At 34.7% G+C, this 72,089-nt stretch overlaps 1 protein-coding gene across 1 annotated transcript; it reads right to left on the bottom strand.

The window, feature by feature from the left end:
* Window positions 1-35,785: 35,785 nt before the first annotated feature.
* Window positions 35,786-54,925, bottom strand: LOC133322140 (neprilysin-2). Its single transcript, XM_061531189.1, has 9 exons — window positions 54,763-54,925; window positions 54,303-54,701; window positions 54,023-54,237; window positions 51,743-51,919; window positions 51,304-51,680; window positions 42,526-42,935; window positions 42,206-42,456; window positions 38,798-38,984; window positions 35,786-35,937 (listed from the first exon to the last, which is right to left on the bottom strand). The coding sequence occupies exons 1-9, from the start codon at window positions 54,923-54,925 to the stop codon at window positions 35,786-35,788; spliced, it is 2,331 nt and encodes a 776-aa protein (XP_061387173.1).
* Window positions 54,926-72,089: the final 17,164 nt, after the last annotated feature.

The raw sequence follows: 72,089 nt of genomic DNA, 5'->3' as shown, positions 1-72,089 counted from the left end.
TCTTAAATCGGACCAAAAAGTATATGGGAGCCATATCTAAATCCGAACCGATTTTCACAAAATTTTAAACACATAATTCTAGAGTTAATTCAGTACGCTGTGACAAATTTCGTGCAAATCGAAATATATATAGAGTCTTTGATTCATCATTTACATTAAATCGGACGAAAATATATATGGCAGCTATATCGTAAACTGAACCGATTTTCAGGAAACTTAGCAGATATCATTCTAGGCTTAATTCAGTACGCAATGTCAAAATTCGTGCAAATGAAAAGATTTCCAGGGACTTTGGTGCACCATTTACCTAAAATCGGGCGAATATATATGGGACCCAGCAACGTACACAGGATTTAATTTAAGGGGGGGGGGGGGCCGGCAGTACAAAATGAAAAAATTCGCTGTTGCAAACATAAATTTACTGTGAAAAAAAAATTAATTTCGGCTCCCCCCCTGCGTACGTCCCATTGGGACCTATATATAAATCTGAACCGATTTTCAAGAAATTTAGCACACATCATTCTAGACTTTATTCATTACGCTGTGTTGAACTTCGTGCAAATCGAAAGATATTTAGGGACTTTGCTGCACCATTTACCGTAAATAGGTCGAAACTATATGTGGGAGCTATATCTAATCTAATAAGTGACCTGTCCCAAATTTCATCCAATTCGGGTAATAAATGCGACCTGTACTTTGTTTACAATTTAACATGGACAGACAGACGGACGGACATGCATAGATCGACTCAGAAAGTGATTCTATGCATATTATCAAAAGGAACAAAGCGTTTATTTGAATTTACGGGTTTTTAGTAGGTTAAGGGAATACGGGTATGACTTAATCTTCTAAAAGATACGAAGGAATTTAAAAAAATTTTGTAACTTTCCATATGTATGAATGTATGCATGTAAAAAAAAATTAAAAGTAGTAAATTGCCATTTGAAAAACTTTATCACTTTTTGAGTACAGAACAAGGCCAGATCCGGGGATCAGTTTTAATATAATTTTATTGTTTGAAGAAGAATCTCTCTTACTCTCATAAAATAACTTACTGAGAAACTTTTACACAGAGAAAACTATTTATACCCTTTACCACACTATGGCACAGCGCATTATGTCTTTGCGCATTTGTTTGTAACAAAGTGATTCTATGCTTTTGAGAATATGCATAGAATCACATTCTGAGTCGATGTATGTATGTCCGTCCGTTCGCCTGTCCACGCTAAATAGTAAACAAAGTACAGGTCGCATTTATGATTCGAATTGAATGAAATTTGGCACAAAATTGTGCACAACGTACTGAAGTTGGTATAGCCTAACGTGTGCCAAGTTTCGTTCAAATCGGTTCGATTTTAAGTAAATGATGTAGTTTCCATTAATATTTTCATCCGATTGACGCTAAATTTTGCGCAACGTACAAAATTGAGTATAGACTGATGTAATTGATTTTTGTAGAAATGTAGACATAGCCCATATATTCGACCGACTTCATGTTTATTGGATTTCAAATAATCAACGAGTGTCCGATTGAAATTTGCTTTAAATTTATCTATCCAAATGAAGAGTTTAGTAAAGGTTATTAAAATGGCATGTTTATGGATTGATCTAAGTCGGTTAACATTTCGAACGGGTGTCTGATTGGGATTAAATATTGAACAGTGTGGCATACCGAATAGCATGTATAAAGTTTGCTACAAATCGATTTACATAAATTTGTTCATTTGAATTTTGCCTTGTGAGGGCAGTGATAATTTGACAGTAATTTTTAAGTGATTATTTATATTCTTTTGGGTCTCGACTCGAAAAGTTATCAACATACGACCTTAACCAACGGCGAAACGTGTAGCCTGGCGTTCCTTTCCTTTGCAAAACTTAGATCATAAAGCTCGACTCGCAAGAGTATAAATAACTCATTTAAAAATTGGCTCATTGCCGAGTTGGTGAGCACTGCAATTGCTATGCACATCTTGTCTTCAGGTTTTTTTTTTTTATTAAACCCCTTCCAATTGCAATTACAATGAAATGAATGATGAGATAAATGATGAAATAAATGTTGAAATAATAAGATTAGTTGAGATTAAATGTCATTCATAATACAAATGTAAATATTGTTACGAATATAACTTTAGATTTAAGTTAATTTAGATTAATTCCGTTAATTTAAGAATTTGAATTGTAACGTAAATTTCCACTACGCAGTTTATTCGAATAACTTCACAACAACAACTACTGTATAGATTTTTCTACATCCTTCCATTTCCTCTTTCATTGTCTATTTTGTTGTTGACGTACAATTCTTGTTAACCCTTTCAGTGTTTTTGTCGAATATATTCGACATTTAAAAGTACTCTCTTTCTTTGCTATTTTTCGGTTATCCTCTGTACCGTTACTATTAATGTTTTTGTTTTTGCTGAAAGACAGACGAAACTGTACGAGGGTTAAAATGACAATTGCAATTTTTTCTAAACTATGTGCCTTTATAAGTTTTTAAATGCAAAATTTTAGATTTTAATTCCGACAAAAATTTTATTTGACACTGAAAGGGTTAAACGTCATCATTGATGATCGCTTAATTCCTCTTTCTTTGTTACCCCCTCGCCAGTATATGTGTTGTTGTTATTGTTCACTCAATGTAAGTTTGTATGTGTTTGTTGCATTGGTAGATTGTTCGTAATCTAGGCGTTACCAGATCGTCTAGAAACTTCTGTAGCGACAGGCAAGGCTCATATAAATAGAGGAAATGGAAAGGCAGTTAGTCAGTTGTGAATCAGATCGCGAGTAAAGTGCAAAGTAAAGTTGTGTGAATAAAATCATTGTAATAATCGTAATCCGAAAGAACCCGCGTTTTATTTGGTACGAACTGTATTGGGAAATAAAACAACGTGTACACGGGATTAAGTAAAATCCAAGAACGTAACAATATAAACTAATGAAGACAAATGTAAATAGGACAAACCAAATCGTAACGCATTGCAATTCCGATCATGTAGCTCATCTCGAAAGAGAAATTAAAAAAAAATAAATAAGTCTACTCAAGATTGGATGCAAGGGTAGCAGCAGGTGCAGAGCGGGTGGAATATTTCTGGAATATTTCCCGTACCACTGCCCAGCATTTACATGCTTTCGAACACAATTCTTGGGATATGACGCTATTTACGGACTAACAGGTCTGAGGGAGTGTGAATGGGGAAAACTGAAGGAAATCTCAAAAAAAAAAAACACAGAATTCCTAGAATCATAAGGGGGATCAAACCCAAGATGCTTAAGGCACACCATGCCTCAACGGGCTTAAGTGTATGTCATTGTTTTTGTTGGACATGTGGTGGTATTATCCATCCCACTTTTCAACCTAACCTAACCTTCGTAAAATTCGAAACCTACGAATTCAATATAAAATATGGATTATTAAAATTCCTAAAATTCCTAAAATTGAAAATTGTTTCGCTTCTGAGAAGTTCGGATAACTGAAATTATTTATGCACTTTAGTGAAAACATCTGATAACTGAAACAAACATCCTTCAAAATATCGACACTAGACCGGTATGCTCAAACCTTGACCTAGAAAACCTCGTACAGTGCAAAAAAATTACTCTGCGGGGAACATGTGGATAAAACCTTTAAAATGTCGAAAAAGGGGTGGTACTAATATATTGCTGGTACATCGTGTAACGATATTTCTATTATATAGTGGGAACATTGGAAACCCAATGGAAGCCCAAATTAAAATATAACAGTGAATTAGGTTGAAAAACGTGCCCAAAGTACACAAAACCGAATAATGGCTAGTGCCGCTTTAGGGGTCCATCCCGAAACATGATACACCATTGATAAACCCAAATATTATGTTGGAGCACATTCGATTAAAAGAATGTGCCCTAAGTCCCCAAAATATCGAAAAGGGAGGATCTGCACAGCTCTATCGGTGAGAACCCTGAATGTTGACTGATTTATTTTATTTTCAATACCAAACATCCAATAAGTAGTAACCATGTATTTATAAATTTTCGGTTCTATTTGTGTAGTATTTTGATGGAACCACACTTAAAAGGTAAAAAGACCCGCTTTTCCAATTAGAATGTCTATAATATGAAAAACTATTTTTTCGGTGCATGAACAACCTACTATAACATAACACCATAACATAGTACCCATATAAATGCCTCGAATTTTGCACGCACCCCACGATGTGTATACCCTCCATAATAACAGCCTTACCTAAAACTCAACTAGCTCGTTCGACGTTTTTCACCAGTAGTAGAACTCATGTATTTATATGAATGCTACCGAAATACGTCGAACGTACAAAATTTCAAGTTGAAAAATTTCAACTTTGACAGAAAGTAATTTTCATTTTTTCTTTTGTTGAAAATAAAAGCAAAACATTTGTTTTTTTTTTTTTTTTTTTTTTTTGGATTTTGGTAGTGTAGCCGATTCTCAGCTGTGTTGGTCGGTTACCCGCAGTAACCATACACCACTACTATCGATGTTTATCGGTGTCGATAAATGTGTACATGATAATCGATTATATTAACATTAATTATAGCGTAATGTGTATTGAGTGAATGAATTTGCATAATTCTTCGAGAGCTGGAATCGAGCGGCTATGTAGTAAGCTGGGTAAGTTTGTGTAATTGTTAAATATTGAATAATTAGTTCTGTGGGAGTTGTATTTGCAGCAATTGAAAATGACGTGGTTTTCGGTTTCGGGTGTGTTGCAGGAGTCGCAAAGGTTGTTGTTTGCAATGTTGATTCGGTGTAGGTAAGTTTTTCCATACGTATGCCCAGCAAACAGTCTGTTAATTAATTTGATGTTTCCAGGTGATATTGATGAGCCGGCGAACCAGTGCTGTTTTGGGGGTTCGGGAAAGAATTGTGAGAAGTAAGTACCTTTGGAAATAGAAGTCTCCTTGAAGATTGTGACCCATTCATCCCACAGGGTATTGTATATTAAAGTGTGTGCATCTTTTACCGCATGATATGAATGAATAATGCATCCAACATCTGCGGCAAGTTTGGCGAAGTGGTCGGCTTTTTCATTGGCCTGTATTCCAATGTGCGAAGGAGTCCAAATAAACGTGAGTAGAGTGATTGGTGACATATTTATCTTTTCGATAATAATATTGGCCAGGTAGTTCTGTGAGGTGTTGTTCCTTAAGAGTGAAAGAGCATTTTTACTGTCGGTTAAAATTACGGCCTTTTCAATGCCATCCTCTAAAATAACGTCAACAGCCTTGTTAATGGCGTTCAGTTCACCCATTAGTGAAGACAGTTTTGCCTCAATTTTAAATAGAAAATTGTGATTGCAAGATATGTTACACACTGCACATCCGGTACTGTGTGCAGATATGGATGCATCTGTTGCCCATACCGAGCAGCCAAAAAATTTGATGTCACTTAGGGTTTCTTGAAGTATGGATCGGAAAAACTCTTTGGGTTTATTGCCTTTGTTTGCCTTGAAAATGTCCATGAGGAATGAAATTTTGTTTGAGGGTGTAACAGCGTCTTTCACCACCACACTATCAAAGATGTGTTTAAATTTAATGTATGTTTGACCGAGACTGGTTTTTGCCAAGGGGTTTGAAGTAATTCGTCTGTATGTATCATGATGAAAGATTTTGAACTTTATAAGCTCTTTCGACGCCAAGTATTGGGCTCGTAGACCAGGAGGTAAACATAAGGATAGAGCATAAATGATGTGAGTTGGAGTTGAAGGGGTTAACCCAAGGCTTCTTCGTAACGTCTGGTTTTGAAAAGTGGTTACCTTACGATTTATATAGGTTGGCATGTGGGCCATTGAGGATATCGAGTACTCTATTTTAGAGAAAATTATAGATTTGGATAACATGATTGCAGTTTTGGGGTTAATACCCTGCTTGAATGAATTTATCATTTTTAGTGCGTTTGACGACGTCGAACATGTGGACATGACGTCATCGTAGTGCTCTTTTAAAGTCAAGCTGTTTTTAATATTTCTTCCCAAAAACTTAATAGTATTGACTGTTCTTATTGTTGTGCCCTGAATATGTATTTTAGGGATTTTTCTTGCTCCTTTTGCAACGTACATGACAGTAGTTTTTTCATTATTCTGTTTCAGATTCAATTCAGTTAGAATTCGAAGGAAGTTGTTAAATTTAATTTGCAGATTGTTGTTGGCAGTGTTAAAATCCTTGTTTGCAGAAAGCAATATAAAATCATCAGCGAACTGGAAGCAGTAAGTGGATTGATCATTTATACAATGAAGACCCATGGTGTAAATGTTGAATAAAATGGGACTGAGGCAGCTTCCTTGTGGAAGTCCATTATAAATTTCCAATTCGTTGTTACCCATAATCAGAACACGACGTTGGAGAAAATTTATTATCCAGTGAGTTAAATCAAGTGGACAGTTTAGATCTTGGAGAATTTTGTATAACATATCGAGCTTGACACAGTCATAAGCTTTGGCCACATCTACTGATAAAAGAATCACCTTATCTCCCTTTTCTTTATGCGAATTCACAAAGTGAAGAATATCATTAATACACATGGATGCCGATAGGTGCTTTCTGTACGCATATGTTCTGGATGGAAGAATATTATATTTCTCAAGGAAAGCTAAGAGGCGATCTTTGACCATTAAATTGATGATTTTAAGAAATACAGATATGAGGGCTATTGGTCTGTAATTAGTAAATATTTCTAGGTCTTTACCTCTTTTTGGGATCGGTATAACCTTAATTTTTCGCCATTCATCCTTTATATTGCACTTCATCCATTCACTATTAATGGCAGAGAGTAAATTTATTTTAGACGCATCTGAAAGTTGACTCAGCATTTCATAGGTAACCCCATCTATACCAGCAGCGGATGGTTTTTTCTTGTTTTTTAGAACATGCTCAAATTCTTCCTTAGTGAATTTTTCACTTGAGAAGTGTGGAGTTTGTACCATATTGACCGGTGTGTTGTCAGGAACCTGATTTTTTAAGTGAATTAAAAAAGGTTTGTCATTATCAGAAGACCATTTTGACGGCATCGTAGAATTTAAAGAATTTTTACACCCACGAACAAATTTAAACAGGGCTTTAGAACTTGGAGCATTGCTTAGTTGTTGGATATTTCTTTTGAATGCATGTTGCTTGGCATATTTAACCGATTTTTTAAAATTTTTCTTTGCAATTATTAAATTTTCTGCAGTTACATTATTGTTGTTGATATCGAATTTCTTTTGTGCCGCTACGTAGAGTCTGTAATTCTTTTCCACGATCGAATCCCACCAATATTTTGGAATAGCATTTTCAGTGACTGTGTACGTTGATGCTTTAAATTCATTTTTAAAAGTATCATGTATGTCGTCGAAAGACGTAGGCAGATTAATGCTGTTTAGATTACTGAAGAGTTTTTTTTTAGCTAAAAATTTTTGAGGTTTTGGGATTATAGTTGATATGCTCATTACAATTGGAAAGTGGTGACTTCCTCCAATTGTTGATGGATAAACGTCCCACGAAGTTGTGATATGTGAATTCGTAAAGGATAGATCTAGTACGGATCCCGTAGATTCGTGAAGCTGTTTTTTAAATGTGCAACTACCATTATTAAGGCAGCGAAAAGATGATGAATCAAAGGTTGTCTTTACGATTTTACCCCTTTGAGAATCAAAGTTATCCCCGTATGAAGTGTGGCGGGCGTTGAAGTCTCCACATATGAAAACATTTGGCTTGGTTTCCAGGAATGATATCAATTTATCGAGCTCATTTCTAATGGTATTGCACTTGAGAGAATGTGGAAAGTAGATTGAAACAATCGTTATATTCGAGGAGAGGCTCAGAGTTTCACAAATCAATATATCCAAAGATGTCGGAAAGCTAACTTTCCTGAATTTTATTCTATTATGGAAGACTAAGGCAACACCACCGTAGTTGTCTTGTCGTTTTTTTGAGATAATGGTGTAATTAAATATTGATGTGGCATTTTTATTTTCATCAATGTTAAATATTTCAGACAGGATGCAAATATCGACATTTAATTTTTTTAAATAGAATTCCAGATAACTTTTGTTTTTATTTAGACTTTGTATATTGTATTGTAATAAGTTCATGTTGTTTTGTTATTGCTTTAAATTTTTAGGTTGCGTGTATATTTGGGTCTATGCTGTTAGTTTCCAGAAATGGGCTGTCTGTTACTGATGGCAGTAACGATTGCTGAATTTTTTTTAGGATATTTAGACCTTCGGCGCTGTTAAGTGAGGTTAGTACTTTCGACATTTCATTAGCAAAATTTGTAAACATTTTTTCTATTTCAGATACTTTGGAGAAGTTTGCTTGTTCGAAGATGGGTTTAGACGGAGCTAATTGGAGAGGGCTGGCAACGGCATGATGTGCGTAAATTCGAGGAGTCGCAATTTTACTATATTTTGTTTTTGTAACTCTCCTATTTATTTCATCATGAACTGTTCTTTTTGGTGCTTTGTTTTTATTGATTAAAGGAAATTCATTGTTGTATTGATCTTCAGAGAGAATTTGGTAGTAATTCTGTGTTTCTGGATATTTACTAATGACTTCTCTTCTTGAGAGGTTGGTGAGAGCCATTATGCTATTTATGTTTTCTTCAGTTTTCCATTTTGGGCAAAGTTTCTGGTCAGTTGCACAGTGATCAGTACCATTACAAAGAATACATCGCGGTGGACCGCATTCACCTTTGCATGTTGTTGTTGAACGACAGTCGTGACATTTTGGTGTTTTGCATTGAGTGGGACATATTATTAGTTTTCCGCACGTTAAGCACCTTTTTGTTGACCTGCAACGGTCACCTATGTGACCTAGGCGCACGCAGTTTAAACACAGACGAGAACGACGTACATACAGCTCTGGGGAAATTTTAGTACCACACATAAGTATTTCAGTGGGTACACCATCGTATATAATGCCGATTTTGATTGTTTCGGTATATTCAGTTTTGTTTTCTTCATTTCTCCTTGTAAAGCGATAGACAGACACTACATCCATGTCATTGTTTGCTTCAATTTGCTGCTTAATTGTGATCGCAGAAATACTTTTGGGTACATTCCTAATAATGTAAAATCGTTGCACAAATCTTTCTGGAATGAAAGCTTTGAGGCCAATTTTTTTTAAGTCTGGGTTTGCCGCAAAATTGTTTGCTGCATTTGCATTATTAAAAGTTAGCCTGAAGGTATTGTAACCAATATTTTTACAGGCATAATCAGTGATGTTAATTTCTTGAAATCTGGCATAAAGTTGTAATTCACTATTTTTCCTTCTTGTATTGATTGGTATTTCTGATGACACTAATACAAAGAAAGGGCCAGGATGGTATTGAGGGTATGAAATGGTTCCTTCATTTAAAGAATTATAAATATGTTCATTTTCTAATTGAGTGATTGATGGCGGTTCTGAGTTTGTGTTGGTAATTTGATTTCTAACCGGAGTTCCATTACAGTTTTTGAAAGTTTTTGTATCATTTACAATACTGCGAGCTCTTCTTTTATTTTGCTCCCCCAATGGAGGAGGTGGAGCAGGCGGTGGAGGAGTTTCACCAACTCCCCCCATCTTTATGCTTTTAATATTGTTTAATTAATTTTGTTAAAAAAAAATAACAAAAGAGAAAAAAAAAACAATTTTGTTTGTGTGTTGTTTTGATATATATGTTTTGTTGTTGCTGTTTCCGTATACGCAGAGAGGTAATAAGCGACCAGCGCGAGTAGTCTAATGTCAACAGATGTTGAAGAGCGACAAAAATGACTTAAATTGGCAAAACATTTGTATTATTCGCTTGAAGATAAGGATTCGACGTATTTGGGTAATAGGGCCGTACACAACATTTTGCAAAAGTGGGGAACTAGAATTTTTCTGTACGCCCCGTCGGATTATATGTAACGTTGTTAAACGTTTTTATTTATTTATTTTTTTATTTTAAAATTCGTGGTAACAATCATTCGTTTTTGTAAACAATATTGAGTATGTGTGTATGTAAAGAGATAATAGATCTTTGCGAATGTGGATTATTTGAAATTATCTATCCTTTTATAGATATATATATATATATCCTTTTTTAAAAGTTTGATTGTGATTGCGCCAATAAGTTTTTGTTGTTGAACCAGCCCAAGATATTATATATTTTTTAAAAAATCCAGGCCTATGGCGAGCATTAAAACATTATTTTTAAAAAATCCATTTAAAAAATATTTTAAAATCTTCACGACTATGGCGGGACATTAAAAAAATATTTTTAAAAAATCCAGGCCTATGGCGCGACATTAAAAAATTATTTTTAAAAAATCCATTAAAAAATATTTTAAAATCTTCACGATTATGGCGGGACATTAAAAAAATATTTTTAAAAAATCCACGCCTATGGCGGTTGTTAAAATTTAAAATTCTCTGTTGCATCGACACACGATGCCGATGACCACCAAATAAATGAAACTCGGACGATACGGGGTTGTTGGGAGACTTTATTACCTATACGGACTTTACAACAAGTATTAACACTTGCAACACTGACGGACTTTACTTTAACACCTGCTGACTACTTATTACAAACTGGGCGACGTTACTTTTTAAACTGGCAGACGTTACTTTGCAAACTGGCAGCCATCTATCTATGTTACAACTCCTTATATATACTCTTATCTTATTCTAGAACCTTCCAACCCTAGATTATTCTAATTCTAGTTTTTTTTTTCTAATGATTACTCATGTATCTATTTTAATCTCTATTAAAAGTAACCATGAATTATATCGTGACTTATCAATGTAGTGTTCTCTAATTACATAAAATATATGTGTTGCCACTTATGCGATCAAGCACAATATTCAACAGCGGTACAATAAAAAATATTTTTTAAAAAATCCACGCCTATGGCGGCACATTAAAAAATATTTTTAAAAAATTCATGCCTATGCACTATAGGTCAAATGACTTTTTCTGTGCAAAATTCATAGCGGCAACAAAATCATAGCATTCGTCATGAAATTTGAGCCAACTTATTTTTTTGTTACTAGAATGGTTATTGTTGAATTTGGAAGAAATCGGTTCAGATTCGGATTGCGATAAAATTGGGTCTGTACGATTTTTGAGTCTGCAAATAAGTGTGTCGAATTCGGTTCAGATTTAGATATAGCTCCCATATATATATATATATATATATATATGTTCTATCCGATTTTACGTCTAAGTAACTGCAAACCCACAAAATAAATCCGATCATCGTAAAATTTAGTTTGCATGCGTTTTTATAGGCTAGAAACGACTCCGAAAAATTTTGTACAGATCGGATCAGATTTAGATATAACATATATATGTTCCATCCGATTTCTCGTTTAAACCACGCCAAAATTACAATATACAGCCGATCTTGACGAAAATCAAAAATGCCTCTGCCAAATATGATTCAAATCAGATCTAATTTAGATATAGCTCTCATATGTATGTTCTATCCGATTTTCACATAAACCACACCAAAAAACTACATGTCAAATGACTAAAATTAAAACCTGGAAGAATTTTATCAGTAATCATAAATTAGAATTCAAATAATAACTTGTTTTATTATATTATATACAATGTAGTTATTACTAGCTTCAATCTAATTCACTTTGCAAATTTAAATCAAAAACTTCATCCATTTCATCAATTCCGTCTTGATTGCTAAGATCAATATTGTCCATCGGCTCGCTGCAACATAACAATTCAAGGGCTTTAGGAGGAAGCATTAAAGTGTTGAGGAAATTAATGGATCAGAAGTATCGATAGAGCTATTAAATATGTCTAATAGTTTATTTATGATTTTTGTATTTGAAACATTAAAGATTAATGTGACATTTTCCCAATTTTGTAATAATTTTAAGCAAAATAAATGTACTATTTGCTTTAAAAATTTCTCTCTTTCATCTGAAATGTTGTCGACATCAATTTTGCTCACTACGTACAGCACCAGCTGCATTTCTTTTTGTTACCTTCATTTCGTCATATTTCAAAAAGATCGATTAGTACTTATACTTATCACTTGATTTTTGTGCAAAAATTCAAAGAGGTCATATTGTGTCATTTTTTAATAGCTTACTGAAAGTCTATCTATCAAATTACTTTATCTCTAACAGAGGCTAAAGTGTTATTTTCAAGTATAAAAATGTCTTGATTTAATGCAAATATGCTCACTAGTATCCACGGACAATCCCTAGCTACGGCAACAGAAAGAAACAAAACACTTTTCAAGACAGTAGTCAATCGCTGTTCTTCAAAGAAAGTCGTTTATTCAGCAAATAAAGGTGATTAAAAATTTAAAAAATAATTAATAAATAAATTTTAATATTTCGAACATTGAGTGAAGTGTGTGGGTGACTCCTAATATGTGAATTGCGTGGTATATAGTAGAACGTTAATACACGTTTAATTCGTGCATTTTTTTGACTTTTTTGTTTTTTTGGTTTTTTGTTTTTACCAAAATAATATTTTTTTGTTTTTAAATAAACACAAGTAAAAACGTCGTTAAGTTCGGCCGGACCATGTGTAGTACATTCAAAATTTCTTAGAAATGACGGTAACTTCAAATGGTGTCTATGTCATTGTAAATTGTCTGCTAGTATGTTATTTATTTGGCCAATGAACAATCAAATTACAGACACTCAAATCGAAAAGCTGAACCTTTAGGAGCTATGACGAAATATAGACCAATCTATTTTGAAAACACCTGCATACAGGTGTTTTTGCTTGGAAAAACGTGCTTAAAGTCAAAAAAAAAAAAAAAAGATTAATGGGTATACCCAGAAACATAAACCAACATTGATAGAAGATTTCCTACCCCATGAAACCCCTAAATAAAAATTTGGAACCCAATTGGTTGAAACACGAGTCCAAAAATCCCTAAAATAACGAAAAAGCGGGATTATAGCTCTATGGGGCCTACACCGAAACATGAACTAATAATAATTTTTGGTAGGAGGATTTCCTGCCAAATGAGGACCCTTAATGTTGCCCGATATATTCCATTTTCAATATCTAAAATCCTAGTAGTAGAAGCAATATATTTGTATATTTTCGGCTCGATACGAAGGGATAGAACCCACCCCATTCTAGATTTGAAATTTTGGCTTTATTCAACCGACTGGCAAAAGAATGTGTGTTTTATTGAGGACTTTGTAAATTTGCATATACATACACATGTATTTGAAGACTTCAAAAATGAATGAATTAATTGACATATTTTTGTTATTGTTGCGTAATTGTTTTTTTTTTTTTAATTAATAGTATAGATGTTAATAATTTTGTTATGAATTATTAACAAAGCACAACGTATTAACAAAATGACGGTCCAATGATTTTAGGGAAAATTTCCATATTTTCGAGCGATTATATTTACCTGATTTAGGGAACCCCACCCATTCTCGATTTTAATTTTTCAAGATTTTCAATGGGCTGGTAAATCAATACCAATGCTTGTTAATTTACAAAAAAATTTTGTTATTGTTTTGTTGTTGTTTTTGGTAATTAAAGAAAAGTCCTTATTTTTGATGGCGGGCATGATAAATCCTCACTGGAACATCGGAATCCGAAAATTCCAACGGTGTTAGAAAGACTACATGTCTGGCTCTCGTATGAACCAGGATTATTGACTTTGCTCTAAAATTAACACAATGGCGGACCTTTGAAAAAATATTTTTGGAAAATCGCCAATTTTTTACCAAAACCAAAGTTAAAAAATAAGGAAGATCTTCACCGATTGGCTTTATCCTAGTTCATACGATAGCTATACACTCACAGAGAAACGTGTAAAAATTTAAAATCGATTGGGTTATTAGTTTTTTAATTTATCGTGCCCGCCATTCGCAAAAAATGTTTTGAGAAAAACACGTTTAAAGTTTGAGAAGCCCTTCAGCCGTCACTTGATGTTGACACAATAAATCGGCTATATCTTCAAGAGTTCTTGAGATTTTCATTTGAAAATTTGTAGGGACATTCTTTAATTAGTGTAGATTCGAATTATATCAACAACATTTTTGACCCCGAGAATGGGGGGTCCCCATAAACAAAAAAGAAATAATTAAATTTTTTCGCAACCGAGAATGGGGAGGGTCCCCTTAAATATTGCGAACTCTATCGTGATTTAAACAACGGCTTAATCGACATAGAATTTTAAACTGATGAATGAATGAATATATATACTTTATGCGATCTCCGAGAAATATTTCGATCTATTTGCAAACGGACTGACAAATTTAATATACCCCTTATCTTATGGCGGATGTTAAGAAAATCCAGACATTTTCCTTATTATAATTTATTTAATTTTTTGAATATTTCATTCTTTTTGATCTGACTCGTGTATTTGCCCTTTTTTCAGATTACTGTGAAATATAGGCCAGTACAAACTACAGCCTCTCCCTCTGGAAGCTACATATATTTCGGGAAGCAAATAATATATTTCAAGATGCGTATAGCTAAATTGTTAATCATCCTTGTTATGATGACCATGATCGTCATTCCTAATTCGGAGCAATGGCTCGATGTACGTAAAAATTGTCGATGTCTGTTATATTTGACAAAAAGATGTTTCAAATCCAAATTAGCATGCAATTTATATTTGGAAAGTCTAAAGGATTCTAACGGGCAAGATTTTGGAACTGATTAATCCAGTGGAGTTATGGAGACAAACAACATCGACAAGGACGACGAAAACAATGATGTTCTACAAAAAATCAAATATGTCGAAAAACTGGAGCTCATTATTAACTCGAGGCCTAAAATGGAGCCCAAATATTTTTATTATAATTATTATTATTTTTTCATTTAATTCAAAAGATCTGGAAAAAATAAAAGAATTATAACGATAAGTTTAATCTTTTAGTTGAATAATTAAAGTTCCAAGTCAGAGTTTACAATCATGATGAGGTAATGAATAATGGCCCAGAACAGAATAACCAAAAAAAGTGAACCGTCCTAAAATGTAAATTTCAAATTTTGAGGATTCCAGCTTCATCCGAGTACACGTTTTCAAAATTCAACCTTAGTTCGCATTCCAAATTCCAAGTTTTTTAGTTCTATCCACTCACATGCTACGATATTGTACCAAATTTAGAACATTTGAGTACATTATGAATATCCAAATACCCCTTTGCTACATCTATTCTACATTCCATTAGTGACCCTCATTACAAATTTAAGAGCTCTAGCTATTAAATTTGAAATTAAATTCGTACCATTCTAGTACGAATTTCAGAAACCCAGTCTTATCTGTCACATTTGGACCAAGAGTCACCCTCACCCCAAATTTCAAGATGCCAGCTTCAGCCGTTTCGTCTGGGCGTTGATGAATCGTTTAGTCAGTCAGTCAATCATGCAAGGTTGTGCAAAGTTTAATTTAAATCGGACATTGCATTCGCCTGATTTTGTTTATATAAATATTTCAAATTGTGATCCTTTGTGGGGGAGGTACCAAACGGAGTGGAACAATGGCTCTAATCTTCAGAGTTAATGTGGGCTTGGTAAAGATAATAGCTTGTGGAAACTTTGGTTCAAATCGGATAGTCCGTTCGCATGATATTATAAAATTAATAATTGGCCAATTTTGACCATTTTGTGGGAGAGGTAACAGAAGGAGTGGACCGATATTACCTATCTTCGAACTTGAACTAAGTTTGGAAGAAATATTAAGATGTTGTGGTAGAAATGTTATGATGGTAGAAATATTACGATGTTGAAAGTTTGGATAAAGTCTGTTCGAGAGTTATCGTGCGCACCAGACGGACGAACATTTGTTATTCGACTGTAAATTGTCTGAAACGGATTTGGTCCAAAGAAACATGGGGTCAAAACCATTTTCGCCGTATCAATTAGCCATAATGCCATAAGATAAAATTGTTCCATTTAGTTAACCCCTATGATGCATCAGTAATAAAGGGTTCTGAAATCTGATAAAGGTATTTTTGATTAATTTTAATATGATCAACGAGATGAAGATGACGTTCAAGTATTAATTTTCTTTTCCTCGGAGTTGGCTATTCTGATAGTTTAGCTATTCGGTGATAGTCGCAACCGATATTCATCAGGGCCCTCCCCCTATAGCAAATCTACGAATGTTGTGTGGGACTTAAGGGCTAAGCAGAATGCTCGCGTTGAGCCATCCGTTGCGTTTTGTGTTATAGATAATACAACAATCACAAGGAAACGATAACACTAACGCATGAAGTTGATGTGCGCTGCGCTTTGAAGTTAAATATATTTTAACTTTTGCGTGCGTTAACGCGATAACAAAAAACGCTCAACGCGAACATTCTGTTTAGCCCTTTAGTGATTCGACAACATACCATGATTATTTACTCTTGTCGAAAATCCGCAAATTTTCTTTGGCAGCGTAATCTTCTAATAGCATTTGCACCCCTTTTCTGCGTCAGCGTTTGAGATGGATTCGATATTTTTGTATACATTTATGACAGTAACAAACATTTCAGCTACGGCCGCATTCCTTTGTTCCCGAAAGCGCGCACTGCAATCTTAAAAAGAACCTGCCCGTTTGTTTTTTTGCATTGTTTGGAGAAGCTGTTGAAAGTGACTGGCTGTGAACGGTGCCATGTCCTCTTCGCCTGACACGTACTCGTCGCTGTCTGGTTTGGTGTTATTGTCCTCGGCTTCTATCTTTTGGTCGTAGTTCGTGGCCACTGTGTTGGGCGCCAGTGAAACAATTTATTTATTATTATCAATAACTTTTGATAATCAATAAGCTAGCTAAATAAATGAGCGACCTTCTACAATTTCGCTACTGTTTCTTGATCGGCAAATTTACAGTTGTACTGAAAAAGTAGTATAATACAAGGCTGTCCTTAAAAGGTACTTTTGCAAAGTTATGTACATAGTTGGGTTTTAGAGGTTAATTCAAAAATATTCAAATAGAAATCGAATATGTTATACACAATTAGAGGGGACATAAAGTAAAGTTAAACAAATAGTGTATAAAATATATAAAGGCACAGTTGATCCGTTCCAAACGAAATTAAAAAAAAAACTACTAAACGAATTGGATAGGTCGCCAAAAATTTGCAAAGAATCGTCTTTTGTCTGCAGGCAGGTCAAGTTCGAAGATGAACTATATCGGTTTAGGCCTATAAGGGTAACCCACTAAAAATTATAAATTTAGGTCCATTTTTTGGGTATCCCCCATATAAGGGTACCCCAATATTCTAATCTTCTCGCTCTAATTTGGTAGTTTGTAGTCGTATATGGTAACAAATCTCCCTCGAAGTCCACCCTTTCCATACCCTTCACCGCACTGTGGAACAGGGTATTATGTCTTTGTGTATCTTTGTAACAGGCAAAATAAAACGAGATAGGCACATGGTTCCTTTTAAGAATATGCATAGAATCACTTTCCGAGTCACTTATTTGGCCCAAGGACGAACTCCATTGAAATTGAAGAAAATCGGTTCAGATTTAGATATAGCTCCCATATAAAGTTTCGTTCGATTTTATGTAAATGGTGCACCAAAGATCCCACATATCTTTCGATTTGCACGACATTTGGAATAGGGCCAGAACGATGTGTAATAGGGATACGCAGTCGAGCGCAAAAGTCGACTTTTAGACTTTTCGATTTTTGCCTCTGACCAAAAAGTCGATTTTTAGACTTTTCGACTTTTGCCTTTGACTAAAAAGTCGACTTTTCGATCTTTCGATTTTGTCAAAACTGTTCAAAATCGATTTTCGACTTTTACTGACTTCCGGAAAATCGACTAAAAATTTGATTTTTTATATGAATTATTATGAACAGATAATGTAAAATTCCGTTAAGTGCTATTTTTGGGACATTTGAGCTTTGTGATAACAAACCAATTATTTATGAAGAAAATCGAAAGTCGATCTTGAAAAGTCGACTTTACGATTTTCTCATAGATCAAAAGTCGACTTCGACTTTTAGACTTTTCAATACAAAAAGTCGATTAATCGATTAGTCGAAAGTCGATTTACTTATTCCTAATGTGTACTAAGTTTCGTTAAAATCTATTCAGATTTAGATATAGCTCACATATATATTTTCGTCCGATTTTATGTTAATGAAACACTAAATCCCCCATATATCTTCCGATTTGCACGAATTTCTGCATAGCGTAATTAATAGAAAACAAGTGAAAAGGCGTTAAGTTCGGCCGGGCCGAGCTTTGGATACCCTCTACCATAGATATATTTACAGATACTTGAAATGAAAATATATATACCGGTGTATACAGTTTGATACAGCGAAAATGTGCCTCATCGAAATATTGGTTCTAGACCCCATGTTTCTTTGGACTAAATCCATTTCAGAAAATTTTGATCTCTTCCAAACTTAGTTCAGGTTCGAAGATGGGGAATATCGGTCCACTCCTTCTGGTACGTCTAACACAGGGACTAGGCCTAGGCCCAAAATCGCGGAACAAATTAGATAACTATTTCATAATCATCGCTAATATCCACCGGCCTGGTGGATATTAGCGATGATTATGTGCAGCAGGTAATGCAGACCGCATCATTTCTACAATTGGATCATTTATCGGATCCGGAGAATTGTTTGGGTTTCAAACATTTTGCCCAGAAGCAAAATAATCAGATATTGTTGGAAATGGCAAAAGACTATATTATCACACATTTTCAGGATGTCGTTCAGTGTGTGGAGTTCTACGAAATGTCCTACGAGGAGGTGAGTAAGGAAAATCTTAAAGAAAACTTTGGATTTGTCAAATATCCTCGCCTTGTTTGGACATTAAAAAATATTTTTTTTAAAAATCCAAGCCTTGAAAAAATATTTTTTTAAAAAATCCAAGCTTTGAAAAATTTTTTTTTTAAATGCAAGCCTTGAAAAAATATTTTTTTTAAATCTAAGCTTTGAAAAAATATTTTTTTAAAAATGCAAGCCTTGAAAAAATATTTTTTAAAAAATCCAAGCCTTGAAAAAATATTTTTTTAAAAATCCAAGCCTTGAAAAAATATTTTTGTTTAAAATATCCAAGCTTTGAAAAAATTAAAAAAAAAGAATTTAAAAATCGCGATCAGTGGCATAGCCTGGCCCCGCTGCAGGTTAAAAGATCGCACCATCGTTCGCTAATTGTCAACGACTGCCTCTATGCCATAGGGGGAAATTCATCGAATGGCATTAACAATTCGGTGGAATATCTAAATTTGGCGACGAACAAATCGGATTTCTGTAAACCAATGCTGGTGCATCGCAGCTCCAGCGGTGGTCCATGGGAGCGGTGATCCATGTTGAATGTATGTATGTGATGGATGGCGAAGAAGAGATACGCAGCTACAATTGTCTCAAACGCTATGATCCGCGAGAGAATTCATGACAATTTATGGCAGCCATGAACGATGTGAAGGGTTATTGTTCCAGTGCCGTGTTGGGTGCATGGGCTTGGGCATGTGGATGGAACGTTATGATATGCGTGCCAATCGTTGGGAGGTCATAGACTTCGGTGAAGAGCAGGAGTTTTATGAGATTTTCACCGTCGACAATCAGCTGTATTCAACATGTAGTGGGCAATGACACTACGAAATGGACTCGAATCGTTGGGTTGTCATCCATAAATTTCCCTATGTACGGGATTGGGATTACGCAGTCGCTATGAATATGGTCAATTATGGTATCGAAGAGGACTGACGTTAGTTTTGTTTTCTCCTCTCAAATTGTGTTGTTGTTTTAGGTTTAAGTAAAAAAAAAACAAGAAGAAATTGTTAGTGAACAAAAAAAATTAAAAAAAAAATAAAAACAAAATGATGTAGGAAAAATTAACTATTTGAAATGTTGTAATTTTCAATTTTTCTTTTTCCTTACAGACTACAATATTTTTTTTTCCAATGGTATACAACTGCATATTGTGCAACCTTAGGAAGATAAGGAAGTGGGTTTGAAAGCTAAGGCGTCGGACAACAATCAACAGATGCCATGGGAACCAGGGCTGGACACTACAAAAATATTTATTAAAAATTCTACGCCTTCGATGTTGCATTATTGTTATTTTTTTTTTTTTTTTTGCAAAATAGTCAGGCTGTATCCTAGTTTGTTGTTTTTATTAAAAACCACTATTTATTAGAGGGGGCTGTATGGCATTGTCTGTTTTTATATACACGCTTTCGGTGCATACTATAAAATACATACTTTTTAAAAAAGCCACGCCTATTTTTAAAATATATTTTTATCCACGTCTTAGGTGGAATTTAAAAAACGATTTTTAAAAAAATCCACGCATATAAATGAACCCTTAAAAAATATCTTCTAAAAATTCACGCCTATATTCGATGAGAAACACTTTTGTGTAATTCTATAATCAATTCATGAATATTATCTATGTTTAGGCATGTATGTGAATTAAGGTAGCCGTCTATCATATCTATCAAAATGTAAACGACACATATAACCCAAAAGATTTTTTACATCTAATTTTAATATTCGATTTTAAAGACTGTAATTTTGCTGTACATTAAAAGACAACTACTGAGCAAATTTAATTTTGTATCGCCCTCGAACAACCTAGAAAAAATAAATGATATTGTTATACATTCTTAAGCACATAGATATGATTTAAGGGGACTCCTCCCATCTCGGTTTTAAAAAATTTAATTTCATACGAGAGCCAGACATGTACTCTTTTTAACACCGTTGGAATTTTCAGATTCCGATGTTCCATGCCCGCCATCAAATATAAGGACTTTTCTTTAATCACACAAACCATTTTTGTAAATTATTTTTCTTCTTTTTTAAATCTTCAAATATATATGTGCAAAGTTACAAACCTCAACAAGCATTGGTATTGATTTACCAGCCAATTGCAAATCTTGAAAAAATCAAATCGAGAATGAGGGGAGGGTTCCCTTAATTCGTAAAACGAATACGATGTTTCTACTTTTTACGAATGATAATATTAGAATATTTCATCTGGCACTTTATCGAAAGCTGTTGCTGTTAAATATACACTAATATATAGCCGGCGATTCAAAAATTGATTTCATAAACTGTTTGGACGTTTCGCGAATTGAATTGATTAAGCGGAAAATAATTAATTTAAATAAATAAATAAAAAATTGTACTAAATTTAATTAAGTCAATAAAAAAGCGATCGCCATTAAGTGAGAACCTATAATCCTGTAAATAAATTAAAAACTTTTTTTTTGGTAAAATACAAATTGTGAAACACATTTAGATGTGTGTGAGCGACTTCTCCTAGTTAGTGAATTTCGTGCAACTTATTTTCCAATTTTGTGGTCGGAAAAATATTTATGAATTTAATTTTTGTTATTATATAGATTAAAAGCATTATTAAAAATGTTTTTATATGAATTACAAATTGTGTACGTCGCGCACCCCAGCATGTGTTCAATGCGTGCCAGTAGGCAGCTACTTTAAAGTATACATATATATATACATATAGAAATCGCACCCGTCGTTTGGAACATACGAAATTGTAATGTGTAAAAACACCATCAGCTAACCAACGAAATAAACTGCATGACTATGTCCATACAACGGCACGGGTAGTATCAGCGTCTTGTAGAGTGTGAGGAGTGGCAAGGGGAGGCCTTGCTCTTGGGTTGCTTTTTCACATCATAGTAGCATCTGTTGGCCAACACTATTCTCCTCCGCATTTCGAAGCTGATGTTATTAGTTTTGTTTGTGGCGGTACCTAGGTATACTAAATCCTTGACTACTTCGAAGTTGTAGTTTTCAAGTTCGACAGTTGGTCCAAGTCTGCTGGACGTCTTGTTCGTTTATATCATCAGCTTGGTCTTCTCGCCATTTATTGCCAGTCCTATTTTGGCAGACTTCCTTTTCGGCGAGTAACTTATGCAGTTTGGTGTACAGAGTGTCATTTCTGTTCACCGTTGCATCTCGTATAAACTTTTCCAGCAGGATGTTAAACAGGCCATACGATAAAATGTCACCTTATCTGCATCATCGTTCGGTTTTGAAGGGCTCCGAGAGGCCCTTTCCGACTTTAACTGCTGACCTTGGCCACTTAAAGTTACCCTGCATAGCCGTAGTAATTTTGCAGGAATGCCGAATGCAGACATGACTTTATACACATCGAAACGGAAAGGGCTGTAACTTGTGCCAATTTTCATCCAAATCGGATCGTAAATGCGACCTGTACTTTGTTTACAATTTAACATCTACAGACGGACGGACATGCATAAATCGACTCAAAAGGTGATTCTATGCATATTCTCAAAAGGAACCATGTGCCTATCTCGTTTCCTTTTGCCTGTTACAAACATATGCACAAAGACATAATACCCTGTGGTGAAGGGTATAAAAATCTACGCCTAGAAAGTAAATTTGTCAATACAACTGTTCCGAAAATATGTCAGAACCCAAATTTGTTTGAATTTACACACATAGAAAATTAACATATAACTTAACAAAACAGGGATGAAAAGTCGCACAAACCTTAAAAAGTTGCAAACAGAGTTAAATGACATCAAAATGGTTGCAAATTGCGACATTAATCGCACAACGGTAATCCTGGTGTTCGAACTCAACATTATTCTCGACAACGAACATGTCGTATGATTTTCATCATGACTTCAGTTTTTATAAAAGTGCAATCAAGTATGGCTTTCAAAATATAGGTCCATTTTTTCGGATAGTCCCCATATAAGGGTACCCCCCAATTTTCGGTATTTTGGGGTTTTTGATCGCATTTTTCGACCGAATTCGCTGAAATTTGGTACTTTGAGTTCTTATTGGGTAGCAAATCTCCCTACTAAAAATTATAAATATAGGTCAATTTTTTCGGATAGTCCCCATATAAGGGTATCCACAATTTTCGGTATTTTGGAGTTTTTGAGCTCGTTTTATAACTGAATTCTCTGAAATTTTGTACATTGAGTTCCTATTGGGTACCAAATTTCTCCACAAAAAATTATAAATATAGGTCCAGTTTTTCTGGCAGTGCGCATATAACGGTACCCCCACATTTTTGGTATTTTCGGGTTCTGATCGTATTTTTCGACCGAATTTACTGTAATTTAGTACGTCGATTTCTTATTAGGTAGCAAATCTCTCCACCAAAAATTATAAATATAGGTCCATTTTTGTCGGGTAGCCCCCATTTAAGGGTACCCCCCAATTTTCGGTATTTTGGGGTTCTTGAGCGCGTTTTTCAACCAAATTCTTTGTAATTTGGTTTTTTATGGTCGTATATGGTAACAAACCTCCCTCCCAAAAATTAGTAATATTCGTCCCCTTTTAGGGGTAGTCCACATATAACCCCCTTTTTATACCCTTCACCACACTGTGGTACAGGGTATTGTGTCTTTGTGCATATGTTTGTAATAGGAAAAAAATCGAAATAGATCCATGGTTCCTTTTGAGAATATGCATAGAATCACTTTCTGAGTCGATTTATGCATGTCCGTCTGTTCGTCCGTCCGTCCAGGTATTTTTGTTAACAAAGTACGTGTCCCATTTATGATCCGATTTGGATGAAATTTAGCACAGGTCTCTTAATAGCCCCAAGGACGAACCCTATTGAAATTGGAGAAAATCGGCTCAGATTTAGATATGTCTCCCATATATATTTTCGTCCGATTTTAGGTCTAGATAGTTATATGCCAAGTTTTGCTGAAATAGGTTCAGATTTAGATATAGCATCGATTTATAGTTTCGTCCGATTTAATGTAAATAGTGCACCAAACTCCCAATAGTGGTCCGACTAAAATAAAATTTTGCACAGAGTACTGAATTAGGTCCCGACTGATGTACGTGAAATTTTGTTCGAATCGGTTCAGATTTAGATACAGCTGCTATAAATGAAGCTCCATACTGCATATATTTATCAGATTGAGACAAAATTTTGCACAGAGTACTGAATTAGGTCCCGACTGATGTATACGAAATTTCTATAACTACAGTATATTATAGATATTAACATTTCCTCCATGTACCCATAGTGGTGAAGGGTATCATACAGTCGGCCCCGTCCGACTTTTGAGCTTTCCTTACTGGTTTTGTATGGTGATTGTTTATGTCAAAACGTGCATCTCTAAGTACTTTCCCTTTTATAACAACATTCGTATGAAATCCCCACTTATCTAAATGTAGTCACGGCGCACAAATACCTGTACTAAAATAATCAGCAACTATGACTGCTTATAAGACCATCTTGATAAGACCACTTCCGTTTTCTCGTTCTATTTTCGGCAAACTCTTGAGGAATCATCACCTGTAATTTACCTCCAAGAACGACATCCATAAGAACAAATATATCAATTCTTAATCAACCTTGATACTTAAATACTTTAATTTCATTGGGTTGGATACCGGTCGTTCACTTATCGGTTTGGCAAGTCATAGAATCAGAGCATCGAACAGCTCTGGTATAGTATCCAACCAATATTTCCAGGGACCCCTTTCGAATACAAAAAACATATTGAACGATACAAGAAGAATATGCTTCTTTTGTGGATTTTTCAGGAGGACAACGATTCAAGACACCCCCACCCTTAAGATTAACAACAAAAGTAAGCACATTTATGTGTAATTTGTAGTTGTATTAAATGAAATGCTTTGTTGATATAATAAAAAAAATATATATAAAAACCAGTGAGCGGAGCAGTATAGTCGGACGGGACCGACCATTCGATACCCTACACAACTTCCATGAAAATCGAACTTTCGGTGGTTCTATATTCTGAGATTGGGCAATATTTCGCGATATTTGCACACTTTTGACTGGCTAGAGGTCAGCAAATGTTAATAATAATCAGTACAGCCCCTCTAATTATTTGTCCAGATTTCCTTCGCCGTGGGTTGTGTTGTGGTCTTATTTCATTATTCCTCCCGTTATCGACAAAATTCATTCTAATTCGTAATATTTGAACTGCTTTCTGTAAAACAGCTGCGCGCTGTCGTACATAAAAACAGAAAATATAGATTGCATAAAAACAAAAGCACACTACATTGTCGTATGTGTGACCGTAGAAGGAGGTTGTATATTGAACAAATAAAGTTGTTTAAAAATATAAAACATAATTAATAAATAAATTTGAATAGCTCGAACATTGGGTGAAGTGTGTGAGCGACTCTTAATAAGTGCATTGCGTTGAACATATTTTCCAATTATTGTTTGGTATAGAGTAGACAGATAATACATGTTAAAATTAGTGAATTGGTTTGACATTTCTTTTTGAACCAAATTAATATATATTTTTGTTTTTAAATAAACACAAGTAAAAACGACGTTAAGTTTGGTTGGACCATGTGGTGTACATTCGAAATTTCTTAAAAATGTCGGGAACTTCATGTGATGTGATTGTAAAATGTCTGCGTATTATTATTAAAGGAATATTTGAAACCCCATGAGAACTCAAAATAAATTATTACAATTACAATATTGGTTGAAAACGTGTCTAAAGTCCCCAAGAACAAAATAATAATAAGTAGTGCCGCTTTCGGGAGTCTACCCCGAAACATGAACCAAAATTGATAAATTTACCTACCCTATGAGAATTGCAAACATTAAGTTGGCGTCCATTTTGTTGAAAAAAGTGCCCAAAGTCACCTAAAGCTGTATATGTAATTTTGGTGATATTCAATTGTGTATTTTATTGAAGATCTTTAACATTGCAAATATATATATATATATATATATATTTCAAGACTTCTAGAATGAGAAAATTAATTGTCATAATTTCGTTGTTGGATATAAAATTCCAGACATTTTCCTAATTATTTCATTATTCCCTTTTTGAATCTTCTATTCTTTTGGTTCTGACTCATTCATTTGTTTTCTTTTTCAGATTACTGTGAAATATTGGCCAATACCTACCTACCTCTGGAAGCTACATATACTAAATTTCAGGAAGCTAATAATATATTTAAAGATACGCATCGTTAAATTCTTAATTATCATTGTTTTAATTATGATTTGCATTCCCGATTCAGAACAATACATCCATGTACGAAAAAATTGTGAATGTCTGTCATATAGGACCAAAAAATGTATCAAATCGAAATTAATATGCCATTTGTATTTGGCAAGACTAAAGGATTCAAACGGACAAAATGTTGGAACTAATGAATCCGGTCGAGTTATGGAGACAAACAACGACGACGAAAACAATGACGTTCTACAAAAACTCAAATATGTCGATGACAAAACTGAGCATGGAGCCCAAGTAAATAATAAAAATACACCTCGAACATCAAGGCGTATTATAGAAAATTTTCAAAATAACGTGGTTTAGAAGAATAAGAACAAAATGTTGAGAATCATTTATATATATTAAAATTAAGTTGGTGGGGGTTTTATGGTGTTTTATTATTGTATTATTGTATATAATAAACTATATGAAAAAATAGATGAATATAAGAATAAACAATCACGAACCTATTTTGGAATATTCTGGGATTATGTCAAAAGAAAATTTTCGGCAAACATATTTTTTTATAAATAATGGGAAAATGGGAATGGGATGGGAAAATGTACTGAAACCACAAAAGTACGTGTTAACAATTTACTCGATTTTAGACAAGTTAGATCGATAATTTAAAAGACTTTAGTAAATTCACTTAAAAAAATATTTCCAACTATTTATTGATTAATGCAAATGCCAATTGCATTTGCCTATGTTCAGAAATTGAATTTGCTGAAAGTAGAAGAAAAGAATTGGTTAGTGAAATACTTGCTGCTGCGATGTTGTTCGGTCTGGAGCAGGCATGCTCAGCCATACACGCTACCGTAACTGACCGTCGTTGGTTAAACACGCATTCTCATTTTTCTCTTTTCGTCAGTCGTTTTTAATGATGAAGTCTCAGTTACGCTCACCCACACTTACTCTCAATTTTATTATGCCCATCACTGGTCTGGAGCAGTGGTGGGCATAACTAAGTGAGAGTAAATGTAAGTGAGCGTAACTGAGAATTCATCATCAAAAATGGCTGAGGAAAAGAAAACAATTGAGACTCCGTTTTTTACCATTTACGCTAACGTATGATTTTGGGACATTGATGCTCAAAACTTCCCAAAATCATACGTTAGCGTAAATGGTAAAAAACGGAGTCTCAATTGTTTTCTTTTCCTCAGCCATTTTTGATGATGAATTCTCAGTTACGCTCACTTACATTTACTCTCACTTAGTTATGCCCACCACTGTTTTGGGAAGTTTTGAGCATCAATGGTCTGGAGCATAGGTGCCCAAAATTGAAATGCGTTAGTATGTGTGAGAGAAAACAGAACAGTACTGAACAAAATTGTGTGTACATTTTTGTGGTCGGAAAAAATTATCGATGAATTTAATTTTTGTTATTATATAGATTAAAAGCATTATTAAAAATGTTTTTATATGAATTACAAATTGTATATGTTACTAAAAATTAAATAAAGTTTATAAAATAGCATATACTGAGATAATAGTCATATTATCAAATATTTAATTCTTGAAATAATTAAATATTTGATAATGTGATGTTTTGTTGTTTTTAAAAGTTTTTAAACATACAAAACATTGCGCCTTCCCAAACGCATTTTGAATAATAAAATACAAATATACTGAAATACTTTTATCCCTAAGTGTGATTTCTTTGATTTTCTAGTTGTGTGGACACGACGTCGTGCGCGCATCCTAGCATGTGTTCATTCGTTGGCTGTCAAACAACGACTGAATGAAAGAGCATAACAATGCGTGTGAGTAGGCAGCTACTTTAAAGCAGGCACGGGCAGAGCGTACAAAATTCTGTTCTTACGCACTTGTCTTTGTGTGTGTGTCAATGGTTTTTCAATTGGTTCAGTTGAATGTGTGTGAGAGAATAGTGATATTTACTCTCGCGAGAGTGCACGTGTGCGGTGGTTCGCCCGACTGTGCTTTAAAGTATACCAGGGATGGAAAATAAAAAATGTAAAAAGGTACCAAAAGAGTACTTTTTTTTAATAAAAGAGTACTTTTGTCAAGAAAATACAAAAATAAAAAACATTTTATTCATTTCATAAAGATCGATTTTCAAGATATCACTTAGTGTATCTTTCAGATGGTAATAATATGAGAATTATTGCTTCTTTCGATTGCATTTGAATATGTATGCTATTGACTAATTTTAATTTCACTACCTCTTTCTCGAAAGCCAATATACCCCAAACTAACATGAATTTCAGTTCCAAAGTACTCTTGAAATTATTGAAGTAATCACGACGACTTGGAACGTCATCAATTTTCCAATGTCAGGAGATAGCACAGAGTATGCCAAATTGAGTTCCGACAAACATATCATTAAAAAAAAAATTGGAACTCATTAACTTAATTTAATGTTTGTAATTTTAATCATAACAAACAGTCGAAAACCTGTTAATTTTTTCAAGAGAAATATTGCAATAACATTACTATCTTTATCTGCATACTTTTGTCGGTCAAATCCATACCCAAAAAAATATATATATCATGGTTTAATGAAGGATTGGAATGGTACTGAAATGGTAACGGGGGTACTACGGTACTTTTTTGGGTAAAAAGGTACTGAAAAAAGTACTATTGTACTGAATTTTCCATCCCTGGTCTGGAGCAGTGATGGGCATAATAAAATTGAGAGTAAGTGTGGGTGAGCGTAACTGAGACTTCATCATTAAAAACGACTGACGAAAAGAGAAAAATGAGAATGCGTGTTTAACCAACGACGGTCAGTTACGGTAGCGTGTATGGCTGAGCATGCCTGCCCCTCATTGTCGAGTAGTTATCACACGGTGCAGTCAAGACGGCACCGACGTAACGCAGTTCGTACAACTGTGCAAGTAACACTTATTCTTTTACTTGATACATATTATAAGTAAATGATTAATTAATTGTTATAAATATGTATTAGAAATAATAATACAATGAATTTATATATAATTTCAAATAATATTTCGGCAACAGTACGAAAATAGGACGAACCATTTATATGAGGGATTCGTCTAAACATAGACCTATGTATACTGTTTTCTGTATAAATATGTTTTACCTTACAAGAACTTTGAGAATGCAGCTAAGAATTTCAAAATACCGAAAATTGAGCTGTACTTATATATTTGGGCTCTGCGTAAACCTTTATCTAAATCAGTGGTGGGCATAACTAAGTGAGAGTAAATGTAAGTGAGCGTAACTGAGAATTCATCATCAAAAATGGCTGAGGAAAAGAGAACAATTGAGACTCCGTTTTTTACCATTTACGCTAACGTATGATTTTGGGAAGTTTTGAGCATCAATGATCTAAATTGATCATTTTCTGCATAAATATATGCAAATCTCCAAATCCCCCAATATTAAATTACCGTTTCTTTTAGTGGAAATATGTGGTTATAACCCTCAAAATTCGGAAAATAGACTTGTACCGTTATATCGAGGCTATATCAAAATGGGGACCTATACTTTATATGGGGAAGATTTGATACACATTAGGAATGTTTTCTACCTAGGGAGAACCCAAAATATTACAGCATATTATGTTTAAATACGTGCCCAAAAGCTTCAACATATGAAATATTGGGGCGTACCGTTATATGGGGCTACCCTAAAAAGGACCCATTTATCACATTTTCAATACAAACCAGTAAGGAAAGTAGTAAAGTCGGACGGGGCCAACTATACCCGTCACCACTTTGGATATATTCAACAGATACATTCTAACAGACGTCGCATTGCATGAGCTAAAATATGTGATCTATATTTAAATGTTAACCGACTTAGATCAATCCATAAACATGTCATTCTGTAATCTATATTAAACTCTTCATTTAGATAGATAGAGTATGAGACAAAATTATGTAAATCGATGTAAAGCAAATATCAATCGGACATTCGTTGATTATTTGAAACTCAATAAACCTGAAGTCGGTCGAATATATGGGCTATGTCTGCATTTCTACAAAAAGCAATTACGACAGTCTTTACTCAATTTTGTACGTTGTTCAGAATTTAGCGTCCATCTGAAAAAATGAGGAGTTTGGGTCACAATTTACTTAAAATCGGACCAAAATATTAATGCAAGCTGCATAATTTACATAAAATCAAAGGAAAACACAATAGGAACTATATCCAAATCTGAACCGATTTGAACGAAACTTAACACACGTTAGGCTACACTAACATCAGTACGTTGTGCACAATTTTGTGTCTATCGCCCATATTTTGGGTCCTTGGATCTTCATTTGCTTAAATTCGGAGAAAAAAATATATATAGGAGCTAAATCTGAACCGATTCCAACAAAATTTGACACCCGTTGGGCTACACTAACTTCAGTACGCTGTGCAAACTTTTGTGCCAATCGGCCTGACATTGAGTCATTGTTGCACCATTTACTTAAAATCGGACGATATCTAAATCTGAACCGATTTCAATGAAACTTTCCTCACATTAGGTCATACTAACTTCAAAACGATGTGCAACATGTTGTGTCAATCGGTTTAACTTTGGATCTTTGGCGTACCAGTTACATTGAATCGGACGAAAATATATATGGGAGCTATATCTAAATCTGAACTAATTTCCACGCAACTTAACACACATCATTTTAGACCTAATTCAGTATGCTATCCCAAATTTCGAGCAAATCGAAAGATATATGGGGACTTTGGTGCATTGGACGAAAATGGGGGCTACATCTAAATCTGATGAGCTATGTCAAATTTCATTCAAATCGGACCATACCACAGTGTGGTGAAGGATATAAAAATCCTAGGAGTAGTGGCAATGTATTTTCAAAATTTCAAAGCTCAGTCTTCAATATTGGGTAAATCGACATGGAATTTAATTCCGATTAAGAAATCTGGACTTCGATGTGTTGCAAACATATGTAATATACACTGCGCCTTGTGGAGGAGGGTATAATATATTTTTAAGAAGTAATGATCTCATTATTTGTTAGATGTTCTTCTTGGCACTTCCAACATTTTTTCTCAATAAAGTTTTCACACCACCGACAGGCGGTTACTGAAAATGAAAGTTCTTGTCATAGTATATTCTTATCATTTAAATCCAACGATTTAATTCATTATTCGTACAAGTTTTCTTATCAGCATTTTTTTTTTTTTTGTTTTGAAATGTCATCATGTAAACAACTGCAAACAAAAAAAAAAAAAAAAAAAAAAAAACAATAGTACAATTAATACAAAATTTCAAGAAAACAGTGACTTTGTATGGTGACCATGTAAATTCACGAGCATATATTTAAAAAAGTTCTGAATATTGGGTTTCTTGTATAAAAAGAATTCGAAATGTTAAATTACAGTCACTTCGGAGCTAAAATCTTCAAAATAACAAAAATGACTATACATCGAAATTTATTTATTATTATCAATAAGTTTTGTTCTAAGCTAGCTAAGGGAATGAGCGACCTCTTACAATTTCGCTACTGTTTCTTGATCGGCAAATTTACAGTTGTAATGAAAAGGTATTACAATACAAGTTTGTCCTTAAAAGGTACTTTTGTCTGCATGCAGGTCAAGTTCGAAGATGGACTATATCGGTTTAGGCATAGCTCCCATATAATGATGTGCACTAAGTTTCATGAAAATCGGTTCAGATATACGTATAGCCCCGATCGTCCGATTTTAAGTAAATGGGGCACCAAAGTTCCTATATATCTTTCGATTTGCATGAAATTTGGCATAGGGTACCGAATTAGGTTCAGAAAGTTTGGTGGAAATCTATTCAGATTTAGATATAGCTCCCGTATATAGTTTCGTCCGATTTTATGTAAATGGTACAAAGTCCCCATATATCTCTAGATTTGCACGAAATTTTGCATAGTGAACTGAACTGAGTATTGAATGACGTATGTTAAGTTTCGAGAAAATCGGTTCAGATTTAGATATATCTCGAAACATAGCACAAAATATATATGGGAGCTATATCTAAACCGATTTTCATGAAACTTAGCACACATTATTATAGACGCAATTCAGTACGCTATGCCAAATTTCGTGCAAATCAAAAGATTTTCAGGGACTTTAGTGGACTATTTACCTAAAATCGGGTGAAGCTATATATGGGAGCTATATCTAAATCTGAACCGATTTTCTCGAAACTTTACTCACATCATTCTAGACTTAATTTAGTACGCTATGCCAAATTTCGTGCAATTCGAAAGATATATAGGGACTTTGGTACACAATTTACCTTAAATCGGACGAAGATATATATGGGAGCTATATCTAAATCTGAACCGATTTTTCCCAATTTCAATAGGTTTCGTCCTTGGGCCAAACAAATGAGCTGTGCCGAATTTCATCCAATTCGGATCATAAATGCGACCCGTGCATTGTTTACAATTTAACATGGACAGACGGACATGCATACATCGACTCAGAAAGTGATTCTATGCACATTCTCAAAAGGAACCATGGCTCTGTCTCGATTATTTTTGCCTGTTACAAACATATGCACAAAGTACCACTGTGTGTTGAAGGGTATAAAAAGGATAGATCGAATTTCCATCTGTGAAGCCTTGGTGCAAACGGAATGAGATAGACCCATTTCTTAAACGGATGGTGACTGGAGATGAGAAATGGATCACATACGATAACGAAGGCGATGGTGGTCAAAGAACGGTGAAGCACCCTAAACGGTGGCCAAACCAGGACTAACGGCCAGGAAGGTTCTGCTATGCATTTGGTGGAACTGGAAAGGGATTATTTATTATGAGTTGCTTTCATATGGCCAAACTGCTAAATTCTGATCTCTACTCTCAACAACTGGACCGTTTGAAGATAACAATTGACCAGAAACGTCCAGAATTGACCAACAGGAGAGATGTCGTGTTCCACCAGGACAATGCTAGGCCACACACATCTACAGTGACTCACCAGAAACTTCGGGAGCTTCGATGGGAAGTTTTAATGCTTCCACCATACAGTCCGGACTTTGGAAAATTTCTTTAATGATAACCAGAAAGGAAAGTAGTAAAGTCGGACGGGGCCGACTATATGATACCCTTCACCACTATGGGTATATTAAACAGGACTATTAACATGAAATTAGTTGAAATAAAATATGTGATATTTATCTAAATGTGAATCTACCTAGATCTATCCATAAACATGTCATTCGTTGATGGTTTGATGCCCAATTTACTTGAAATCGGGCGAAAAAATATATGGAAGCTCTATCCAAATATTAAGCGATTTCAAAAAAACTTGTCACAGGTTAGGTTATACTAATTTCAGAACGTTTTGTTCCTATCAGCCTATTGGAGCTATATCTAAATCTGGACTGATTTTCACGAAACAAGGCAGACATCACTCTAGGCCCTATTCAGTACGTTATGCCAAATTTCGTGCAAATCGAAGGATATATAGGGACTTTGGTGCACCATTTTCATAAAATCGGACGAAACTATATATGGGAGCTATATCTAAATCAGAACCGATTTTCTCGAAACTTGGCAGACATCACTCTAAGCTCAATTCAGTACGTTTCGTGCAAATCGAAGGATATATAGGGACTTTGATGCACCATTTACATGAAATCGTACGAAACTATATATGGGAGCTATATCTAAATCTGGACCGATTTTCTCGAAACTTGGCAGACATCATTCTAGGCTCAATTCAGTACGTTATGCCAAATTCTGTGCAAATCGAAAGATATATAGGGTCTTTGGGGCACGATTGACATGAAATCGGACGAAAATATATATGGGAGCTATATCTAAATCTGAACCGATTTTTACGAAATTGAACACACATCTTTCTAGACTTAATTCAATACGTCATGCCAATTTTCGTGCAAATCGAAAGATATATTGGGACTTTGGGGCACCATTTACATGAAATCGGACGAAACTATATATGGGAGCTATATCTAAATCTGGACCGATTTTCACGAAACTTGGCAGACATCATTCTAGACTTAAATGATTAAGCTGTACCAAATTTCGTGCAAATCGAAAGATGTATAGGGACCGTTCACATTAAATCGGTTAAATATATATATATGGGAGCTATATCTAAATCTGAACCGATTTTCCCAATTTCAATAGGGTTCGTCCTTGGGCCGAATAAGTGACCTATGCCAAATTTCATCCAATTCGGATCATAAATGCGACCTGTACTTTGTTTACAATTTAACGTGGACAGACAGACGGATGGACATGCATAAATCGACTTAGAAAGTGATTCTATGCATATTCTCAAAAGGAACCATGTGTCTATCTCGTTACCTTTTGCCTGTTACAAACATATGCACAAAGACATAATACCCTGTACCACAGTGTGGTGAAGGGTATAAAAATTGGTACGTAGGAAAATCGGCTATCAGGTTTTTTTGCAAATAGAGAGCAGGACTTCTATGAGAGAGGCATTATGATGTTACATATTAAGTGGCAACAAATCATACAACAAAACCGGGCGTATTTGGCCCAAATTGGACATTCCGAAGAATGTTAAACAAATTCCTATAGTACATATAAAAAAATAACGGATTTCTTTTTCCTCAACCTAATATATTTATATTTGATTCTCATTGAGTTCAAAATTTCCCAACAAATATTTTAAAATTATTTTTGTAAGTTTTGTATACGATTCTCATCCGAATTGGCTTTTTAAGGTATCGACATTTCAAGTATTATTTTTTGTAACCCTATTTTCTCATTGAAGAGACTATAGTTTGGTATCTCAAATTCTCCAAATGTCCCGTTTAACTTTCGGTACATATGAAGATCCTAGCCTAACCTTCCTACCTTAGTGCTTACAGTTTGGTATTTAGTTTTCTGCTGGATGCTATTAACTGTGGCATATAAAAATCCCAATCGAGTTCGACCGGGTCTGTATAATAAATATTTCAATCCATTACAAATGGCGCCCAACATTTAAAACATACCATACAGTCTTGCAAATTTAATTTCTTTTAGGTTGGTCCCAAACCGTTTCCGGCCAATTTAGAATTTTCTGTATTTTGAATTCGATTCGAATTTGGTAATTTGAATATCCATCCGGAAAAAAGTTCGGCGGGCCTGTGTAATAGAAAAGTTTTCCAATGTGTATACTTTTTTGAAGCTTAGTTTTTTTTCCAGAACTAGTTTAATTTTTTAAATATAAAAAATTAAACTCCAATATATATTTTTTAATATTATTTTCACATTTATTTCTTATAGATTTTTTTATTATTTGTTTGTTTTTTTCTCTCTTTTGATCAAATTTAAAATTGTTTTTGTTACATTAATTTCGTACTTAATACATACATAAAAAATACGAACGAATTGGTTATAAATAATAAAAAAAATATATATTATATAATTAACATAAAAATTCTAAAAAAAATATAATTGTTTTATTTGTTTTTCTCGAATTGTTCTTGATTTGGCATGATGATTTTCAAAATAAAAGAAACATACATACATATACAATTACTTAACTTGTTTTGTGGTTTAGTAGAAAAAAAAATACATACAAACACTTAAGCGAAATTTTACAAAAAATAAATTTGCAAAAATTCGGCGTCAGTGGAAAATTATATAAAATGGGTAAAAGTTTTCAATGGGTGGTTTTGGAAAAAAAACATCAAAGAAGCAATTATACTAAAACATTGCAAAACTTACAAACTAAAGTCAAAGAAATTCATAGGCAATGTTAGAAAAAATGATGATTGGTGTGGTGTACAGAAATACAGAGGGTGGTTGGGGGGTGGGTGGTTAGGTAAAAAGTAAATACATAATAAAAAAATAAAATCAACATTAGAAAAACCACGTCGTGGGGGTTTTAGAAACTCCCGAAGTTGTTTTTGCCTTTTAGTTTTTCTTTGAGTGTAGAAAAAATATTGACTTTTCCTTCTTTCCGTCTGTGTGTGCGTGTTGTGGTTTACCAAACTTCACATTTATTAACGGGATTCATCGGTGATCCTTCGGGACATTGAAAATCTTTGGAGAAGTCTTTCATGTTACTCATTGAACCCAAGACACGGAATTCATTGGGCGAATGGACACCGGTGGTAATGCGCATTTTGAGAGTTTCTGAAAAAATAAAGAAAAAATATTAAAAAATAATATTTACAGATTTTTTATATATGACATAATCAGGGAGATTTAATAGATAATACAAAGAATATAAAAAGTCTGGTAGGCAAAGATGAGAACCCATAACAAATGGCGCCCAACATATAAAAACATTATTTTCTATGCCATCAAATCCCGTTTTTTTTTTTTACATTGGACCCAATTCGTTTCGGGTTATTTAAAGTGGATTTAGAATTGTCCATCTGACTGATGAGCACGATTAATCGAACCTCCCAAAAACTGCATAATAATTATTTTAATATATTTTCCAATAACAAATGGCGCCCAACATGAACAACATTAAAGTCGTTTTTTAAGTCGATTTACAATCAAATGCTAATGCCAAGAATAAACGCAGTCTAGAGGGCGAACATGAGAACCCATAACATATGGCGCCCAACATGAAAAACATTTCTTTGGACAATCTCGTCGATTCATGATATTTAAAGTCCATTTAGAATCGTACGTCTGGCTAATGAGCATGATTAATCGAACCTCTCAAAAAGGTGGATAATAATTATTTTAATATATTTTTCAGTAACAAATGGCGCCCAACATGAACAATATTAAACTGTATCTCGGCAAATCACGTTCCATATTATTGAGGACCAGATCCATTTCATGTTACGATTGTCTGACTTTTTCGGAAGGAAGGATGTCATCTCTCCCGGAAAGTGTAATATTATTAACACACTCATCGATTGTGTTGCAAACCAATGCCTTGAATGACATTTCTTGTGATAGACAACTTCAGACGTTTAACAAACAAAAACTTCATCGAGTTCTGCCAGACCGAAATTTGTATAACCTCCATAATGAGGTGCTCATTAAAAATACGTACAATAAAAAGGGAATTCTTACATGGCGGTGCTATGTCATGGCCCGGAGAAAGCGAAATACCAAACACAGATTGGAATATTCGGTTAAGATCTGAAATATGCTGAAAATGACGAGCGACCTTTGTATGGACACTATAAAGAAAACATTATTTTAAGTTAATTTAATTGAATTCCGTTGACCAATCCTCGCCAAACTCAAACTGCAGTGGCCGGACATCTACTATATTCCTCTTGCCTTCAGCTTTTGGACCATGCATGTATTCCATGGTATGGCCTACGAGACAGGATATAAGTATTAGCGTGTTTTCCACATTTTCAGTGCTCGAATCTGAAATCATAACTTTGGAGCCTTTCGATCCAACGGTCGTGTGACCCATGAATATCATGCCATTTAAGTATAAACGGCATGACTTCCACTGCAACCCTTTTAAAACACGGTCCATCAGCTGTGCTAGTGATTGAAACTCTAGACATAACTGGCATATCGGAAATCTTTTCAGTATTGACCTCACGTGATAGATACTGAATTCTCATGACAGAAGTGTTTCGATATTATTCGGTTCCATCGGTAAAAAAAACCATTTAGTTTAGTTGATTGATTCAAAAAGAACTAGTTGAACGAGAGCGAAAATGAACTTGTGAAGCAATGGAACTAGGCAAACGAAAGAACCTTACCTAGTACCGATCGTTCCTTTTGCGTAATAGTTCCTTTGAACTGGTTCATTTCTAAACGACCCATATCAAAGAAAAATGATTGCCAGCTAGATGTAAACGGAGAAACGGTTTTATATTGATGCCGTGAGGTAAATTGAACTTTGCTGAGAATTTAAATATATTTGAAGTTCTGTAAACAAATCGAAGCTGCTGAAAAAATTCGAATGTTAGAAGAGAACACTGACTAAGAACAACAAATAAATTTGTTAGCCTTGCTTTATGGTAAATCGTCGCAAAAGTTGGATAGTTCAAAGGAACCGTTCCTCAAATGGAACGATCGATCTTTCCTTCATCTAGTTCCTTTTTCGTTAATCGATTTTTGATTGGCCGACTTAAATATTTGCGAGCGAACCGAAAGAGATCTAGCTAGTCTTGTGTCGTTCGTGAAAGACCAAGTTCAATTGAACGAATCAGTCCACTGAACGAGTTCAATGAACGATTTTGTTTACCAAACGTCGTCGGTCACTGAACGACACAGAATTTTATTCTACACCTTCAGTGTCGTTCAGGGGTGCTCTGGCTTTGACCAACTGAATGGCGTCAAACAATATCAACTTCATGTAAAATCTGATTAATTGAAAAAAGAAACTCGGAAAATTAGTTCATTGTGGTGTTCAAAAAATCAAATGCAAATACTCTAGTAGTGTTTTAAGCATAGCTATGGGGACAGAAAATAATTTGAAGTGACATTTAAAAGGATAGCACTCATTAGATTTACTTGACTCCCAAAAACAGCCGGTAGAAGGGAGCTTGAAACCATGGAAGAAGAGGCACAGGTGTCCGGAGCAACAACTGTAGTGCAAACAAGTGTGCAGCCGAATATAACTGGGTGCAGAAAATATATAGTCAAGTTTTTCGTATGATTGGGAAAAGTTATCATTCTTTGCGATTGATAGAACTGGCAGCATAAATACAATACCAATTGAACGATATAAGGCAAGTGAACGAGATGAACGACCTAGTTCAATTAAAAAAAAAATACCTAGTTTGTTCGTAATTGGCCAAGACTAGATCTAGCCCCTTCAGGAAGTAGATCTAAAATCATCATGATTACAATTTGGAAGGCACCATAACGATGAGAGCTAATAACCAACGATGTTTGCAGACCGTTCCAATATCATTCAGAAGATATGAGTATATATTCATCTTATTCAACGTACTTATCAGTTTCAGATGCAAAAATTCCACTACTCCCGCGAAAATTTCAATACTATTAGTGGTAGCCAATAGAATTAATATTGAAATTTAAAATGTAAAATCCTTACCTTTTCTGTACACGGCACACCATGTTTGAGCTGCTGAAATCCAGAACATTTGTTCCGGTGTATAATTTAAACCGGGCAATTTTGGTTCTTCACCATTCTTTTCCACCCATCTCTTATAGGCAATGTATGATTCTTTGATGCCGCCATTATCGGCAATATTTTCACCCTGAGTATTAATACCATTAAGCTGGAAGGGAAGAAAGATACAAAAATTAATTTAAAAAAAATATTAACAAATTATTTCTAATATCACGTTTACATAGTTGTGATTTATTAAAGTAGTCAAATAAAAGACCTATAATAAGATTACCCAGTATGATCAGCTGTTTGTCAACCTTGCTGTCAAACCGCATTATTGTGAATAGATTCTAATAATTTTATTTGGAAAAGAAGAAGCTAACGAATTGATTGCTGAAAAGCCTATTATTAAGATCAGCAAGAAAGTGAAAATACAATTATTTTCCTCAAGTTTATTATCAACCAGTGAGCGGAGCAGTATAGTCGGACGGGGCCGACCACATGATACCCTACACAACTTTCATGAAAATCTAACTTTCTGTGGTTCTATATTCTGAGATTGGGCAATATTTTGCGATATTTGCACACTTTTGACTGGTTAGAGGTCAGAAAATGTTACTAATAATCAGTACAGCCCCTCTAATTACTTGTCCAGATTCCCTTCACCGTAGGTTGTGTTGTGATGTTCGGCTTCCGGCTCGAAAAGTACAAATAATTAAGTTTTCGGCACACTTCATCCGAAAAATTATTATCTGATCATCACCTAAAATTTTAGGCGTTGTCATTGACCATAACTGGAACCTCATGGAACATTTCAAAGCGAGCAGGCTATATATATCCGCCCTAAAGTGTGGTAATAAGTTACTAAATAATATATGAATACGTAAGCACCTGTAAATATTCAAGTGTAACTCCTGCATCCGAGTACCTACGACAATATGATTGGTAACAATTTAAAGGTCAACCACTCCTCTTGGATATACTATTAACTTCTCGGATCTATGTCCTTCAGGAGTAAATATATACGCCATAGAATACAAATTTTGTAATTTTTCATACAAAAATCAGGGTCCATTTTACCCACTAAATATTGACCGATCTTTATATAAAAACAGGCGTGCTTATTCTTTGGCCCGACCCCCTTCTCCATGTGAAAATTCGCGAAGTTCCGGCCATAATTGCGGCCTCTGGAACGACCAGAAATTTGGACAAAAATAAAGTTTTTGGTAAAGTGCAGTCAATTCACAATAAAGTGCAGTCAATTCACAATAATGAATTTTGAAATCTAGCTTGTGAATCAGCTGATCTCTCTGGATGGCCTTATTTATAGGCCTTGTATTGATGTTAAACTCGTAAGGACATATGCCAACAATTTCTCCTTAGTAAAGGGCTAAGCAGAATGCTCGCGTTGAGCCATCCGTCGCGTTATATGTTATCGAAAATACAACAACCACAAGGAAACGATAACACAAACGCATATCGTTTCCTTGTGGTTGTTGTATTTTTGATAACATATAACGCGACGGATGGCTCAACGCGAGCAATGCCAACCATTTATCCTAAGTAAAACCGGAATACGAATTTTCCACTTCGATCAAATCTGTGACATCGAACAAGATCTATTAGTATGTTCACCCATAATGTTCTTTTACTTTATATAAAGTGAAGTCAATTGACAATAATTAATTTTGACAGCAAACGTAAGAAGCAGCTGTTAAACAGCTGATCTTCCTAAATGACATTATTAATAGCATTTGACATTAAATCAATATGTATTAATAAAGTCAACCGGCAAGAGAATGTCTAATGTCAAAATTTTGGACTTTGTTTACGTTTTCATAATGGAAGTCAATTCACAATAGTGGATTTAGACAGCAAACTGAAGAATTAGCTGATAAACAGATGATCTTTCTGATTGATCTTATAAATTGGCCTTGAAAATAAACATAATGAAAAACCAGTAAGGAAAATAGTAAAGTCGGACGAGGCCGACTATATGATACCCTTCACCAATTCACAAGCATCAATTCAGTACGCTATGTCAAATTTCGTGCACATCGAAAGATATATAGGGACTTTGGTGCACCATTTAAATGAAATCGGACGAAACTATATATGGGAGATATATCTAAATCTTGACCGATTTTCACGAAACTTGGCAGAAATCACTCTAGGCTCAATTTAGTACGTTATGCCAAATTTCATTCAAATCGAAATATATATAGGGACTTTGGTGCACCATTTACATGAAATCGACCGAAACTATATATGGGAGCTATATCTAAATCTGGACCGATTTTCATGAAACTTGGCAGACATCACTCTAGGCTCAATTCAGTACGTTATGACAAATTTCGTGCAAATCGAAAGATATACATGGGGACTTTGGTGCACCATTTACATGAAATCGGTCGAAACTATATATGGGAACTATATCTACATCTGAACCGATTTTCACGAAACTTGGCAGAGATCATTCTACGCTCAATATAGCACGTTATGCCAAATTTCGAGCAAATCGAAAGATATACATGGGGACTTTGGTGCACCATTTACATGAAATCGGTCGAAACTTTATATGGGAGCTATATCTAAATCTGGACCGATTTTCATGAAACTTGGCAGACATCACTCTAGGCTCAATTCAGTACGTTATGCCAAATTTCGTGCAAATCGAAAGATATAAAGGGACTTTGGTGCACCATTTACATGAAATCGGACGAAACTACACATTGGAGCTATATCTAAATCTGGACCGATTTTCACGAAACTTGGCAAACATCATTCTATGCTCAATTTTGTACGTTATGCCAGTTTTCGTGCAAATCAAAAGATATAAAGGGACTTTGGTGCACCATTTACATGAAATCGGACGAAACTTTACATGGGATCTATATCTACATCTGAACCGATTTTCACGAAACTTGGCAGACATCATTCTAGTCTAAATTCAGTACGTTATACCAAATTTCGTGCAAATCGAAATATATATAGGGACTTTAGTGCACCATTTACCTTAAATCGGACGAAAATATATATGGGAGCTATATCTAAATCTGAACCGATTTTTCCCAATTTCAATAGGGTTCGTCCTTGGGCCAAACAAATGAGCTGTGCCAAATTTCATCCCATTCGGATTATAAATGCGACTTGTACTTTGTTTACAATTTAACATCAACAGACGGACGGACGGACATGCATAAATCGAGTCAGAAAGTGATTCTATGCATATTCTCAAAATGAACTATGGGTCTATTTCGTTTCCTTTTGCCTGTTACAAACATATGCACAAAGACATAATACCCTGTACCACAGTGTGGTGAAGAGTATAAACAGCTGTCTTGGTGGCCTTCCAGATAACCCCAAAATCATCCACAATCAACAACTTACATTCAAACCAGTTTGTCTATCGGTAAAGTTGCCATATTGTTCAATAATACACTTGGCCTTTTCCAAATAGGCTTTTTGGGTATCGGGTTCCCACCAATCGACCAAATTGCCCTCCAAATCAAAGGTACGACCTTGATCATCGAAGCCATGGGTAATTTCGTGACCAATAACGTAACCAATGGCACCATAATTCATGTACTTGGGACGATGGGCATTGAAGAAGTGACCCTGCAAGATGCCAGCGGGGAATTCTGTAAAACGAGAGAGATATTAATAATTTGTTTAAAATCAAAGAGAAAGAGCTTAAAAATTATACTTACGTATACTATTCTCAATCGACGAATAGAAAGCATTCACCACAGCCGGACGGGCATGACGAATCCAATCGGTCTTGTTCACCGGCAATCTCAATTTATTGAACGAATAATCGGTACCGAAAACATTCATTTTCAAGAACGATTCAAAATATTTATCCGCATCGATATCCAGTTTATCATAGTATTCAGCCAACTTGTTGTCGTCCAACATTTCATCGGGATAACCAATATGGGTGGTCATATGTTTCAATTTCCTCTTGGCCTCAGCTTTGGTCTTATCGTCCATCCAGGAAACTTCATCCAAAATATTATCGAATACATCGCGTATGTTGTTAACCATTTCCAGAGCATTCGATTTGGAGTCTTCCTTGAAGTATTTGCGTACGTACAACGAACCCACCGAGATGGCTAAGCTGTTTGGTTTCCAATTCAATTTTTGGGGGTTTTTGCGAATTTGAAATGTGGCAAATATTGGCATGTAGGTATGTATGTGTAGTGGGTGGAAAAGCGCGGCGAAAAAATATTTTGTTGCATGATTTCGATTTTTTGTTGTTGTGGTTAAAATGTTGTCATGAAATAAAAATGTTGTCGATTTTTTTTGTTTTTAGCGACAAAATTATGTCGATTATGGTTTTTGAGTTGGTTTTCGTGTGTGTATTTGTTTGGTAAGTAATTTTGAAAATAAAAAATGAAACGAAAAATAAAAATTATTTTGTTTGTATTATTATATATATTAGGAAATGATTTAATAAAAAATAACAAATTATTAATTTAAAGCTTTTTGGGTTAAAATAAAGCTAAAAAACTCGTGAGGATTAATATATGTGTGGTGGCCGAAACCTTAAATATTGAATTGTGTGTAGAACAAAAATCAACGAACATAAATTATGGTGATTCGGAAAACTATAAAATTTGCATATGTGTGTGTGTGATAATGTTATAACGTAATGTTCCAGGACCTCTGGATTTGATATGCGCTATTCCACTAGTTTGTAACAATAACTAAGCTCGGATGAGTTGAGTTGATCGCAAATGAATGCAGTAGGATAGATATATTTCAGAAAATCTAAGATTGCGGTATTATATGTATGACAGATATTTTAGGTAAACTATATTTTTTTCCAGAAAACAAGAAGAACTGGAATGGAATTAGAGACTCTGAATGATTTCTAATTGACTGATCGCTCGTTTATTGTACCTGTGCAATCCTGTTTTGAATGGGGATAATTAAATTGGCTCTCGACTAATCGATTAATCGACTTTTTGTATTGAAAAATCTAAAATCGAAGTATTAAGCAAATCGATACGTCGACTTTGCTTTATTATTACAAAGCCCAAATTGCTCAAAAATTACAAATTCCAGAACTTTATTTTATCTGTTGAAAACAATTCATATAAAAAAATCAAATTTTTAGTCGATAAAAGTTGAAAATCGATTTTGACAAAATCGAAAGTCGATTTTTTTTTTGTCAAAGGCAAAAATCGAAAACTTAAAAAGTCGACTTTTTGGTCGGAGGCAAAAATAGAAAATTTTTTGCACTCGACCACGTTCCGAAGCTGCAATAAAGTGAGGGAATTTCAAAAAACAGGGAATTTCGAGATTAATCCCACAAGTCTGATCTGAGTAGTCTGATCTTTTGTTTGAATATTCGTGCAGTAATTCCATGCCGATCACAGGGAGTGGGCCTGTCTACAAAAGTTTTGAAATTTCAGTCCATTTCAGATTGCAAGTGAATGTGATAAATAAATCCGGGCGCCCGTAATTCCGTACGTTAGTAATCGCGTCTTGAGCATAGTCATGTATTTGACGTGGGTTTCCAATATAAGTAGTTGGAAGTATGCTTAAACAACCGATGTTGGATGCATTTCCTTCTGTAGTGATAGTGGGAGCATTATGCTGTCTTGCATGGCCCCAAGCGGGTCTGTTTTTGCTGCAATAATGATTTTGTGGTCGCTCATGCAGACATTTTTGCAATTGTTAGATTATTTCACGTTTAGTAGCAGTAAAAATTTCACAACGTTGATCCAATATATTTGAGAAAAGTTATCTTGGTTTGGTGGGGGTAACATAGAGCGGGTGCTATGGTGAATTTGCCCTTGAATTAAATTGTTTTGAAGATTGAAGTAATTTTGAAAATAAAGAAGCGCCATTACCTAATAACTTGGATTGTAGCCGGCAACTTCGGCTCCAAATGACGTCATTTAAAAACATCCATTATATTTTTGTATATTAGACAGAAAGTGTTTTGCCTGCATTGTATTACCATAGAGCAAGGAATACAATGGCTCAGGAGGATGAACCAATGGAGGGAATTTTACCTTGCCACCAGCGCAGCATAAGACGGGGGTTTCACATTGGATTTTCAATGCATTACAATGCTGACGTATGACATATAATGAATCGATATCAACGTACCGAAAGTCTTTGTAGATCATTGTTGAATCGTATTCAAATGCTGCGCGACTCAAGTCCGTATTTACTACTGGTCTTCTTTTATAAATATTCGATTGGACACGTCTCCAATGAGTTATTTTTGCACGTTCCTCTTACGATTGAGAGTTACGGATATTTTGACTGACTATTGCACGGCGTGTACGTCGTCGAAGATTTAACCGTCTAATAGAAGGTATTATCCCAACAAATAACTCTCATAGAACCAACAAATACAGCATAATTTATGATATTCAAAAGAATAATCTATTCAAAAAAGACAACTTACGGAATTAATGATCGGAACCGAAGTGAATAATTTGAATTTGTAATTGTTTTAATTTTTTACTCAATATAAAATGACAATAAAGAAGGAACATGACAAATTTATCAAAGACAACGTACAGCTTAAAGCAATATATTAAGTTGTGCCATCCATTCAGCATAGAACCATCAGCTAACATCCATTATCATGGTTTTCATAATTATGCGAAATTTTCAAGAACCGCAAAAATTTCCCATAAACCAAAATCAAATCATGCGTAAAATTAATTCAGTTAGAATTTAAATTTTTCCATTCGAAAAGCCATTATACAGTGAGCAGCAAAAGTCATGGTACCCCATACAAATAATCAAATATTCAGTAATTACTCAAAAAATAATTTACAAAATTTAAAACAATTTTTTTATTTTATGTATTCACTCCTATACTACAACAATGGAAAGTAATATTTCATTTATTTGTTCCAACAAACCATAAAAAGAATCGAAATCGTGTCAACTCCAAATTTTTGCACAGCATAAGTCATGGCACCCCTGGTCAGAGCTGATATTACACATCATTTATGGGATAAAATCGTTTAGTAAAATAGGTGGCAACTATTTAGAGTTTTGTCAAATTCTCTTTTAAAACAATAACGGTACTTTCCACATTCCCAAAAAGCATTTGCTTAGTGCAACAAGTGAAAGCAAGTATTTTTTAAAATGCCTGGAAAAAACTAACTATTGAAGAGCGAAAAATAATAATTGATAACCATAAAATGGGAAAATCCTATTCCGAAACAGGTAAAATGATAAACAGGACCAAATCAGCAGTCCAAAAAGTAGTTAATCGATACAAAAAAGAAAATACAATTGAAAATAAACCGCGATCAGGCCGTCCCAGGAGGCTCAACATCAGAGAAGAACGAAAAATTGAAAGTATTTTTAAAAAAAGGATCCATTCACCAGCTCTCTAAAATCGCTACAGCCTTAAAAGAATCATTTTGGGAAAGCCGCATCAAAAAGTGTGGATTCGATGCTCGCACTGCCCGCAAAAAAAAAAAAAAAAAAAAACACTTGTTAATAAAACAAACAGAAAGAAGCGTGTCGATTTTGCAAATGATTTTAAAAACAAGACAAATGAGTTCTGGGAAAAAGTTATTTTCTCGGACGAATCGATATTTAACATATTTGGGTCGGATGGACGCTCTTTGGTGTGGCGGAAAAAAGGCGAAGAGCTCAATCCAAAGAATACTCGGAAAGCAGTAAAGCTCGGAGGGGTTGGAGTAATGGTATGGGGATGCATGTCAGCAACTGGTGTTGGCAATTTGGTATTCATTGAGGAAATAATGAATAAAACAGTTTTCATGAATATTTTGGAACAAAATTGGAATCAAAGTGGTGAAAAACTCAACATTCGTGATAATCATCTAGATAAACGATTCCGAAATCATTCAATTTCCAGAAAGGCCCAACTCAAAGAAATACTTCCGACAGAATGGGGTAAAATATCGTCCGACTACACTAAAAAACTTGTATACTCAATGCCCGAACGATTGAATGAAGTTTTAAAACACAAGGGATATCCTAACAAATATTAGTTAAGTCAATTTAATTGTAAACATTAAGTAATATTAAATAATTCATTATTTTTCTCCAGGAGTACCAAGACTTATGCTGTGCAAAAATATGGACTTTTCAATATGTCTATTTTGTTTTATATTTTGTTTTAATAAAAAAAAATGAAATATTACTTTAATTTGTTGTAGTATAGGATTGAATACATGAAATAAAAATATATATTTGAAATTTTGTGAATTACTTTTTGATGAATTACTGAATATTTTTTGATTTGTATGGGGTACCATGACTTTTGCTGCTCACTGTACATGGATAGAGCAAAATCATGTTTTCTTTTAAATATTCCGCGATTATCAGTTAGAAGTTTCAATTTTTCCATTTTTGGTTTCTTATTATTAAATTTAACTCTAATGAATATATAAATTTATTTTTATATACAAACATTTTTCAAGGTAATGGCAATCCAATTGATTGTAGAAAATTAACATATTTTGAAAATTTTCCATAATTGACAATTACTTAAATGTATTATTCGCTGGCAATTTTCGCCAAAAATATGTCCAAAAAGATCTACGTAGAGATGAAATTATAAAGGTTCGATATAAAACGTGTGGAAATGCTAATATCTTTCAATATATATTTTGCAACATTTTTCGCGGATTTTTCTCAAAATTTTCTTGCATTAAAAGATTTCCACTTCAATTAAAGACTACTAACAGAAAATTTAAGTCGAATCGGTCCAGCCGTTTTTTTTTTAATAATTTTTGCAAGATTTTCGCGGGGTTTTCTCAAAATTTTCCTTCATAAAAACCTTCCCACAGTAATTACCGACAACTGAAAGAAATTTTGAGTCAAATCGGTCCAGCCGTTCTCAATTGATGAGTTAGTATACATTTTTGGCACAATTTTTATATATATAGAAGATATCTAGTATCAAGTTTGTTATATATTAAGCTCCAAAAAAAATATTTTTTTAAAAATGCTGAGCCCTGAAAAATATTTTTGAAAAAATCCACGCCTATGACAGGTTGCCTAGCAGAAAAACAGAAACTACCCTGAAGATGTATATGAATATGTAATCTATTCCATTATATATGTTTTGAATACTATTATTATTATACACCCTTGCCCAAAAGCAGTTGAAGCATTTTATAATATTTTGACACTCAACGATGACAGTTCTACTTAATTTATATAATGATATCCAAAAATTCATTTTAAAAAATATTTTAAAGCAATTTCTTATTTAAAGTTTACCTTGTTTTTCTACATTACAAAAAAGAAAATGAAAACAGAAAATAATTAAAAATTTTAGATGATATTTCAGTAACTATATGACATAGGAATGTATGGGATATGTATGTAGGTTGTAGTTCATATCCTAACTATTTGAAAATGTTCTATAAAACTATTTTGTTACAATAGAACCTTACTAAGAAAATTCGATATGATATCTGTTTGTCTACATAGAAAAAAAGAACATTTCAAATACCCTTCTTCATTATCATCCACTTCAATACTGTCGGAAACGTAAAAAAAGAAACATTAAAATAGAAAATTTTCTTTTGTAAAAATATGAATTCGCTTGAAAAAAAATAATGATATGAAATAATGATATGATTAACAAACAATGACTATAAAGCTGTAAATTCAAATAAAAATTGCGGTACAGGCAAAAATAATCGAGATAGACCTATGGTTCCTTTTGACAATATGCATAGAATACCTTTCTGAATCGATTTATGCATGTCCGTCCGTCTGTACATGTTAAAAAGTAAATACAGTGCAGGTCACATATATGATCCGAATCGGATGAAATTTGGCACAGCTCATTTGTTTGGCCCAAGGACGAACCATATTGAAATTGGGAAAAATCGGTTCAGATTTACATATAGCTCCCATATATATTTTCGTCCGATTTCAGGTAAATGGTGTAACAAAGTCCTTATATATCTTTCGATTTGCACGAAATTTGGCACAGCGTAATGAATAAAGTCTAGAGTGATGTGTGCAAAGTTTCGTGAACATCGGTTCAGATTTAGTTATAGGTCCCATCTATAGCTTCGTCCGATTTAAGGTAAATGGTGTACCAATGTTCCTATATATCATTCGACTTGCACGAAATTTGGCACAGCGTAATGAATTAGGTCTAGAATGATGTGTGTTAAGTTTCCTGAAAATCCGTTCAGATTTAGATATAGCTCCCATATATATTTTCAACCGATTTAAGGTAAATGGTGCACCATAGTCCCTATATATCTCTCGATTTGCACGAAAGTTGGCACATCGTAATGAATTAGGTATAGAATGATGTGTGCTAAGTTTCGTGGAAAAAGTTTCAGATTTACATATAGCTCTCATATATATATTTAAGGTAAATGGGGCACCAAAGACCCTCTATATCTTTCGATTTGCACGAAATTTGGCACAGAGTACTGAGTTAGGTTCAGAATGATGTTTGCCAAGTTTCGAGAAAATCGGTTCAGATTTAGATATAGCTCTCATATATATTTTCGTCCGATTTAATGTAAATGGTGCACCAAAGTCGCTATATATCTCTCGATTTGCACGAAATTTGGCACAGCGTAATGAATTAGGTCTAGAATGAAGTGTGTTAAGTTTCCTGAAAATCGGTTCAGATTTAGATATAGCTTCCATATATATTTTCGTCCGATTTAATGTAAATGGTCCACCAAAGTCCCTTTATATCTTTCGATTTGCACGAAATTTGGCACAGCGTAATGAATTAGGTCTAGAATGAAGTGTGTTAAGTTTCCTGAAATTCGGTTCAGATTTACATATAGCTCTCATATATATTTTCGTCCGATTTAATGAAAATGGTGTACCAAAGTTCCTATATATCATTCGATTTGCACGAAATTTTGCACATCGTAATGAATTAGGTATAGAATGATGTGTGTTAAGTTTCCTGAAAATCGGTTCAGATTTAGATATAGCTTCCATATATATTTTCGTCCGATTTAAGGTAAATGGTGCGCCAAAGTCCCTACATATCTCTCGATTTGCACGAAAGTTGGCACAGCGTAATGAATTAGGTCTAGTATGATGTGTGCTACGTTTCTTGAAATCGGCTCAGATTTAGATATAGCTTCTATATCTGGCCAAATGAAAAATTTAGTATCGGTTGCAGAATGACATGTTTATGGATCCAACTTCATTTTACTGGTCCTTTAAAAATGCGACGTCTGTTAGAATTCATCTGTTGGATATACCGAAAGTGGTGAAGGGAATCATATAGCCGGCCCCGTCCGACGTTACTACTTTCCTTACTGGTTTAGTTTTTAACGCTGAGTCCTCTTCATTTTGATTCCCGTCAAATTAATTTTTAATATGATCTATCAATTAATTTTTAATATGGAGACGTTGGAAGATGTGATCTGAAAGGCCTTCTTAAAGAAAAGCTGTATTAAGAATATTATGCTAGGGCTTTACAAGATGAGCCCAAACTTGAGATTGTACTCAATATCTGTCACGAGTTTATTTAGCCTATGAAAACCGAAAATAATCAGAGGACGGAACAAGGTTTGGGAGGTATCCTTTTGCATATTTCAAATTCTAACACCATTAGATCCCGAAATTTAAAATTATAATCTCTCCAGATGGTACCGTATAGAATTTATTCCAAAATGTGGACCGAAATTTTAATGGTCTATGGTAAATAGTTGTGTCTCTACCCTGATTTCAATGGACAGAAGGATTTTCTAAACGTTGGTAAAATTTCTGTATGAAAAAACCAAGTCCATTTGAAAATTATTTTAAAAAAATCAACGCTTATCGGGGACCCTTAAAAATATTAAAAAAAAATCACGATTATCGAAGAATTTTTAAAAAAAATTTAAAAAATTCTCGACAATCGAAAACAGATTAAAAATTGTTTTTTTTTATCAAAATATTATCGTTACAAAAATTTTTTGAAAATAATTTTTAAACAAAAAAAAATGGTGCTTAACAAAATTTATCGTGAAACAAAACAAAAAATGCTTAACAAATGACATGGTTAATAAACTTGTGATGACATAAAAACAAACAAAATTTCAAACTAGTGTATGAATGTATGTGGACATATAAGGGATTGATTTATGTGATCTTACGTATCATCATCGTCACCGCTAGAATGTTTGTTCCATAAAAAAAAATAAAAAAAGAGAGACACAAAGAAAAAAGAAGAGAAAATAGAAATAATAACATATACACATGTCCTTCAGAAGAGAATGTGAAAATTTTGGAAAAACAAAAATGAAAGACTCGAACACACAAACACGAACGATACCGAACATTTACAAACAGGAAACGGAAATACAAAGACATGCTAAATAATAACAAGAACGGATAATTACAACTACAAAAAAAGAGAGAGAGAAAGTAAACACAAAATTTTCCATAAACATGCAAAATTTTGTAAACGCATGCTCTCCGAACAACAACAACAAAACATTACACCAAAAACACTAGGGAGAAAATAAAACCAAACCCCTTCAACTGCTTACCTTCCTGATGAAATATCAACACATTCCTTCCAACGGGCCTCCTGTTCCTGGCGACCCGTCAATGCGGTGGCATATTGCAATTGACGTTTACGGAATTCCTCCGATAGGAAAGCCACCGAAAAGGCATGAATACGCCACATCATATAATTGGCAATGGTACGTTTGGGGGTACGTTTCAACAGTTTACCCAATTCCTCCATAAAACTGGGAACCGATAGATTGATAACTTCATTTTCATCGACCTTCAAACCTTCCGGCAGCAAGGCATTAATGTAATCCAACCATTGTACATAGGGATAGGCCTCTTGGATTTCTTTGATTGTTCTCAAGTTATACAAATCATTGGAGTTACGTCTCTTCTCATTGGACCAGGAGATCTGCATGAAAGGAATATGTAAATATTATTCACAGATATTGATCTTGATTCCATGCTACTTACATTGGCCAAATCCATTTCGAATTGTAAAGATTCGGATAATTCCTTGGTGGCTCTATCTTTGTCGGCACCGAAAAGTACTGCCATATCAACCATATATTCATAGTAGGCCTTGACCAGGGTCTCATTGAAGCCCTTAATTAGATATTCACGACTTAAGCCGATGGACGATTGATCCAACTGGAAATAATAGAGAATTAAATTAATTAATGAAAATGAAATATCAAGAAAAATAGTTAAGCGCCTAAAAGTATGCTACACATGAGAAACACATTAAACAGGGATGGGGCTTTTGAACACACGTTTGTTAGCAGATACTTTTAATGAACGTGATTTTTATACCCTTCACCACACTGTGGTGATCCGATTTGTATGAAATTTGGCACAAGTCACTTATTTGGCCCAAGGGCAAACCCTATTGAAATTGGGAAAAATCGGTTCAGATTTAAATATAGCTCCCATATATATTTTCGTCCGATTTAATAGAGATGGTGCACCAAAGTCCCTATATATATTTCGATTTGCACGAAATTTGCCACAGTGTAATTAATTAGGTCTAGAATGATGTGCGCTAAGTTTCCTGAAAATCGGTTCAGATTTAGATATAGCTCCCATATATAGTTTCGTCCGATTTAAGAGAAATGGTGCACCAAAGTCCCTATATATCTTTCGATTTGCACGAAATTTTGCACAGTGTAATTAATTAGGTCTAGAATGATGTGCGCTAAGTTTCCTGAAAATCGGTTCAGATTTGAATATAGCTCTCATATATATTTTCGTCCAATTTTATGTAAATGTTGTACCAAAGTCCCTATATATCATTCGATTTGCACGAAACTTGGCATATCGAACTGAATTAAGTCTAGAATGATGTGTGTAAATTTTCCTGAAAATCGGTTCAGCTTTTAGATATAGCTCCCATATATATTTTCGTCCGATTTAATAGAAATGGTGTACCAAAGTCCCTATATATCTTTCGATTGGCACGAAAGTCCCTACATATATTTCGATTTGCACGAAATTTGGCACAGCGTAATGAATTAGGTATAGAATGAAGTGGGTTAAGTTTCCTGTATATCGGTTCAGATTTAGATATAGCTCCCATATATATTTTCGTCCGATTTAATAGAAATGGTGTACCAAAGCTCCTATATATCATTCGATTTTCACGGAATTTGGCACAGCGTAATGAACTAGGTATAGAATGATGTGTGTTAAGTTTCCTGAAAATCGGTTCAGATTTAGATTAGCTCCCATATATATTTTCGTCCGACTTAAGGTAAATGGTGTACAAAAGTCCCTATATATCTTTCGATTTGCACGAAATTTGGCACAGAGTAATGAATTAGGTCTAGAATGATGTGTGTTATGTTCCCTGAAAATCGGTTCAGATTTAGATATAGCTCCCATATATATTTTCGTCCGATTTAATGTAAATGGTGCACCAAAGTCCCTATATATATTTCGATGTGCACGAAATTTGGCACAGCGTAATGAATTAGGTATATAATGATGTGTGTACATTTTCCTGCCAATCGGTTCAAATTTAGATATACCTCCCATATATATTTTCGTCCGATTTAAGGTAAATGGTGTACAAAAGTCCCTATACATCTTTCGATTTGCACGAAATTTGGCACAGCGTAATGAATTAGGTATAGAATTATGTGTGTTAAGTTTCCTGAAAATCGGTTCAGATTTAGATATAGCTCCCATATATATTTTCGTCTGATTTAAGGTAAATGGTGTACAAAAGTCCCTATATAGCTTTCGATTTACACGAAATTTGATATATTGCACTGAATTAGGTCTAGAATGATGTGCGTTAAGTTTCCTGAAAATCGGTCCAGATTTAGATATAGCTTCTATATCTGACCAAATGAAAAATTTAGATAGATTGCAGAATGCCATGTTTATGGATCCAATTTCATTTTACTGGTCCTTTAAAAATGCGACGTCTGTTAGGATCCATCTGTTGAATATACCCAAAGTGGTGAAGGGGATCATATAGTCGGCCCCGTCCGATTTTACTACTTTCCTTACTGGTTTAATATACTTTAGGTGTTTATTTTTTTAAATATGTTTTAAAAGCCTTAGAATAGGCGTGGATTTTTTTAAATATTTTTAAAGGCCTTAGAATAGGCGTGGCTTTTTAAATATTTTTTAAAAGCCTTAGAATAGGCGAGCATTTTTAAATATTTTTTAACTTTTCAATAAATATTTTGATTGAATTATTTCCTATCTTGTATCTGTGTATGTATTTGTGCTGTCGTTCCTACTTACATCAATAATACGCTTGGTACTGTTCTTCAAATCGACACCGATGGAGAAATCCACAATATAATCCATGCTGAATCCAAGACGACGGAATTTCTTGACAGTTTCTTGCCAAGTCCAGGTATCGTCTTGATCCCAGGCATCACCAACAATAACAGGCCAACCACCCAATCGGGAGGCGATTTCTTTAATTGGCGTAGCACCCATCGATTCAATTAGAGCTACAAAGCGGAAATATTTTCCAAAATTAAAAATAAATTCCAAAAATGTCCACCAAATAACCTACTTTTATTCATACAGGCCCTGTATAAGGCATTGGGTAAACGGAAATGTTTTGGATCAGTTTCGGGACGTTCTTCGGCAACGATATCTTTAAGTTGTTCCTGTAATTTATCCGAAATAATGGAGAATGTGTTAACGGCCACTTTGTCATCGGGGATGTTAGTCTCCTCGATGTAGGTGCCGCAGGAGAAACGATAGAAATCGTCACATGGTTCGATTTCGGTTTTCATTTTACTCAACACAGCCGATGCTGTGTGTATGCATTCGGATGTCAGACAGACATCGGTATCTCTTTTACTATGGCCACCATCAGACTTGTTCGGTGTCATGGGGACTTGATTTTGTGTGGGCTTTGAGGTTGCGCCATGTAATGCCAGATTCATGGGATCTTCGGGTTTGAGTTCTGCAAAACAATTTTTAAATTAAAATAATTTTGTATTGTCTCCATATATCGATCTCCTTACCTTCAGCCATGTGATTTGTGAGCAAAACAAAACACAAGCCAGCTATGAGACCAACAACGGCAAGGCAGGCGAATATTGAAATCAAGGTTAGACATCTTTCCAGTGTGGTACGTCTACGCCACCAGTTGGGATTTCTGGAAAACAAAGAAAAAAAGCGAATCATAAGTTAAACGTTGATAAACGCTGGCAAAATGTTAATAACCCTTAGATGCAATTTGATGATGATCCTCTTCCCCTCCCCTACCCTCCCTCTCATGACTCTTCCCATTCACCACAAAATCCAATACAATTTCCTCTCAATGGAAAAAAAATCCAAACCTATCCAGTTTAGCCATTATCTTTTCGAATCGCAGAGACAATTCGAAGCAACAACTTATTATGCCAATAATGAAGAAAAAAGAAAGACCAACAACAACAATAGCAAAAAACCAAAGTAAATGTTTATTGTAATACTCGATCCCGTCATTGTGGCCGCTGCTGCTGCTGTCGTCGGTCGTCATTATAGGCCTAGCCGTCAACAAATATTGTCAACCTCCAGATTTACAAAAGTCTCATAAATATTAATGCGGTCTAAAGTCTGAAGGCTTCCCTCCATCCATCTCAAGTGTTGGTGGTTTAGAGGTTTCCATTGCAAATCAAAAAAACCATCAGCCATGCCATTAGAGGTGGAAGTTTGTTGCATGGTGAACTCAATGTATCTACTGGTAAAGGACAGTGGGACCAATCCAATTTTTTTTTATTTTAAAATGTTTTTAAAAAATCCACGCCTTTTGTAAGACCCTAGAAAAATATTTTTTAAAAAAATCCACGTCTTTTGCAAGACCTTAGAAAAATATTTTTTAAAAAATCCACGCCTTTTGTAAGACCCTAGAAAAATATTTTTTTAAAAAAATCCACGTCTTTTGCAAGACCTTAGAAAAATATTTTTTAAAAAATCCACGCCTTTTGTAAGACCCTAGAAAAATATTTTTAAAAAATCCACGCCTTTTGTAAGACCCTAGAAAAATATTTTTAAAAAATCCACGCCTTTTGCAAGACCCTAGAAAAATATTTTTAAAAAATCCACGCCTTTTGTAAGACCATAGAAAAATATTTTTAAAAAATCCACGCCTTTTGTAAGACCCTAGAAAAATATTTTTAAAAAATCCACGCCTTTTGTAGGACCCTAGAAAAATATTTTTTAAAAAATACACGCCTTTTGTAAGACCCTAGAGAAATATTTTTAAAAAATCCACGCCCTTTGTAAGACCCTAGAAAAATATTTTTAAAAAACCTTAGAAAAATAGTTTTAAAAAACCTTAGAAAAATATTTTTTAAAAAATCTACGCCTTTTTCAAGACCCTAGAAAAATATTTTTAAAAAATCCACGCCTTTTGTAAGACCCTAGAAAAATATTTTTAAAAAACCTTAGAAAAATATTTTTAAAAAACCTTAGAAAAATATTTTTTAAAAAATCTACGCCTTTTTCAATACCCTAGAAAAATATTTTTAAAAAATCCACGCCTTTTTCAAGACCATAGAAAAATATTTTTAAAAAAATCCACGCCTTTTTCACGACCTTAGAAAAATATTTTAAAAAAATCCACGCCTTTTGTAAGACCCTAGAAAAATATTTTTAAAAAATCCACGCCTTTTGTAAGACCCTAGAAAAATATTTTTAAAAAAATCCACGCCTTTTGTAAGACCCTAGAAAAATATTTTTAAAAAATCCACGCCTTTTGTAAGACCCTAGAAAAATATTTTTAAAAAATCCACGCCTTTTGTAAGTCCTAGACCTAGAAAAATATTTTTAAAAAATCCACGCCTTTTTCAAGACCATAGAAAAATATTTTTAAAAAAATCCACGCCTTTTTCAAGACCTTAGAAAAATATTTTTTAAAAAATCCACGCCTTTTATAAGACCCTAGAAAAATATTTTTAAAAAATCCACGCCTTTTGTAAGACCCTAGAAAAATATTTTTTAAAAAAATCCACGCCTTTTGTAAGACCCTAGAAAAATATTTTATAAAAAATCCACGCTCTTTGTAAATCCCTAGAAAAATATTTTTAAAAAATCCACGCCTTTTGTAAGACCCTAGAAAAATAATTTAAAAAATCCACGCCTTTTGTAAGTCCCTAGAAAAATATTTTTAAAAAATCCACGCCTTTTGTAAGTCCTAGACCTAGAAAAATATTTTTAAAAAATCCAGGCATTTTGTAAGACCCTAGAAAAATAGTTTTAAAAAATCCACGCCTTTTGTAAGACCCTAGAAAAATATTTTTAAAAAATCCACGCCTTTTGTAAGACCCTAGAAAAATATTTTTAAAAAATCCACGCCTTTTGTAAGTCCTACCTAGAAAAATATTTTTAAAAAATCCACGCCTTTTTCAAGACCATAGAAAAATATTTTTAAAAAAATCCACGCCTTTTTCACGACCTTAGAAAAATATTTTTAAAAAATCCACGCCTTTTGTAAGACCCTAGAAAAATATTTTTAAAAAATCCACGCCTTTTGTAAGACCCTAGAAAAATATTTTTAAAAAATCCACGCCCTTTGTAAGACCCTAGAAAAATATTTTTAAAAAATCCACGCCTTTTTCAAGACCATAGAAAAATATTTTTAAAAAATCCACGCCTTACAAAAGGCGTGGATTTTTTAATAGAAAAATATTTTTAAAAAATCCACGCCTTTTGTAAGACCATAGAATAATGTTTTTAAAAAATCCACACCTTTTTCAAGACCTTAGAAAAATATTTTTAAAATAAACCACGCCTTTTGTAAGGCATTTTTTAATATTCTCCTATAAAATTTTTAATATTTTCAAACATTTTTTGAATTGTTTTGAAACACTGTACTTTCTGCTCATGACATGTCGTTGCATGATGCATTTTCTCCTTTCTTTCCTTTCGCGGAGGATACTTGCAACATACACAAAATGACAAAGCAAATAAACAATAAATACAACAACAATGCAAACAATTAATTTATGTAAATCAAATAGAAATATTGCGGCTATACTACACACTCAATCATGGTGAGCGAGGAGCAGCTGTAAAAAAGAAAGGATTACAACACCGGTTCTATGCGTGTGTGTGCGTGTGGCAATAATTTATAATTCCAATGGTTAATAGCCGTTTCAGAAAACAAACAAATCAAATATTTAATTGTTAGGCTTTTGTTTTGAAACAAATTATCTGGTCTGGTTCCATTACACCAGTAGAGTGAGATTTGTTTTATATAGAAAATTACTGTTAATGTAACCATTAACCCCCTAGCTATCATGGATACGTGAAATTAATTGGATGAAAGCTGCTGACACGTTTTGAAAACGGGCAATGACAGATTTACAGATTTGATAATTTTTTGTTGTTATTGCATTTGAAGATAAAAAAGACATAAATATTGGGATAATCAAAAAATGATATCTGACAGTGAATCCAAGGGTAAAATATCGAAAACAAAATTTGCATTTTCATATTAATAAACACCAAAATTTGCCGATTTGGATGAAATTTGGCATAGGTCACTTATTTGGCCCAAGGACGAACCCTATTGAAATTGGGAAAAATCGGTTCAGATTTAGATATAGCTCCCATATATATTTTCGTTCTATTTAATGTGAATGGTGTACTAAAGTCCCTATATATCTTTCGATTTGCACGAAATTTGGCACAGCGCAATGAATTAGGAATACAATGATGTGTGTTAACTTTCGTGAAAATCGGTTCAGATTTGGGTATAGCTCCCATATATATTTTCTCGTCCGATTTAATGTAAATGGTCCACCAACGACCCTATATATATTTCGATTTACGCGAAATTTGGCAAAGCGTACTGAATTGGGTGTAGAATGACGTGTGTCAAGTTTCCTGAAAATCGGTTCAGATTTAGATATAGCTCCCATATATATTTTCGTCCGATTTAATGTAAATTGTGCACCAACGTACCTATATATCGTTTGATTTGCATGAAATTTGGCATAGCGCACTGAATTAAGTATAGAATGACGTGTGTCAAATTTCCTGAAAATCGGTTCAGATTTAGATATAGCTCCCATATATATTTTCGTCCGATTTAAGGTAAATGGTGTACCAAAGTCCCTTAATATCTTTCGGTTTGCACGAAATTTGGCACAGCGTAATGAATTAAGTCTAGAAAGATGTGTGTTAAATTTCGTAAAAATCGGCTCAGATTTAGATATAGCTGTCATATATATTTTCGTCCGATTTAATGTAAATTATGCAACAAATCTTTCGATTTGGACGAAATTTGGCACAGCGTACTGCATTGAGTCTAGGAAGATGTGTGTGAAATTTCTGAACATTGGTTCAGATTTCGATATAGCTCCCATATATATCTTCGTCCGTTATAAGGTAAATGGTGCACCAAAGTCCCTATATATCTTTCGATTTGTGCGAAATTTGGCACGACGTAATGAATAAAGCCTACAATGACGTGTGACAAGTTTCCTGAAAATCGGTTCAGATTTAGATATAGCTCCCATATATATTCTCGTCCGATTTAATATAAATGGTGCACCAAAGTCCCCATATATCTTTCGATTTGCACGAAATTTGGCACAGCGTAATGAATTAAGTCTAGAAAGATGTGTGTTAAATTTCGTAAAAATCGGCTCAGATTTAGATATAGCTGCCATATATATTTTCGTCCGATTTAATGTAAATGGTGTACCAAAGTCCCTATATATCTTTCGATTTGCACGAAATTTGGAAAAGCGTACTGAATTGGGTGTAGAATGATGTGTGCCAAGTTTCCTGAAAATCGGTTCAGATTTAGACATAGCTCCCATATATATTTTCGTCCGATTTAAGGTAGATGGTGCACCAAAGTCCCAATATATCTTTCGATTTGCACGAAATTTGGCTCAGCGTAATGCGTTAGGTCTAGAATGATGTCTGTTAACTTTGCTGAAAATCGGTTCAGATTTATATATAGCTCCCATATATATTTTCGTCCGATTTAATGTAAATTGTGCAACAAAGTCCCAATGCCTCTTTCGATTTGCACGAAATTTGGCAAAGCGTACTGAATTGGGTGTAGAATGGTGTGTGCCTAGATTCGTGAAAATCGGTTCAGATATAGCTCCCTTATATATTTTCTTCCGATTTATTGTAAATGGTGCACCAAAGTCCCTATATATCTTTCGATTTGCACGAAATTTGGCACAGCGTAATGAATGAAGTATAGAATGATGTGTGTTAAGTTTCCTGAAAATCGGTTCAGATTTAGATATAGCTCCCATATATATTTTCGTCCGATTTAAGGTAAATGGTCCACCAAAGTCCCTATATATCATTCGATTTACACGAAATTTGGCAGAGGGTTCTGTATTAAGTGCAGAATGATGTGTGCTGAGTTTGGTGAAAATCGGTTCAGATTTAGATACATATATAGTTTCGTCCGATTTATGTATATGGTGCACACAAGTCCCTATATATCTTTCGATTTGCACGAAATTTGGCACAGCTTAATGAACTAGGTCTAGAATGATGTGTTTTAAATTTCGTGAAAATCAGTTCAGATTTAGATATGGCTCCCATATATATTTTCGTCCAATTTAAGGTAAACGGTGTACCAAAGTCCCTTAATATCTTTCGGTTTGCACGAAATTTAGCATAGCGTACTGAAGTAAGTCTGGAGTGATGGGTGCTAAGTTTCCTGAAAATTGGTTCAGATTTAGATATAGCTCTCATATATTTTCGTCCCATTTTGTGTAAATTATGCACCAAAGTCCCTATATTTCTTTCGATTTGCACGAAATTTGGCACAGTGTAATGAATTAGGTCTAGACAGATGTGTGTTAAGTTTCCTGAAATCGGTTCAGATTTACACATAGCTTCTACATCTGACCAAATGAAAAATTTAGTATCGGTTAAAATGCGACGTATGTTAGGATACATCTGTTGAATATACCCAAAGTGGTGAAGGGTATCATATAGGCGGCCCCGTCCGACTTTACGACTTTTCTTATTGTTTTTTTTTTTTTTTTTGTAAAGACATTACGTGTCATGATGATTGCATGTCCATCCAATTGCTTGCCTTAATAGAGTAATTAAAATATCATCATCAAAACATTTTTTTTAATTTGGTTTTGTTCATAATAAGACAATAACAGATTTGAAATCTGAAAATCTCGAATGCAGATTAAACAAAAAATTCAATTTAGATTTAGATAAAGCAAGGAAATCATTAAAATAAACAAAATATATAAAAATACATACTTAATACCCTACCATTAAAAATATTTTTACAAATTCTACCCCTATTCTAAGGCTTTCGGAAAATATTTAAAAAATCCTCTCCTATCTCAGGCCTTAGATTTTTTTTAATTCACACCTTTTACAAGGCATTAGAATTTTTTTAAACCCACAAATTTTACAAAGGCTTAGATTTTTTTTTTAAATTCACGCCATTTATAAAGCCTTACATTTTTTTTAAATCTACGCCTCTTATTCCACGCCTTTTGTACGACTCAGAAAAACACCTTTAATAAATCCATGCATATTTTCAAGCCATGAAAAATATTTTTACAATTTTGTTTTTAATGCCGATTATAGCGTGTCCATTTTCAAGATTACATCCGCCTAAGAAACTATCAAATATACACACAGCTATGTTCATCTAAGTGGTATGTGAACATCATAGAAAACGATTTCATCACATCGTTGTTGATTTAATTCGAAAGTCGCTTATATGGCGCTTTGCAAATAATGTTTTAATTATTTGCTTCCTTTTTTCACGATGCAAATGCAACAATAATGAAAGTGAAAGATTTTCTAAAATAAAAAAAAAATTAAAAATGTACGAAAAGCTATTCTGCTAAAAATTAAAATAAAAAATTGGTAAAATTTTCCGTCAAATATATCAACCACAATATATTTAACTATCTTTAAGTCATTCCATACTTATTGGGGCCACATGCCCCATTCGTACCTCTAAGAAGCTTTGTATCACCTGTTGTGAAGCCTACAGAGATCATTGATGCCTTAAAAATTCGCATAATTTGTTCGGACCTCTTAAAGGTTTCTTAGCACCTACACCAAACCCTACAGGGGCCCCTTTTACCTATATAAACCACTACAGATCACCTTCTTATATTAACTCACAATATTTTCGGTATTTGATAGTGCTTCTTATCATTAAAAGAACTCATTACCTATACGAGGCATCATATTCCGACCTTTTCATAATGTATTTATACTTATGTAGAAATCCACATAACATCATTGGACCTCTAAGAAGCTTCTTGTCAAATACTTTGAAACCTACAGAGCTCATTGCCTTTAGAAATCCGCATCGACCTCTAAAAGGCTTCTTATCCACCTACTTCGATCCCTATAGACCCCAATTTTACTCTAGAAACCTCTACCTCACCTCCTTAGAGCAACTCACAATGTTTTCGGTCTTTTTATAGAGCTTCCAATCATCTAAAGTGCTGCCAATCATCTAAAGTGTTCTAAAAGGCTTTTATTACTATAGAGCTTTTACCCTAAAACCTAATCCTAAATTGTTTTCTTTATAATCATCTAAAGTGCTTATTAACTATATAGGCATCAAATTCCGACTTTTTTTTATCATGTATTTGTACCAATGTAGAAATCCGCGTCACATGTTCGGACCTCTATCAAGCATCTTATCAACTATTTCGAAATCTAGAGAGCTCTAGAAATTCGTATCATTTGCTCGAACTTCTAAAAGGCTTCTTATCACCTACTTCGAATTATACAGAGCCCACTTATACCTCTAGAAACCTCTACAGATCACCTCCTTAGCACAAACTCACAATGTTTTCGATCTTTTATAGACTTTTTCATCATCTATTATTTATATTCCGACCTCTTTACCACTCATTTCGAACTATAGAGAAATCCTCATCGCCTATTCGGACGTCAAAAAAAACGTATTCTCACCTATTTCGAAATCTGCAGATCTCCTTGTCACCTCCAGAAATCTCTTAAGAGTACCTCACAATGAATTCGTCCTTTTATAAAGTTTTTCATCAAATGTTATTTATATTCCGATCTCTTTACCACACTTGTTGAACTAAATTTCGATCATTTGTTCGAACCTTTAAAAGGCTTCTTATCACCTAATTCGATTATATACAGAGCCCACTTATACCTCTAGAAACCTCTACAGATCACCTCCTTAGACAAACTCACAATGTTTTCGATCTTTTAAAGAGCTTCTCATCACCTATTATTTATATTCCGAACTCTTCACCACTCATTTCGAACTGAATAGAAATCCGAAATCTGCAGATCTCCTTGTCACCTCTAGAAACCTCTTAAGTGAACCTCACAATGAATTCGTTCTTTTTTAAAGCCTCTCATCAACTATTATTTATATTCCGAACTCTTTACCACTCATTTCGAACTGAAAAGAAATCCGCATCGCCTATTCGGACGGCAAAAAAACGTATTCTCACTTATTTCGAAATCTGCAGATTTCCTTGTCACCTCTAGAAACCTCTTAAGAGAACATCACAATGAATTCGTTCTTTTATAAAGCTTCTCATCAACTATTATTTATATTCCGACCTCTTTACAACTCATTTTGGACTAAATTTAAATCGACATCACCTGTTTGGACTTCTAAAAAACTTTTTTAGCATCTAATTGGACCTCATTACCACTCATTTCGGACTATATGAAAATTCGCATGATCTGTTCGGACCTCTAGAAAGCTTCTTCTCACCTATTCCGAAATCTACAGACCTACTTGTCACCTCTAGAAACCTCTACTGGTCACCTTCTTAGTATACCTCAAAATGAATTCGTTCTTTTATAGAGCTTCTCAGAATCTACTATTTTTCCCGATCTCTTCACCGCTCACATCGAACTATATAGAAGTCCGCACTACCTGTTCGGACCACTAAACAACTTCCTTTAACATATTTCGACCTTCTTATTACTTATTTGAACCCAAAAAAAAAATTCGCAAGACCTGTTCGGACCTCTAGAAAACTGCTTCTCACCTATTTCGAAATCTGCAGGTATCCTCTACAGGTCTCCTCCTTAGTATACCTCACAATGAATTCATTATTTTATAGAACTTCTCAGAATCTACTATTTTTCCCGATCTCTTCACCGCTCACATCGAACTATATAGAAGTCCGCACTACCTTTCGGACCCCTAAACAACTTCCTCTAACATATTTCGACCTTCTTATTACTTATTTGAACCCATACAAAAATTCGCAAGACCTGTTCGGACCTCTAGAAAACTGCTTCTCACCTATTTCGAAATCTGCAGGTATCCTCTACAGGTCTCCTCCTTGGTATACCTCACAATGAATTCATTTTTTTATAGATCTTCTCAGAATCTACTATTTTTCCCGACCTCTTTACCGCTCACATCGAACTATATAGAAGTCCGCACTACCTTTTCGGACCTCTAAAAAGCTTCCTCGAACATATTTCGACCTTCTTATTACTTATTTGAACCCATACAAAAATCCGAAAGACTTGTTCGGACCTCTAGAAAGCTGCTTCTCACCTGTTTCGAAATCTACAGACCTCCTTGTCACCTCTAGAAACCTCTACAGGTCAACTCCTTAGTATACCTCACAATGAATTCATTCTTTTACCGCTCACATCGAACTATATAGAAATCCACACTACCTGTTCGGACCTCTAAAAAGCTTCCTCGAACATATTTCAACTTTCTTATTACTTATTTGAACCCATACAAAAATCCGCATGACTTGTTTGGACCTCTTAAAAGCTTTTTCTCACATATTTCGAAATCCATAGACCTCCTTATCACATATCGCAACCTCTACAAATCACCTTCTTAGATATGCAAACCTAAGAAGGTGATTGACTTTTATTGCTTTTTAAAAACTCTCTCTAGAAGTCTTTTCATAACCTATAAGGATTCTACAGAGTTCCGCAGAAACTAAAAGGTCATGTAAAGAGCTCCGCGGTACCTAATGGAACCACTAGAGTACTTCTCCGTAGCTCTATGAATCTATACTGCATTCTAACGAGCCATTCAGTAGTTTCGCAGAAACTATAAGGTCATGTAAAGAGCTCCGCGGTACCTAATTGAACCTCTAGAGTACTACTCCGTAGCTCTATGAATCCATACCGTATTCTAACGAGCCATTCAGTATATATTGTGACCTCTGGAGTGTTTCTCAGTATATATGAAGACTAAAATTAATCTCACCCACTAATACACGGACCTTCACTACACTTTCAAAGACCTCTCACCTCTTGAGAGCTCAATGGTCATGTAAAGAGCTCCGCGGTACCTAATTGAACCTCTAGAGTACTTCTCCGTAGCTCCATGAATCTATACTGCATTCTAACGAGCCATTCAGTATATATTATCACCTCTGGAGTGTTTCTCAGTATATATAAAGACTAAAATTGATCTCACCCACTAATACACGGACCTTCACTGTTCCTTCAAAGACCTCTGAAGTGACCTGAGTACCTATAAGAACCTCTAAAGAGCTTTTCAGTACATATAAGCCTATCTTGAGAGCTTCATGATACCTATTTGGAACTTATGTGTGCAGTTCATTGACTTTAGAAGCCTCCACATATTACCTTCTTAGGTATGCGAACCTACATTGACTTCTATAGACCTCTCTAGAAGCCTCTTCATCAGCCTAATTCGACTTTCCATTGAGTAAAAAATATTCAAAATCCGAAATACCAATGTTTTACCAAATAGAACTATTTTAATTTTGATTAATTATTCAAAAAAATATTTTGTAACAATCGAAAAATTGCCAATTACCAAAAAAAAAAATCCGATCCATTAGAACACCATAATTGCCAAGAATTTTTTGTTGTTGTTTTTTTTCATTTTTTTATCGAAAAAAGTGAAAATCCAGTTCAAGGTTTTGTGATCGTTATTAAACGATATTAAAAAAACAATTGAACTTTTTTCGTAGAATTTTTACGTGTTGTTTTTGTTGTTGTTGTTATTATTGAAGCGCGTTTCAGAGATAGAAGATTTGAAAACCTCCACAATTTGGCTTTTGGTGTTCATTCAGCGTGTACTTTTGTATCGCGTTCTTTTTATTAATGTACCTCATTACGTTAACGTGTTGTTTTTGTTGGTGTTCGCTAATCCAACAAAGCTAATGTTGATTCCGCACACAAAAAATTATTCAAACTACAATATATTTATAAAAACAACAACACTGTGAAGCCAATGAACATCGAAACGCAAATAAATTACAAATTCAAATAATTGACGCACCTAACTGCCATCAACCACCCCATTTTCTGTTGGCTCATAAGATGAGAGTTAATGTTGCCTAACCAACATCATCAGAATTCAAATAATTTTTCAATAAATTTAAATTTCGATTTTTCGATTTCCCTCTTTTCTTTAATTGTCACCCATCGCAATAAATTGTTTTCTTTGGTCTGTAGGTTAAGTGTGGTTTTCCAATAGCGCCACTCATTCAATCGATATGTGTCTAGGAATACGCTTTTTTGGGGTCAAGAGGCAGATACTATCACTACGTCATATTTTTGGGGTTACACCTATTGTTGTTGTTTTTGTTGTTGAGTTTTTGTAAATATCTAAGCCGCCTTGAGTAGTCTCAGTCAATCGGTTATCTGACATCTCTCACTCACACATTCATTGTGCATATCGTTTCCACCTATTGTTCAAGGTAGTCTAAAAGATTATAGATTGAGGTATGTCAGGTATGACATGACTACATTGATAATCGCCTTTACGGTTTTTTTTTGGTTTAAGGACAAACTAAGCGAATTAAGGATTAGCAGCTATAAATAGAAACAAGTTATTTCATAGACAATCGAGAGGCTGGTCGCAAAAAAAACAAGCTCGATCAGCCATCTGTAATTTAGCAAAAAAATAAATATTTGTAGCCTAAAATAGTGTAAGGTACATACATACTCCGACCGATATTGGAATCCATGCGGGATCTCCGTAGAGCTCCTGGACTCATACGGGGATCATCAGAGAACATTAAAGAGATCCTCAGCACCTGTGAAAACCTCCACAGTATGTACAATGGCCTATATTGAGGGCACCTAAAAATTCCCGGGATTTATCTGAGTACTTTTAAGAACCTCAACAGAGTTTTTCAGTACTGAACATAACTCTATTTGAACCTCTAGAGTGATGTTCAGTACCTATAGGACTCTCTACCTCTACAGAACTACTCTACAAAGCTCCTCATACCTTTTAGGACCCTTTCAGTGCCCAAAACGACCTATGGAGTGCTTCTTAGCACCCATAATGACTTCTCCAGTACCTATAACGAACTCCACTGTAACAAAACAAGGAACCTCATCACCTTTAAGAACCCTTACGGAGCTCATCGTACTTATAAGGACTCCGCAGAGACTATAACGACACCTTAAGAACTCCTCGTTACCAAATCGAACCTCTTGGAAGGGCCATTATCAAATCGAACGACATCTTAAACAACAAGTTTGTATCAATACGGAGCTCTGGAGTGCCTCTCAGTAAATATGATGGCCTAAAAAGACCTCTCCAGTACCTACAAGGACTTCTGGACCTATAATGACTTCTCCAGTACCTTCTCATATAACCATATCTCTATACGGTCTTCTACAAGGCTCTTCAGAACCTAACAACACCTTCCCAGTACATGCAGGGACCTCTGGTGCGCTATAAAGATCTCTTCAGCATCTATATCAGTACCGACAAGGAGCGCTGACATACACCTCATCACCTTTAAGAACCCTTACAGATCTCTACTCTACAGAGTTCTGCAGAAACTATAAGCACACCTAAAGAATCTCTATATTACTACCCCGTAGCTTATAATGCCTCCTATGGCCTCTACAGAACTACTCTACAAGGCTCCTCAGACCTTTTAGGGCCCTTCCTGTACCCAAAACGACCTATGGAGTTCTTCTTAGCACATACAATGGCCTCTCCAGCACCTATAACCACCCCCACTGTAACAAAACAAGGATCCTCATCACATTTCATAAACCTTACAGAGCTCTTCGTACCTATAAGGACTCCGCAGAGACTATAACGACACCTTAAGTACTCCTCATTATCAAATCGAATCTCTTGAGTACTACTGCTTAGCTCTATGAATCTATACGACCTCTTAAACAACTAGTTTGTATCGATACGGAGTGCTTCTCAGAACATATGAAGGCCTAAAAAGACCTCTCTAGTACCTACAAGGACTTCTGGAGTGCTCATCAGCACCAACAAATACCTTCCATGTTCCTACAAGGACCTCTGAACATCTTATCAGTACCTATAACCATATCTCTATACGGTCTTCTACAAGGCTCTTCAGAACCTAACAACACCTTCCCAGTACATGCAGGGACCTCTGGTGCGCTATAAAGATCTCTTCAGCATCTATACCAGTACCGACAAAGAGCGCTGACATACACCTCATCACCTTTAAGAACCCTTACAGATCTCTACTCTACAGAGTTCTGCAGAACCTATAAGGACACCTAAAGAACTTCTCGGTACCAAATCGAATCTCTATATTACTACCCCGTAGCTCTATGAATTTATATGGTCTCTTAAAGAGCTATTCTGTATCTATTAGAACCTCTGGAGTGAGATTCAGTACATAGGAAGACGTAAAATGATCTTCCCAGCTAATGCAGGGACCTTCATAGAGCTTCTAACAACCTCAAAAATGCCTACCCAGTACCACAAGGACATTTGGAGTCCTCCTATAATAACTTTCCAGTACCTACAAAGACCTCTGAAGAGCTCTTCAGTACCTTTAAGAACTTCCACATAGCTCTCAGTACCTATAAAGATTATGCAGAGTTCCGCAGAAACTATAAAAACTCATAATTATATAATTGAACACTCCGTACCTCTAAGGACCTCAATGAACCCACACGGATCTCTTTAGAATTTATTAGGCCATCTGTAGTGCTTCTCAGCACATATAAAGTCCTTCTTAGAACTCCCCAACAATATATGGACCTTCACAGAGATCAACAGCACCTACAAATACCTTCCCTGTATCTACAAGCACCTCAGTGCCTATAAGAACCTCTGAAAAGCTTCTCGGTACCTTTTACAACCTCTAAAGAGCTTTTCAGCACTTATAAGAACCTCTAACGAGCTTCTCAGTACCTAAGAAGTACTAAGCAGCTTTCTTGTATCTACAAAAAAACTCTGGAGTGCACATCGGTACTTATAAGAACCTCTAAAGATCTTCTCAGTACATTTTTGCACTCTGTACCTGTACTTATGAAATCCTCTAAAGAGCTTCTCATTACCTATGAGCTCCATGGTACTCTAGAGCTCCATGGTTCTTTTTTGGACCTCTAGAGTGCGTTCCAGTACCTAAAATGATCTCTATGGGCCTTCTAGTACCTACTAATGCCTCTACAGTAATACCCAGAACCTATATGTTCTTCTAGATATATGACCTTCAGGGTATTTCTAAGTACATAAAATTACCTAAATACATGTGATAGAGGTAAATACAGGTAATAGACCCATACATTCCTCTCAGTACCGACAAATATCCTCCCCGGTATCTGCAAGGACCTCTAAAGAACCTCTCAGTACCTATAACGGTCCTCAGCACCTATGAAGGCCTCTAAACACCTACGAGGATAATGAAGTGCTTCTCAGTACCAATGAGAACGTCAGTAGAGTTCTCAGAACCTCAATGTTAGTACTAAGGATCTCCGATACCACCTTAAAGAATTATATAGAGATTTTATAACCTGCTATGACCTCTACAGAGCCATTCAGAACTTATAAGTTCTTCTAGAGTGATCTTAATTATCTATTAATTCCTTTAAATCGCTTATCAGTAGATATAATCTCTTAAAAAAATTAACTCTATATGGCATGAATGGACACTCAACTTCAAAGACCTCCCGGGTACCTACAAGGACCTCTAAGGAACACAATAGTACCTATAACGACTTCCCCAGTACATAACAGGGCCTCAATAAAACTCCCCAGCACCTATAAAGAGCTCCCCAGTAACTACGAAAACCTTGCGTGGTAACTTTGGTACTTATAAGAACTTCTTGAGGGCTCTCATGATCTATAATGTACTTATTTATATATAATGCTGTAGAATTCGTCGGTACCTATTTGGACCTCGAGAGTGTTGATCTATAAAGAACTCTAGATTGATACATATACCATAGAGGTTCTTAGTACCTATAATGATACCTATAAAGTTCGCAACACATGTAAGATTCTTTACAGAGCTCCTAAGTGTCATTAAATACTTCTATAGAGCTGGTCAGCATTCATAAGAATATGGATTCTCAATTTTATTAAGAACCTATAACGACCTCTAGAGAACTTCTTAACGCATGCAGACCTCCTCTATACATTTTCCCAATACCCACATTGTCCTCCATAGCGTCATTTAGTACTTTTTCATTTAGAACTTCTCAGTACCTATACATAACTGCCTTCAGTCCCTATTTGGACCTCTATAGAGCTCAAATTCAACTATAGGGACCTTCATATAAATCCTCAGCTCTTATAAGAACCTCTATATATATATATATGTACTATGCTTCTAAAATAACCTCTATAGAACTCATCAAAGCCTATACGAACCTCTATGAAGTCAATTTTTATACGAAGCTCCATCGATTTCCTCAACACAGCAGGCTATGTAACGGTCCTCAGCACCTATAATAGACAGCTAACGAGCTCCTCAACTAGCTGAAATGTATCTTACCTATTGTAGACTTCTATTCATCCAGTCTGAATTGAAGCTTACCTCTTGGAGGCCGCAAACCTCTCTTCAGCGATGTAAAGAAGTTATCTAAGCAGTAGATATTTTTATGTTGAAACGTAACCTAATAAAGTTTTTAACAATGAAACCCAAAATTTCCATAAGGTTGGGCCATAAACAAAAATGTTTCAAAGATCAACGTAAGGGCTGGCTATGCCTTTTTACTATACGATTTGATAGCTCTGTTACACTTTTTATAGATCATAATAATAGACCACAACAACAACTACAACAACAAGTGAGAGAAAGAGAGGGAAACTGTGTTTTCAATGATCATTAATTTCTTTTCTCTTCGACCATCATCTCGTAATCTCATTTTTGCAGTTAATTGTCTAGCCCAGTGTCTGTCGGAATGGCTAAACTGCCCGGCTTGTCATTGCAAAATTTAAAATACAGATAAAATATCTACAAAGGTTTATGTTGTCGTTGTTGTTGTTGCAGAGACACGGCACTTAGACAAAAGGGTATTGTCGACATACATGCATACAGACAAACAAGCCCACATATGAACATCCACATCCACATAATGAATGACACATAACAAATAAAAGTGTTAATAGAGATACTACATTAGGGTGGAACGAAAATTAAAATTGAAATGAATATTGATGAAGACTTTTTGGGCCTAAGAGACTCGGGTTACAAATGCTACTCGTGGAAAAAGTTTTTTATAATTAGTGTGAAATTTATCGTTACTCGTTACACCCTAATAAATTCGTTTAAATATGAATATAGAGCAAATAGGCTCTAAAAGAAAAAGTGGATAGAAAGTGAGTGGAGACAAAGATGTGTTAATACCAGAAAATATTTGTTTATGCGGCTATACCAGCAGCAGTATTGAGATGTAGAGCAGGTTATCGCAGAGCAAAATTTCTATTATAGTCAGTCTAAATAGCGGTTTCTGTAGGTAATGCTTTAATTCAGACTCTACAGGGATTATTATATGTGACGATTATTCGCTGAGGTGTTGCTTATTGGTATTGAGAAGTCCATATAGGTACTGAGGAGCTCCCTAGAGGTCGCTATAGGTACTAAAGAGCTCGATAGAGGTACTTATAGGTACTGAAGAGCTCGATAGAGGTACTGAAGAGCTCGATAGAGGTACTTATAGGTACTGAGGAGCTTTTTAGAGGTACTTATAGTTTATGCGGCTATACCAGCAGCTGTATTAAGATGTAGAGCAGGTTATCGCAGAGGAAAATTTCTATTCTAGCCAGGCTAAATAGGGGTTCTGTAGATAATGCTTTAATTCAGACTCAACAGAGATTATTATATGTGCCGATTATTGGCTGAGGTGTTGCTTATTGGTAGGAGCTCTCTAGAAGTCCCTAAAGGTACTAAAGAGCTCGATAGAGGTACTGAGGAGTCCCATAGAGATCCTTGTAGGTACTTTGGAGCTCTATAGAGGTCCCTGTGGGTACTGAGGAGTGTAGAAGAGGACCTCTATAGAGGGCCTTTTGGGTACTGAGGAGTGCAGTAGAGGACCTCTATAGAGGTCCTTATAGGTGCTGAGGAGTCCAATAAAGGTCATTATAGGTACTGAGAAGCTGAAGCAAGGATTTTATAAGTACCGAGAATCTCTGTTCAGGTCC

Source organism: Musca vetustissima, unplaced genomic scaffold (assembly GCF_032173495.1).
Source record: "Musca vetustissima isolate MV318-11 ecotype Yass unplaced genomic scaffold, APGP_CSIRO_Mvet_v1 utg6372, whole genome shotgun sequence".
NCBI classification, from domain to species: domain Eukaryota; kingdom Metazoa; phylum Arthropoda; class Insecta; order Diptera; family Muscidae; genus Musca; species Musca vetustissima.
This window is presented reverse-complemented; position numbering and strand designations above follow the sequence as displayed.

Bases quoted from the DNA above. Each gene is read 5' to 3' on its own strand.
- LOC133322140 (XM_061531189.1), bottom strand. From the start codon at position 54,925: ATGATTCGCTTTTTTTCTTTGTTTTCCAGAAATCCCAACTGGTGGCGT. The intron at 42,936-51,303 runs GTAAGCAGTTGA...GAAACCAAACAG, and splicing joins GTTGATATTTCATCAGGAAG to CTTAGCCATCTCGGTGGGTT. The intron at 42,457-42,525 runs GTAAGTATAATT...CTCGTTTTACAG, and splicing joins GTCGATTGAGAATAGTATAC to AATTCCCCGCTGGCATCTTG.